Below are 72,089 nucleotides of genomic sequence, written 5' to 3'. Positions count from 1 at the left end.
GGTTTACATTAATACTGCAATGAAGTTACTGTGAAAATCCCCCTAGTCGCCACACTCCAGTACCTGTTCGGGTACACTGAGGGGAATTTAGCATGGTCAATGCACCTAACCATCATGTCTTTCAGACTGTGGGAGGAAACCGGAGCACCCGGGAGGAAACCCACGCAGACACGGGGAGAACGTGCAGACTCCACATAGATAGTGGCCCAAGCTGGAAATCGAACCCGGGTCCCTGGTGCCGTGAGACAGCAGTGCTCACCGCTGTGCCACCGTGCCGCCCAGGTATTCAAATTAACAGAGCAGAACAAGGGACTGAAATTAACGTGCATGCTGGCCACTGCATCAGACGTCACAATAATACATTGTGATAAAATCTTAAACATGGGAATCACAAGTGTAATTATTTTAAAGTAAAGTGAAACTCACCATCACTCCAACCCCGTTTATAGTAATTTCACACAAACAGTGACAAGAAAGACAAATGAAGTCAGTTATGGATATTCACATGACGGAACATCAGCCTGTGGTTTGAGGTAAATGAAACTGTTCCTATTACAGCCTGGCATGCCCCACAGGAAATCAAATAGTTTTAATACCTATATTTTACTAGTGTATTCAGAATCTAGGAAAAGGTATTAGGTCATTCAGTCTCTTAAACCTATTCTGTCATCCAATTTGATCATGGCTGATCTTTATCTTAATTCCATCGAGCTGCTTTGATTCCACAGCCAGTTGTACTCTTATCTGACAAAAAAATAACCAATCCCAATTTTGAAGTTTTTAACTGGCCTAGCTTCAAGTGTTTTTTAGTGGATGGAGTTCCAGATTTCCACTATCTTTTGTGTGAAGAAGTGTTACCAGACACCACCCCTAAACAGCTGAGCTCTCATTTAAAGGTTATGTTCCCTTGATCTGGACACTCCACCAGAGAAAATGTTTTTTCTCTACCTGCCTGATCAAATTATTTAATCACCCTTATTACAATTGTGAGGTTTTGCAAGATGGTTATGTAGTAACCTGTCCCCTTCAATTCAAGGTAAAATGGAATACTGGAGTGGGACATGTAACCACTTACTAGATCTGCTTGGGGATAAGTCCATGTGATCTGGTTACCGTGGGGACAGGAGGCCCAGTTCAAGTCCTCTTGAAAACAAGGTGCAATTTTTTAACACACATGGAGACAAAGGAAATGGCAGTTGGCCTTACTGCTGCCAGAGATGTTGCCATGTATGCAAAGCAGGGGAGACACAGCTGTGAAAGCAAGATGCTTGTAAAAGTTTGCTTTCCATTCTGAAAAAGAAAGTGGAATGGACAAGGACAATTAAGAACCAGGGAGTCACCAAAATGGATCTTGCAGCTGGAAGTCCATTCGATTATGCTCAGAGAATTGAGTGAAGGAGATTTATTTTGCAAAGGACACTAGAAGACTCACCCTGATACGGCAGGGAGGAGCGAGCCAGCTGAAACACCAGGAAGTATTTGAACTTGAATTTTCCAGGTTAAATTTCTTGAGAGCACCATATAAACAAAACGTGATGTTTCCGGCTGTGTTAAAAAGTCACTAAGGGATGCTTTTCTTAGTTGAATGCATTAATTGCCTGCTAAGTAATATTTAGCTTATGTTCATTTTAGTGTATTTGTTACAGTAAAAGTCTTAAAACATGAAATCTTGTCATGTAATCCATTGAGCCAGTCACTGGGAATTCAAATCTCTTTTTAAAAGTTTTCAATCTCTACAGGATTGTAGCATCTTAAACATTACAATGATTGCTAAAAAAGAGGCATACCATTGAAGCTTATTGCCTTGCATTCATCAGGACAGACACAAGAATACCAATAGTGAATGGAACAATAATTTATACTGCATGAGCTACATGAGAAAGCAGTTAATTGTTCCTGAGCAAGTGAAGCCAAAATCTTCCGGAGAACTCAGCAAAGTGAAGGATAGGGAGGGCCTGCCAGTCTTAACATCTTAATATTACCCCCGCCCCACCCCCCCCCCCTCCACCAGGCTGACTAAATGAGCAGTCTGGTTGATCATGGGGTAGGAGCGGGGGGAGCTATTATCCGGCATGGAATGTGAGGTGTAGGGGAGATGTTAACACTGAGGTCCTCGTCTTTTTGAATGTTAGACTACAAAACACTTAAGCTTTTAGATTATGGTTCCAAATTTATAGTTAACTTTCTTTACAGGTAGCATTTGGTATTATTTTTGTGCAAATACCAAAACAACGAGGGCAGGTTCACAATTCAACGTGGAAATTGAAAAGCTGTTTTCAAGAGCATGGCACCTTGCACTCTGATTCCACATTCAACTACATTGGGCAGCACAAGGTTCCTGTACTTGTATGAAAGATACAAAGTGGACTTCCCACATGAAGCTAATTCAAGTCTGCTAAATATGCTTTTAACAGCTTGATCAAGGTTAATTACTGCCAGTCAACATCACTCAAATTGTGAATTAACGATTACAGGTATGAAGTCTCATTCCTTCAAGTTTTAGTTATTTTGGGAAATCACTTTTTTTCGTCCCTTTTACCTCTCATTCTTAATCAAATCTTTCTTTCTTCGCTTCATTTCTCTTTCTGTGCCTGATTTGACATTGAATTCACCCATCCTAATTTACACTTCCTTCTCATTCCTTGCATTGTTAATTTCAAGGTTTAAATCCACTTGGGTAAGAAGATGTCCACCCAGCCCATTGTGCCTTGGAGGAGCACAAAGAACTTCCTATCTAATTCAAGAAAAATCACTTTCGCACTTTACACACGTGCAAATTTCAAAAGACGCTCAGTACTCAAAAGGATTAACGTGTGCCACTTAATATCAATGGTGCGTGGCATGGGAAAACGCATGTCGTGCCCTGTTCACTTAGGTCTCAGGTACCCTCTAGGTACCACACTATTATTTCCAGCAACCTGCAGCACCAAGTATCATTGACATTTACTGTGCAAGGGCAAGTATAACTAACAGCAGCTCACTGCCCTGCCACAGGAAATTTTGGGTAAATGTTTGCAAGCTATCATGCATGCTACAAGGTGCCGTATCAAGCCATGGGTTTTGCAAGAGGCTCCTGAAGTTTGACATTTTAAATTGTTACATCAGTAGTGCTGTGACAAACCACAGAGCTAAGGTGGGAAAACAATTAAACTTCTCACAATCTCTGTTGCAATAAAAAGGCAAAGTGTTGAAGAAGCATTTTTAGTAATGTGAATTTTAGAATCAATGTATAAAGTATTAGCGCATATTATTTATTACTGAAAGTTTAATGCTTATGGATTTGCATGCCATATAACATAATAGTTTCTGAATTGAACGAGTTGGATGTTTTTGTAAAATTGCAGCAACATTGCAACAACAAGCTCAAAACACCTGGCTCTGCGTATCCCTGCATTTGGGATGGAGCTTAACAAGCATTGGAATTGGTGGTATTGATGGCGGCATTGATGTCGAGAAAATGTGGTTGTAATTGAAAGGAAGTTTTATGGTCTGCCCTGGTGTAGGTGGTTCAGAGAAAATGAAAACTATAGGCCGCAACTCACAAGAAAAATCTTTCTCTGATTCCCAGAATCTGTTTTCACTTGATTGTGCTGATTGTTTTAAAAACAGGCTTTAATCTCAATCTCTGCAGAAGCTGAGCTGGCGCAAATGACACTGTACCACAAGGATGGCAACATGTATAACATTCCATTAGCATTGTTTAATGCTGGATATGATAGGTCAATCTAATTTCCATACTGATGGAAGGACGCCTTGTAACATGCAAAGCATTCCATGAGCCTGCGTACTTGATATTCTTTCCCTTGACAGCTACCCTGACATGGTGCTGGGGACTAACTATGCAAATCACTGTTCAAACAGTTCAGTTCATTGAACAGCTGCACGTTGTGCTGAGCTGTTTCCAGTGGAAAATGTGATTGAATGGGACTTTTATTTTCAACAGGGCGTTTAAGTTTTGATAAATGATAACAGTAATAAAATCTAGTGGAAGTGACAGCCAAGAGCATGTTCCATGTCATGGCAACACTGCTGTGGCCACATCCTGCATGTGCCACAAGGCTTTTCATTGCTCTGAACAAGTCTAGCACTGGGCAGAAAACAGGAACTTGCAGTTATCTCTCCCTCCTCTTCAAAATCCACCAGACTGCCCACTCACTGTCTACCAGCACAGGGACTCATCCAACATGTTCCACTATGACTCACCTTTACCCTATTAAGCAAGAAACTAAATGTGTTAGAACAGATGTAAACTTCAGACACACATGCATGCACAAGTTTAAGTGTATTAAGGTATTATTTCAATATCTCCTATCTCATCACGATTGCGATGTCTGATTTTAATTAGGGGTTTACCCAAAGCTTAGGCGCTTCCATAGACAGGTACATTTGAACCCTCTGAGCACTGCCATAGCATTTCTGCAGTAGATTTTTTTTCCCAGTTTGGCATTTTATTTTACATTTATTTAAATGGCAAGATGGCTTAAAGAATCAATGTGGCTCCATACTTTCTTCCAATTCTGTTATAATAAGTATCGTTCTTTTTGCACTCAGGACTTACTTTCTGCCATTTTACTTTGCATTTCATGTGCTCGGGAATAGAGGTTAAACCTAATGTATTTTTCATTCTTCTCCTGAAGGGCTGTTGCATGAAAGCTGCATCAATTCTATCACTTTGGTGTCTTAATGAATTTAATATTCTTCATGTGTAAACCTGAACAGTGCCGGGCTATTCAACCAGAGGGTGCATACCAGGCACGCAAAATTCTGCAAAAGCAAAATACTGTGGATCTTGGAAATCAGAAATACAAACAGAAAATGCTGAAAATGCTCAGCAGTTCAGGCAGCATCTGTGGAGAGGAAAACAGAGTTAACAGCTTCCTTCTGTCAGAACTGGAAACATTTAGAATGTAACAGGCTTTAAACAGGGACAGCCGCAAGGAAATGAAGGGGGAAGATGAGGGGGGGAATTTTCCCATCCCGCCCACCACAGGGATCGTAGCAGGCGGGGGCAGACCATGCAAAGGTCCGTTGATCTCGGGTGGGATTTTCTAGTTTTGGGATAATCCCACCCGAGAAGTGAAACAGAAAACAATGATAATGAACAAGCATATACATAGGAGCAGGAGTAGGCCACTCAGCCCCTCAAGCCTGCTCTGCCATGCAATATGGTCATGGCTGATCTGATTGTAACCTCAACTCCACATTCCCGCCAACCCTTGATAACCTGTCACTGCCTTACTTATCAAGATGTGGAGATGCCAGCGTTGGACTGGGGTGGGCACAGTAAGAAGTCTGACCAAACCAGGTTAAAGTCCAACAGGTTTATTTGGAATCACGAGCTTTCGGAGCGCTCCTCCTTCATCAGGTGAGTGACTCACTTGATGAAGGAGCAGGGCTCCGAAAGCTCGTGAATCTAAATAAACCTGTTGGACTTTAACCTGGTGTTGTGAGACTTCTTATCAAGAAACTGCCCACAGCTGCCTTGAAAATGTGTAAAAACTGCTTCCACTGCCTTTTGAGGAAGAGAGTCCCTAATACTCAACTCTTTGAGAGAAATAATTCTCATCTCTGTCTTAAATGGGCGACCCATAATTTTTAAACAGTGACATCTAGCTCTAGATTATCCCACTACAGAAAACATCCTCTCTCTGACCCCTCAGGATCATATATGCTTCAGTCAAGTCACCTCTTACTTTTCTAAAAAAACAGCTGATATAAGCCTAGCCTCTCCAACCTTTCCTCGTGAGACAACCCAACCATCCCAGTTATTAATCTAGTGAACCTTCTCTGAACTGCTTCCAATGCATTTATTTCCTCCCTTAAATAAGGAGACCAAACTGCACACAATACTCCAGATTTGGTCTCACCAATGCCGTGTACAACTGAAGCATGGCCTCCCTACTTTTGTAATCAATTCCCCTCGCAATAAACAAGAACAGTCTATTAGCTTTCCTAATTACTTGCTGTACTTGTACACTAATCTTCTGTGATTTATGCACTAGAACACAAAGATCCCTCTGCATCTTAGAGCTCTACGATCTCTCACCATTTAGATTAAATGCTTATTTTTTATTCTTCCTGCCAAAACAGCCAATGACATATTTTCCCGCATTATGCTCCATTTGCCAGATCTTTGCCCATGTATAATTCTGCCCTCCTCTGGTATCGCCATGCGCACATTTAATAGCAGGCATCACTGGACACAAGACTTTTGCTAGCCTTACATTAAAGACACTCGGGCAAGTTATAGCTCATTAACAACTACTCCAGCTCAGATCATTTGATTCAGCGCTAACCACAAAGCTAACCTTCACTTTCCAGTCTGTTTTGACAAAAGGTCATCAACCTGAAATATTAAATGTTTATTTATCTGAGGATGCTGCCTGACCTACTGGGCATTTTCAGCATTGTCTGTTTGTATTTCAGGTCATGATGTGGATTCCAGCATTCGCAGTATTTTGCCTATGCAGAATTATACTTGTCTGATATGCACCCTCTGGTTAAATAGCCCAGCACTGTTCAGGTTTACACATGAAGAATATCAACACCATTAAGGCACCAAAGTGACAATATAACTGATGCAGCTTTTATGCAACAGCCCCTTCAGGAGAAGGATGAGAAATAAATTAAGTCTGCATTGGCTTCATTCTGCTACTTTCAAATGAACTAAACTGATTACTCTGATAAATATGGATCTTTTTTTCTTAGCATCATATCTGAACCATTCCCAATTGTTTTTTCTGTTACGATTCTTTTTGGTAGGGGAGTGTTGCCATTTTATGAAGTGAATTCCCCCCTCCCTGAGTTTTCCTCTGTGTGTGTGTGTGTCCACCACAGCAAGTCTGTGGACACTGAGGCTGATTGTGGTGTTAGTATTGCTGCTTCAATATGGGATGGACATAAGATCCAGACATCTCCATGAATATTGACAATCAAGTGGACGAATAAAAAGTTTAAAGTTTATTTATTAGTCACAAGTAAGGCTTACACTAACACTGCAGTGAAGTTGCTGTGAAATTCCCCTAGTTGCCACAATCCGGCGCCTGTTCGGGAAAAATGCACCTAACCAGCATATCTTTCAGAATGTAGAAGAAAGCCATAGCACCCAGAGGAAACCCACGCAGACACGGGGAGAACATGCAAACTCAACACAGTCAGTGACCCAAGCCAGGAATCAAATCCAGATCCCTGACGCTGTGAGGAAGCAGTGCTAACCACTGTGCTACTGTGCCGCCCAAGAATAATATGAACAGATGGGTTTGTGTTTTCCTTGTTCAAAGAAGGAATGTTCCACCCTTATGGAGAAATAAATGTTGATAATATAAAGTTAATTTGATAATTGCAATACATGTTGAGAGATTACTGTATTGCCCACAGAGACAGATTGCTATATATGCATTAAGTATTTAGAAATTCATGATTACCTCAATCTAAGGCAACTTGTTTATCCTTCTCCATTTGTTTCTGACTAGCAGACACAGTTACAATTTGTAAATCATTATAAGAGTAGTCCCTTCCTCAATGGGCAAATGCCCACACAACATGTTGCAGTCAATCATAGGCCAGGAAGCTGACATATCTGAACTTTGTTGCATACTGAATTCACTGAGCTCAGCTGGGACCAATACTGTTGCTACAATCACCCTCAATGTCTTGAAGCTAAGAAAGAGAAATAAAGTTCTTATTTTTATAATTCATTCTTCTGGCCAATATTTATCCTTCAAAATAAACGCTAAAATGAGATCATCTAGTGATTGTTACATTGCTGTTTGTGGACTTTGGTGCACACATTTCAAAATTACATCATTGGCTCTAAAGTGCTTTGGGACATCCTCAGGTCAGGAGAGATGCTCTATAAACATAAATCATTCTTTATTTAATGTTGATTGCGACCCCAAGAATCCTGTATGAAAGTGCATTGAACACGCTAAGTTCAGGCTGCTTCCTTCTCCCCACACAATCAAATAATACCCAGCACTCAGAGTGTTAGCTCACACACATAGACACTTGGAGCAGGTAGCAGCTGTTAGCCATTGAACACACAGTGGGCAGAATTTAATGATCGCAGTCTCTCCATCAGCTGGAGGGCCGATTGTACCATATCCAGGGGACCCAACCGGATTAAATCCCAATCAGGCATGCTAGGGTTTCTGGCTACTGCAGGGGTAATTTCCCACAGGAATGTCTCCTGCAGAGTGGATATTCCACCTTTGAGAGCTGCCAGACAGTCAGAATTCAGCATCACCCCAGTAAGAGCAGGGCCACCTGATGTTGTGGCCACTGCTGCTACTGCAGCAGGCCTGAGGCTGAGGATTGTTGCTGCAACTGTGGAATTCAGGTAAGTGGGATGAGGTCGTCAGGGTGAACCAGTGAAGCCCCAGCCTCAGGAGGGGGAAGGGTTGGCAGAAGGATCACTGGTGGGCCCCTCCGTTGGGCACAGTGTATCTGAGAAGGAGGGACCGCCGCTCCCATCCCACCACTCTGCTCCAAGAAGGCCACAGAGATGCCCACCAGGGGTTTGCCTGACAGTTTGCCCATTTTGTGTGGGGCACCCCCACCGCTGGTTGAATACCAGCGATGGCAGGGTGAGGCGCTTAAGTGGGTTCTCTCAATTACCCTAAAGGCAGAAAGTCCATCCTGTCTCAGACTTAATTGGAGGCATCGGGAAGGGGAAATGCTCTCTATCCCTAGCATTCTTGCCTGTTATAGGCCCCTCATGTCCTGGCAGTCCACTCCAAAGGGGAGAAGTAGATTTGATCCTAGTTGTGTGAGACGGCCTCTTTAGAAGGAGAGGAAGAGGAGAAAGAAAAATTAGAGAAATTAAAACAAATCCTGGGGACAAAGGTTAAAACATGTTTGGCATTACAACAATATTAAACTACAGATCAGTCTATTTACACACAAATAGTTTCAGTTCTGCTGGAGCTTGAATAACTTGCACTACACTCTTATCGCTATTACTTAGTTACTTTGCTAGTTATTGAGATTCTTTAGTTTTTTTTCTTTGAAGTTTTACCTGTGGTTACTCACCTCCTCAAGGGGATTCAAAAGCAAAATCCATGGAAATTGTATGCATTCCTTGTTCAAAAGGAGTGGGATTTATTAGTCATAGAATCAGTGAATGGTACTTGGCCCATCAAGTCTGCACATAGTCTCCTGCTCACTTCCCATCCTGCTCACATCCAACATAATTTTTAATCTTTCCCTTTCCTTTTTAAGCAACTAATCCTATTTGAAATAATTTACAGGCTCAGCTTCAACAATGGCTTGTGGCAATGAATACACACACGTGAGGAAATTCTTTCTGACCTCGCTTTTCATTATTTTGGTGAGTATCTTAGTTTTGTGGCCAAGTGGCCAAAGGCCTAAGCAACTAGGCCCAACTTAAAACTGGACACCCTAAATCAAACACAGCTTCTGCAAACAAGGCCTGATGGAAGGCAAACAGGCCAAGGTTACCACAGGTTAAAAGCCAACAGGGACAACCCAGGCCTGTCTTGCATGTTGAACAGAGGTGCTTGACCCTAACAATGGGTGAGTCGTTATGATCCAAAAACCATCAAGAGGTACTCAGCCAGAACAATAGAAAAATACATTGGCCGAAATTTTACCGTCCCACCCGCCACGGGAATCGGAGCGGGCGAAGGGCAGAGCATGGAAAGGTCCATTAACCTCGGGTGGGAATATACGGTTTTGAGATCCCGCCCATTGTGTTTGTGCATTCCCCAGTTTCAGCCAGACTCCCTGACATCTCAGGGTATCTTGAAAGGGGATACGTGCACCCAAGGTCACCTAAGAAATGGACACTTAGGATGGCCTAACCTCATTGGATGTTGTGACTCCCACCCTGTGACCCCATTAGCTGAAAGCCAGAGAACATTCCAGAAGGGCTCGGAGAGTGGGATAAAATCGGACATCTGCTGACGACCCCCAGCAAAGACTCGACCAACCTGCTGAGATCCACGATGACGGGATCCACCTTCATACCAAGAAGACCATGAGTTCATCTGTCGATGCAAGCTCAGTGAATTGAATCCAACAGCCTGGCCCAGTTCACCAGAGCAGGTAATGTATGTTTTTTCAGGCAGTCAGCCGACTTTGGGGAAAAGTTATTGCGTCAGAATTGTTCCTTTAACTTGCAAGCATTTTGATAAAAATAAGTTTGAACCACAGTCCTTTGTTTCTCTCATAAAGTAAGAGCCCCTTGGTAAATGTTTTTGAGTGATAAATTGGTCAAAAATACTGTATAGAATATTTCACAGGCAATATTTTATACCCTCATGTTACGAACCAGCAGAAATAATTGATCATTATTAATTGTAACCCTCATAATCTTAAAGGCATTCATCAGGTTCTACCCACCCACTCCCCAACCTAAACCCATTAAACTTCTCAGTTTTAATGAAAAAAGATTGATCTCTCATCCCTGCCTTCATAACCCCTCATTCCTGGTAGCAGCCTAATCAAAAACAGAAAATGCTGGAAAATCTCAGCAAATCTGACAGCATCTGTGGGGAGAGAATAGAGCCAACGTTTCGAGTCTAGATGACCCTTCGTCAGAGCCTAATCAGTCTTGATGCTCCTTTTCCATTGCTTCTGTACCCTTCCTGTATTACAGTCATAGAGTCATAGAGGTTTACAGCATAGAAACAGGCCCTTCGGCCCAACTTGTCCAATGTGTGAATGTGAATGTGTCCAAACTGTACACAATAGGTGAGTCATAATCTGTGGTCTTGTACATGTTCCAGGATTTTAATGAAGGGCTTTTGGATGATAATAATAGCATCAAAACTAAAACAACCTTGAATAAGCTGAATGCAGTAATTGTAGCAATTAAATATGTGATTAAAACCAAGATTAACTGAGATTTAAGATTTTAATTGCAAAATTAGTTTGATTTTTTTTATTCGCTTGACGGCCCTGGTTTATTTCCTGTCTCTATTTCTATTACCAACATGCATTACATCACATTTTATGGCATCAAACTGCACCTTCCATTTATCTGCCTATTCTTGCTGTCATAGCTACAGCCTTGCGTAGGCCATCATAGCCCATGTCACAATTTCACACAGCCGATTTTATGTCAGTGTCAAATTTCACTGTGGATCAAATGGTCTTTTGTTAGGAACAATTTTACTTTTCAATGTTTTTATTTACTTACTGTGTGCATGGTCTCCTTCTCTACTTGTAGGAAACAGGCAGATGAAAAAACAGCTCATGAGTCAGATCAGTTCAGGAACCTGGATGTGCATTTGCTGTAGCTGTCAAATCTCAGTGTCTCAGTTGGAATACTCGTGAGTAACTTTTCATCTAAAGTGCTTCACCTGCAAATAAAGAGCAGCAGAAGGGAAGATCGTGATGGTAACATTATAATTTTCAGAATGGCCATATGACCTATGTCAAGCAGAGGCCAAATTATCCCTGGCTGGTCTGCTAGCAGTGAGTTAACATCATTATTAGCAGCAACCTGGCCAAGATGTCACCTCTCCTGCTCCTTGTCAGTGAAAAGAGGGGCAGAGGAAAGAGAGGAGTAGAGTCATAGAGGTCATAGAGTCATAGAGGTTTACAGCATAGAAACAGGCCCTTTGGCCCAACTTGTCCATGCCACTCTTTTTTTTAAACCCCGAAGCTAGTCCCAATTGCCCGCATTTGGCCCATATCCCTCTATACCCATCGTACCCATGTAACTGCCTAAACACTTTTTAAAAGACAAAATTGTACCCGCCTCTACTACCTTAAACAAACATGTATTATCATAAGGTTACAAAGTTTCTGTTAAAAAAAAGTATTGCGCAATGGAAAACATGAGATTTACTCCACAAGTTTTCGACACAGTGATCCTTCCATAAATTTGGATTTTCTTGCCAAAAAACAAAGCTAATTAACAGAAATGAAACCCACTGATTTAGACGCTCCAACTTGCTTACTCTTACTTCTCAAGATTCACCGTAAACTGGTGGTAAATTCCACTTTGTAGCCTATTGCATAAAAGTCAGACTGTTCATTGCTCATTTGATTTTCCATAATGGAACATACCACTGTGACTACAGTGAGGAATGATAGACCATATTTGTGAGATTGGGGGTCAATTATCCCAGATTCTAGAATAATGCGGTGAGTTAAAGCATTTTCTTTCCATCCTGACATTACCTTTTACTTATTTGCTAACTTTAGTGAGAAATTATTCGGGCATTCGATCATTTTAACTGCTTTATACCAGCATTTACTTTTCACTAAAATTGGGGAACAGAGGGAAATAATCACTTGTTATTACAGGTTTAAAACTCAAGTCTGGCGCCTTTATTTTGTGCTAATTAAAGTGATGGCTATGAAGTGAAATCCATTTCCCAATTTTGTTTACAAGGTCAGCCTGAAAAATCATCCGGGTCTGGAAAATACCCACTTTATGCAATGCTTATCTGAGATTTGGATGAAGGTTAGAGCAGAATTTTCCACATCTGTCTACCTCATACATCTGTTTGAGAGTGCCGAAATTCATCTTACTTAGGATTCCTCTCGTCTATAGACAGACTGCATCTTATCAGTTTGGGTTAGAACGAAATCTAGGTCAATAATGTGAAAGGATATAGGGCTCATCCAGTGCAGCATGCATCTCTGGGCAAAGGGTTGTTTTCCATTTATAGCGAGTAAGATAACGAAGACAAGAAGAGAAGATGGAGGTGGAAGAAAATGATTGATCAAATACTAAACAATTGTTGGTGGCTATAAGGAGTGGAATTTAATGCCCTCCCCAGAGTTTGGAGGTGAGGCAGCATTTAATTGGGTGGCAGGATGCCAAGTGAGGACCACACCACCTTCCCCCCACTGCCCCAGTTAAGTCTGGGGTGAGAAGGCTCATGGACTGCTTTCCTGCCCGCTGCTAACAGGGGCCCTTAAGTGGGCAATTAATGCCCAGTTAAGGGCATCATCCTGCTGCCACAGGGCAGTTGCCACCCAGGAAGGTCAACGTTGGCTCCCAGGTGGTCTCTTACTGTCAGGCACTCACTGACTGATCGAGAGACCTGGCGAGGTGAGGCCTGCTGAGAGTCACCCTCCCTTCCTCGCCTCCAAACCCCATTCCCTCCCTCCCATGATCTCATCCCCAGGATCCCATCCCTCAATCGCCTGTAACCAGGATCCCTCTGCTATTGTGCGCCTCTGAACTGCCAGCAGCTGCCACCACTTCCACTGGCACTGCCTGCAATGGACAGTCTCTGGCGGGCAGATCTCAGGGAGTGGCATTTCCAACCCTCCAGGTCCCCCCAAGGAAAGGGCAGCGGCCGCCCACTTCAGTGCCTTCACAGGCGGTGACATTGGATTTTGCCAGCTCTTCTCCTGGAAGGCAAGAGCCCTATCACCTGAATTCAATTCCACCCAGGATTTTTGCCCAGTTTTTCAATTCATGGTGGGATTTTCTTTTCTATCATGGGATGTGAATGTCATTGACAAAGACCGGCATTTGTTTCCCATCCCTAATTGCCTTTGCAAAGGTGATGGGGAGCCACCGTCTTCAACTGCTGCAGTGATTCTGATGTAGGTACACCCACAATGCTGTTAGGAAGAGAGAGTCAGGATTTTGACCCTGTGACAATGAAGGAACGGCGATATATTTCCAAGTCAGGCAAATTTGTGGCTTGGAGAGAAACGTGCAGGTGATGGTGTTCCCATGTATCTGCTGCCCTTGTCTCCCTACGTGCTGGAGGTCATAGGTTTGGAAGGTGCTGTCGAAAGAACTTTAGAACCATAGAACCATAGAACATTACAGTACAGAAACAGGCCTTTTGGCCCTTCTTGGCTGTGCTGAACCATTTTTGTGCCTAGTCCCACTGACCTGCACCTGGACCATATCCCTCCACACCCCTCTCATCCATGTACCTGTCCAAGTTTTTCTTAAATGTTAAAAGTGAGCCCGCATTCACCACCTCATCTGGCAGCTCATTCCAAACTCCCACCACTCTCTGTGTGAAGAAGCCCCCCTAATATTCCCTTTAAACTTTTCTCCTTTCACCCTTAACCCATGCCCTCTGGTTTTTTTCTCCTCTAGCCTCAGTGGAAAAAGCCTGCTTGCATTCACTCTATCTATATCCATCATAATTTTATACACCTCTATCAAATCTCCCCTCATTCTTCTACGCTCCAGGGAATAAAGTCCTAACCTATTCAACCTTTCTCTGTAACTCACTTTCTCAAGTCCTGGCAACATCCTTGTAAACCTTCTCTGCACTCTTTCAACCTTATTAATATCCTTCCTGTAATTTGGTGACCAAAACTGCACACAATACTCTAAATTCAGCCTCACCAATGTCTTGTACAACCGCACCATAACATTCCAACTCCTATACTCAATATGTTGATTTATAAAGGCCAATGTACCAAAAGCACTCTTTACGACCCTATCTACCTGTGACACCACTTTTAGGGAATTATGTATCTGTATTCCCAGATCCCTCTGTTCTACTGCACTCTTCAGTGTCCTACCATTTACCTTGTATGTTCTACCTTGGTTTGTCCTTCCAAAGTGCAATACCTCACACTTGTCTGCATTAAACTCCATCTGCCATTTTTCAGCCCATTTTTCTAGCTGGTCCAAATCCCTCTGCAAGCTTTGAAAACCTTCCTCACTGTCCACTACACCTCCAATCTTTGTATCATCAGCAAACTTGCTGATCCAATTTACCACATTATCATCCAGATCATTGATATAGATGACAAACAACAATGGACCCAGCACTGATCCCTGTGGCACACCACTAGTCACAGGCCTCCACTCAGAAAAGCAATCCTCCACTACCACTCTCTGGCTTCTTCCATTGATGTGGAGATGCCGGCGTTGGACTGGGGTAAACACAGTAAGAAGTTTAACAACACCAGGTTGAAGTCCAACAGGTTTATTTGGTAGCAAAAGCCACAAGCTTTCGGAGCCTTCAGCTCCATTTTCAGATGAGTGGGAATTCTGTTCACAAACAGGGCATATAAAGATACAAACTCAATTTACAGAATAATGGTTGGAATGTGAATACTTACAGCTAATCAAGTCTTAAAGGTACAAACAATGTGAGTGGAGAGAGCATTAAGACAGGTTAAAGAGATGTGTATTGTCTCCAGACAATACACATCATGTCACACTATCTGTAATCCCCACAGCTTGCCAGGACTTGCAGAGTCTCACTGGCTGTCCTGTCTGGAGACAATACACATCGCTTTAAGCTGTTTTAATGCTCTCTCCACTCACATTGTTTGTACCTTTAAGACTTGATTAGCTGTAAGTATTCGCATTCCAACCATTATTCTGTAAATTGATTTTGTGTCTTTATATGCCCTGTTTGTGAACAGAATTCCCACTCACCTGAAGAAGGAACTTAAGGCTCCGAAAGCTTGTGGCTTGTGCTACCAAATAAACCTGTTGGACTTTAACCTGGTGTTGTTAAAATTCTTACTGTGTTCTTCCATTGAGCCAATGTCTAATCCAATTTACTACCTCTCCATGTATACCTAGCGACTGAACCTTCCTGACTAACCTCTCATGCGGGACCTTGTCAAAGGCCTTACTGAAGTCCATGTAGACAACATCCACTGCCTTCCCTTCATCCACTTTCCTGGTAACCTCCTCGAATAACTCTAATAACTTTGTTGAACTTCTGTAGTGCATCTTGTATATCGTACACACTGCTGCCACTGTCCGTTGGTGTGGAAAGGGTTAATACTTAAGGTGGTGAATAGGGTGTCAATCAAGTGGACTGCTTTGTCCTGAATGGTGTTGAACTTCTTGAGTGGTGCTGGAGACGCACCCATTCAGCCAAGTGAGGAGTATTCCATCACACTCCTGACTTGTGCCTTGTAGATGGGGGACAGGCTTTGGGGAGTCAGGAGATGAGTTACTCACCACAGAATTCCCAGGCCCTGATTTGCTCTGGTAGCCACAGAACTTATATCAATGGTTCAGTTCAGTTCCTGGGCAATGATAACTCCCTGGATGTGGCTAGCCGGGGATTCAGCAATGGTAATACTATTGAATGTCGAGCTGAGATGGTTAAATACTCTTTTGCTGGAGATGGTCATTGCCTGACACTTGTGAGGCGTGAATGTTACTGGCCTTTTACCAGCCCAAGCCTGAATGTTGTCCGGGTCTTATTGCATTTAGACATGGACAACTTCTGTGGCTGAGGAGTCATGAATGTTATTGAACTTTGTGCAATCATCAGCGAACACTTGCGCTTCAAACTTTACAATGGAAGGAAGGTCAGTTTATAATGGAAGAAAGCTGAAGACGGTTGCCCCAAAGCACTACCCTGAAGAACTCCTGCAGTGATGTCCCGGAGCTGAGAAGATTGGCTGCCAACAAACACAATCATCTTCCTTTGTTGCAGGTATGACTCCAACCAACGGAGAGTTTTCCCCCTGATTCCTATTGACTTCAATTTTTCCAGGGCTCCTTTATGCCATGTTGTTTGATGTGGCCTTGATATCGAGGGCTGTCACTCTCACCTCACTTCTGGAATTCAGCTCTTTTGTCGATGTTTGAACCAAGGCTGTAATGAGGTCAGGAGCTGAGTGACCCTGGCGAAACCCAAACTGAGCATCAGTGAGCAGGTTTTTGCTGAGTAAGCAACAGCTTTATAGTGCTGTTGACAACATGGTTACCATTGGTCAGGAACTGAACTGGACTAGTCTTACAAACACTGTAGCTATAAGGGCAGGTCAAAGGCTGGGAATCCTACAGTGAGTAAAGGCCAGTAACATTCACGCCTCACAAGTGTCAGGCAATGACCATCTCCAGCAAAAGAGAATTTAACCATCTCAGCTCGACATTCAATAACATTACCACCACTGAATCCCCGACTAGCCACATCCAGGGAGTTATCACCTCCTGACTCCCCAAAGCCTGTTCATCATCTACAAGGCACAAGTCAGAAGTGTGATGGAATACTCCCCACTTTCCTGGGTGAGTGCAGCTCCAACAACACTTAAAGAAGCTCAACACCGTCCGGGACAAAGCCTCTTGATTGCCAAATCTTCCACTAACATTCATTCGCTCCACCACCTACGAACAGTGGCAGCCGTGTGTATCATCTACAAGATGCACTGCAGAAACTCACCAAAGTTCCTTGGGCAGCACCTTTCAAACCCACGACTACCACCCTGTAGAAGGACAAGAGCAACAGATACCTGGGAACAGCTGCCACCTGGAGATTCCCCTTCAAGTCACTCACCATCCTGACTTGGAAACATATCGCTGTTCCTTCACTGTTCCTGGGTTAAAATCCTGGAACTCCCTCCCTAACAGCACTGTGGGTGTACTTACATCTCAGGGACTGCAACGGATCAAGGAGGCAGCTCATCACCACCTTCTGAAAGGCAATTAGGGGTGGGCAATAAATGCTGGCCCAGCCAGGGATGCCCAAAATGAATTTTTAAAAAGATACTGTCTAACCTGCTGAGTATTTCTAGCATTTTCTGCTTTTATTTCAATCTTTCCCATTTGCAATGTTACCAACAATTTAGGCATTAGCTCTGCTGAATGCTTTGAACTGGTTTCTTAAAAGAGTGGGACAAAATCATTATTTAAATCAGAAAATTAGAACTCAGTAGAATTAATATGTGCATTAAAATGACAAGGGAAGCCATCTCATTATTAGTCCCTTGGGGATATCCGGTATCAGACTCTCTTACAGGATGAGACAAAATTCATCAGTTTAATGATCAAGCATTTCAATCAGAGCACAATGCAATCTGTGCAGGTCTGCTTTGTCTCATCGAGGTTCAATTTGTATATCAGAGGCTGATAAAATTGGGACCATATTTACAAAAACTACACACAATGCCTAAATGATATCACATGGGCTGAAGTCTGACGCAGTTTTAATGGGCACTAACCAGGAAAATGAAATGCAGTTTACAAACTGGTCCTGAATCCTAAGGCTGCATCATCGAGTCTGATCACACTGCATCCTTCTTCGCAAATTGTGCTGTGGAATTTGGAGTGATTTTATTTTGTTTTCAGTTACTCTTAATTCTCCAAAGAAGACTGATAGCATGGCAGATTGCAGAAAACTGCGGATTCTGCTCATCAAATCAAATTAATTTGAGCTGGAATGGTAATCAGGTTTTATTTACAGGCAACCAGCAAATCGTACAAATAAAATGAAAACTTTGTAGTTACATCTTTTTCTAATGCTGCAAGTTAATGCAAGTTAATAATTGATGTTAGCTAGGAATGTGTTACTGTGTGGAGTTAATGGACCTTTTGTTTATTTAGGTTCTCTGGGGATTTTAGGCTCGGTATGCAGAATCATGTGAGGTTTTGGTTCAGTTGATTGACAGGGACAGAGTCATGTGCTTAATGGGAGGAGCTAAGCTTGCAAGAAAGAAATATTGTTTTCTGTTTCATTTAAAAAAAACAAAGGGAGTTGCTGTCTGCGATGTCTGAAGAAAACAGTGTCTCTCTCTTCAAAGGCTTTCTGAAAACTCCAATGCCTGGTAACCTAAGTCACAGCAAATATGCCTGTGTTTAACTAATTTTAAAGACGAGGTTTAAGTCTATAAGAGGAATATTTCTGAATTGGAACTCATAGCAGTTAAGAATTGTATCTTGTTATGTTTATGTATTGTTCATCTGTTAAAGGTTAAATTAATGCATTTGTTATAATTAAACTGTTTGTTAAATAACATTTGTTTTGATAAAAAGCTTCTCAGTTTGTCAGGAGAATCACGCCTAGAGTGAAACATCCTATCCTCACATTAATGCCAAAATAGAAAATTGTTGGGGTTTAGTCTGGCTTCATAATATATCTTGGGGTTTCTGATCTGGCACCCAAACAATATCCAGAATACCACAATGCACATATCTGCACTATAGTCACTGTACCAAAAATGACGATGCATCATTCAATGTAGTATGCCACAGCACATGGTGTGATTTGAAAAATACATTTAATGCTAGCTCCTGTATCTGTAAAATCTGATTATTTCAAACTCCCGGGAACTACAGGACATAATATGGTGGCGACAGGTGTCTGTGAGAGAAACCTAAATATCTGAAACACATTTTATGCTGAATTAGATTCGGAAAAATCAACTGAAATTAGTGGTGGAGAGAAAGAGAGATAAACTGAGTGATTTCTGCAAAAACAAAATGGCCACCTCAGCAATGAACTCACAGCTCCAGCTCCGGTGAACTGGGAGGCTGATGGTGTCATAGAGACATCTGAGAAGTTTAAACAAAAGTGCAGATTGACATGCAGAAGTTTTCCAAAGGGAACCAGTGAAGAGGAAAGAGTCAGCTATGTCCTTTTGTGAGCAGAGAGAAAGGTTTAGGTCTTTTTTAATAGCTGGGGGATGAACAAAATTTCTTTTTGAGAAGTTCAGTACACCTCTCTAGCTAAAACCAAACTATTGGATCCACTGATATGAATTTCAAAGCCTGAAGTAGGAATCAGGTGAGCCTGGTGACAATTTCTTAATAAGGTTGAGAAATGTATAGCCAGCAAATGTAAATTCAATGAAACTGATGGAAGGCTGGTAGATCAGCTCATTTGAGTCTCTGCACACTGTAAAGTATAAAAAGCTATGACTGGAAAAGCTCACAATATCGCAGCTTGATGACACTGCCAGAGCACATGAAGCAACAAATAGACAGATGAGGATGCTGACTACAGAATTTGCTAGCTTCAGTTAAGTCAAGGGAAAGGCAACAGGCGGGTGCTGTGAGACAGTGACAAAAGAATATCCACCACACAGAGAAAGATGTCCAAGAGCTGTGATCAACCACCTGAGTTCACAGACAGAAGGAAATGTCCCACAAACAGAGCAAACTGCAGAGCTTGTGGAGAGCCAGTCACTGGGAAAGACAAGCAGAACAAAGAAAGAAAATGATAAAAGAGTTATCAGAGACAGAGCAACAGGGTGAATGAGAAGAAAAAAGAAAACAAACCGTCCATACCCTGGGAAATAACAATGGGTGGAATTTTACGAGTTTGATTCTAAGTGTCCAGCTAGCGCAAAAATGGGAGACTGCACCAACATTAAGCCATGTAGAGAGCGAAGAAACCTGGGATCAAGTTAGCCACAGACAAATGCTGCAAAGGTGACAGAAACCCATGGTTCTGAATGTTGCACACCCGACAGTCAGACTGAACTCTAAAAGAGTCATGGCTATCTCTGAATGGAAGCTCCAAGAGACAAGAAAGAGTCGAGAAGTTTCCTTGGCTTGATTCCGTACATGAGTTCTTTCATACCACATGTGTCAGAACACAAAGCAAACCTCTGAAGGCTGATGAGAGACGATGCAGAGCACCAGTGGTCAGAGTCACAAGAGAGGAGTTTCAACAGAATCAAAGAAGAAAGATGTAAGGAGACAAACTTGTCATGCTATAGCAGAGATACACCTGGCACTCTGCAAGTAAATGCTTGTACAAAAGGACTGGGAGCAGCCCTCATACAGGAGGAAAGCTGATAGCATTCACACCCAGATTTCTAACATCAGCTGAGGCCAGATACACCAACTCATCATTGAGAGTGATGAATACCAAATCCATGAAATGAGGGAACATCCTATCACCTAAGCGGTACCGTGAATAATCTTTCTGAGAAAAGGAACAAACTATTAAAGACTGTTGGGGGTGAATTTTATGGGGGTCTTGCTCACCATCCTCCCCCACCCAGTTAGAAGAGTTGGTCACAAACCAACTGAATTTTAAAAAAGGTTTAACTTCAGTGTGGGTCGTCCAGCCCTCAGTGGAAGGAAACCAGCCGGCCCATGAAGATGGACAAAAACAGTCTGGGATTTTTGGGCAGGAAAGAATTGTGCACCGTATTGAGGATAGGGGGGTCAGGTTTTGGAAGCCGGAGTGTACCATGTTGGTGGGGTGCCCCGATGTGCACAGGGCACCAGCAAAGGAGGTATCCGCTTTCCTTCCCACTTTTTCACCAGAGTTGAATGGCCTTCCCACTCTCATCTGCCAACCGCATTATGGAGGCAGGAAAGGGATTAGGGCTTTAATTGGCCCATTTTCATTAAAAATTCACATACGTAATCAGACACAAAGTGGCAGTCCACGCTGATTGCCACACTGAGGAAGTAATGCTCCAGTATCTTAAAGACAGAGCAATAGAGAGGTTTAGGGAGGGAATTTCAGGATTTTGGTGGTTGAATAGTGCAACTGGATATGGTCAAGTGTGTTCCCAAGCACATTTCTGACCCGATCCAACCTAGATCCATGTAAGCACCAGCAGGACAGGGTCTGAAAACCTAAGCTGATGGGTACAGCACACAAGACAAAAACCAATGGTGCGCTAATTAAAACTGGGAACACAAAAGAAGCCAAAATTGGAGGAGTGCAGAGATCTCAGAGGATTGTGAAGCTGGGGGTGCTTAGCGAAGCAGAGTGGGACCAGGCCATGGAGGGACTAGGAAACAAGGATGAGAATTCAAAACTCTGGGTGTTGCCAGGCCAGGAGTCAATGTGGATTAGTGAGCACAGGATATTGTGTGAATGGGATTCAGTGCATGTTACAAAATGGACAGCAGAATTTTTGATGGGCTCACCTTTACAGAGGGTGCAGTGGACTACTGTCAGAGTAGACAACCCTCAATCAATGAGCCTGACTCTCTCAAAGGTCTCAGCCACAACTTTTAAACAAACCCACTACCCCAACCCCTCTGATTCCTTGACCTATATCAAGGTGCCATTGTACCACCTATGCAGCTATACTGAAAAATAACAGACAGTCATCAGCTGAATTTACCATGGTGGGCTGATATTATAAGATTTAGGCAGGCTAGCCATCCTACTCAAGGTGTAGAAAAGTCTGAGAACTGGTCTAACTCAATCCTACTTCTGTCACAATCAAAAACCAGGAGTTCACATGTATCTCTCACTACTGAAAGATTATGGTTTAGATTTTATGAAGGCAAAGCATCTACATCAGGGTTGGACTTCTGTTTGTCACTGACATCCATCTTAACCAAGTATGGTAACATTCAGAACAATCACACTTTCAAAAACATGAGGCCTCTTCCAGAGGCTTCAGAGCGTTGGGTTCCAGGGACTAACAGACAGCCTTGGATTCAGTCTGGATGGATGATGGAAAACAAATGTAATCCAATTTGCATATGCGGACATATTTTATTCCAGATGTCTATTATCTGGAAAAGGGGATGAGAAGGGTGGAAGCAGGATGTGGTGAAGTGTGTTCCCAAGCACATTTCTGACCCGATCCATCCTAGATCCATTTCAGGACCAGGAGGTCAAGGTCTGAAAGCCTAAGCTGATGGGTACAGCCCACAAGATGAAAAAAAAGCAATTAGAAGAAAACCATAGCCTTATGGAAGAGACCCATGTGACAAATGTGACCCATTCCAAAAATTGATGACAAGGAGGCTATGGCAGGTCAGGACCTAGAAACTATCATTATCACTAAAGAGGTGGTGTTGGCAAGTTCATGGGGCTAAAGGTAGACAAGTCTCCTGGTCCTGATGGAATGCATCCCAAGGTACTAAAAGAGATGGCGGGGGAAATAGCAAATGCACGAGTGGTAATTTACCAAAATTCGCTGGACTCTGGGGCGGTTCCAGCAGATTGGAAAACAGCAAATGTGACGCCTCTGTTTTAAAAAGGAGGTAGACAAAAGGCGGGTAACTATAGGCCAGTTAGCTTAACTTCTGTAGCAGGGAAAATGCTTGAATTTATCATCAAGGAAGATATAGCGAGACACCTGGATAGAAATTGTCCCATTGGGCAGACGCAGCATGGGTTCATGAAAGGTAGGTCATGTTTAACAAATTTACTGGAATTCTTTTGAGAATATTACAAGCGTGGTGGACAACAGGAGACCGGTGGATGTGATGTATCTGGATCTCCAGAAGGCATTCAACAAGGTGCCGCACAAAAGGCTGCTGGATAAGATAAAGGTGCACAGTGTTACCGGTAATGTATTAGCAGGTTAGAAGATTGGTTAACTAACAGAAAGCAAAGAGTGGGGATAAATGGGTGTTTTTCTGGTTGGCAATCAATGACTAGTGGTGTGACTCAGGGATCAGTGTTGGAACTGCAATTGTTTGCAATTTACATAGATGATTTGAAGTTGGGGACCAAGTGTAGTGTGTCAAAGTTTGCAGATGACACCAAGATGAGTGGTAGAGCAAAATGTGCAGAGGACACTGAAAGTCTGCAAAGGGATATAGAACATAGAACATTACAGCGCAGTACAGGCCCTTCGGCCCTCGATGTTGCGCCCACCAGTGAAACCAATCTAAAGCCCCTCTAATCTACACTATTCCAATATCATCCATATGTTTATCCAATAACCATTTGAATGCTCTTAATGTTGACGAGTCCACTACTGCTGCAGGCAGGGCATTCCATGCCCTTACTACTCTCTGAGTAAAGAACCTACCTATAACATCTGTCCTATATCTATCACCCCTCAATTTAAAGCTATGTCCCCTCGTGCTAGCCAACACCATCCGAGGAAAAAGGCTCTCACTATCCACCCTATCTAATCCTCTGATCATCTTGTATGCCTCTATTAAGTCACCTCTTAACCTTCTTCTCTCTAACGAAAACAACCTCAAGCCCCTCAGCCTTTCCTCATACGATTTTCCCACCATACCAGGCAACATCCTGGTAAATCTCCTCTGCACCCTTTCCAATACTTCCACATCTTTCCTATAATACGACGACCAGAACTGTACGCAATACTCCAAATGCGGCCACACCAGCGTTTTGTACAGTTGCAGCATGACCTCCTGGCTCCGAAACTCAATCCCTCTACCAATAAAAGCTAACACACCGTACACCTTCTTAACAGCCCTATCAACCTGGGTGCCAACTTTCAGGGATCTATGCACATGGACACCCAGGTCCCTCTGTTCATCCACACTACCAAGTATCTTACCATTAGCCCAGTACTCTGTATTCCTGTTACTCCTTCCAAAGTGAATCACCTCACACTTTTCCGCATTAAACTCCATTTGCCACCTCTCAGCCCAGCTCTGCAGCTTATCTATGTCCCTCTGTAACCTGCCACTTCCCTCCGCACTGTCTACAACTCCACCGACTTTAGTGTCATCCGCAAATTTACTAATCCACCCTTCCACGCCCTCATCCAGGTCATTAATAAAAATGACAAACAGCAGTGGCCCCAAAACAGATCCTTGCGGTACACCACTAGTAACTGAACTCCAGGATGAATATTTCCCATCAATAAACTATATAGATAGTTTAAGTGAGTAGACAAGGATCTGGCAAATGGAGTACAATATTGGTAAATTTGAGGTCATCCATTTTGGCAGGAATAACAGCAAAATGGACTATTATTTAAATAGTAAAAAATTGCAACATGCTGCTATGCAGAGCGACCTGGGTGTCCTTGTGCATGAATCGTAAAATGTTGGTTTGCAGGTGTGGCAGGTAATTAAGAACGCAAATGGAATTTTGTCCTTCATTGCTAGAGGGATGGAGTTTAAAACAGGAAGGTTATGCTACAGCTGTATAAGGTGCTGGTGAGGCCACACCTGGAGTACTGTGTACAGTTCTGTTCTCTTTACTTGAGAAAGGATGTACTGGCACTGGAGGGGGTGCAGAGGAGATTCACTAGGTTGATTCGGAGTTGAGAGTGTTGATTTATGAGGAGAGACTGAGTAGACTGGGACTATGCTCATTGGAATTCAGAATGAGGGGGGATCTTATAGAAATGTATAACATTATGAGGGGAATAGAAAAGGTAGAAGCAGGGAGGCTGGTTCCACTGGCGGGTGAAACTAGAACTCGGGGGCATAGCCTCAAAATAAGGGGGAGTAGATTTTAGACTGAGTTGAGGAACTTTTTCACCCAAAGGGTTGTGAATCTGTGGAATTCCCTGCCCAGTGAAGCAGTTGAGGCTACCTCGTTGAATGTTTTTAAGGCAAAGATAGATAGATATTTGAACAGTAAAGGAATTAAGGGCTATGGTGAGCGGGCAAGTAAGTGGAGCTGAGTCCACGAAAAGATCAGCCATGATCTTATTGAATGATGGAACAGGCTCGAGGGACCAGGTGGCCTACTCCTGCTCCTAGTTCTTACATTCTTAACATTAACCATTCTCTTCCAGATGCTATGTATTTCCAGTATTTTGTCTATTCATTAAATCCCAGCACTGTGTGGGGGAACTTCCATTGCATTAACTGATCAAATAATCTGAATGTCATTAACTAATGTCTGATAATTATATTTCCGATCTTAAAAGAAGAAATACAAAATGAACTTCCAGTTTTTCATTCTAACATTCAAAGCAAGGAGTTCAAAAACCAAGCACAAATTAAAACATCATTTTTAATAGTTTGATGACTTTTAAGACAACCCCCTAGAGATACCAATTATTCAATAATGATAATGATGTGCCATTTCTCTATGGGCCGGCAGTTCCCACAGGCATGATTAAAGACTGCAATTATTAATACCTCATAAGCTGGTGAGTTCACCTACCTGTTGTGGGAACTTTAAGGATTTCCTTTTTCTGCACATGATCTCCTTCAAAAATAAAAATAAACAATTTCATAGAATCACAGAAACCCCACAGTGCAGAAGGAGGCCATTTGGCCCATCAAGCCTGCACCGACAATAATTCCACCCAGCCCTATCCCTGTAACCCTGTGTATTTACTCTGCTGGCCCCCCTGACACTAAGAGACATTTTTGCACGGCCAATCAACCTAATCTGTATATCTTTGGATATTTTGGGGGCAGCACAGTGGTTAGCACTGCTGCCTCACAGCGCCAGGGACCCGGGTCAATTCCCAGCTTGAGTCACTGTCTGTGCAGAGTCTGCACAGTTTCCTCATGTCTGCGTCGCTTTCTTCCAGGTGCTCTGGTTTCCTCCCACTGTGCAAAGATGTGCTGGTCAAGTGCATTGGCCATAATAAATTCTCCCTCAGTGTACCCAAACATGCACCGGAGTGCAGTGACTAGGGGATTTTCACAATAACTTCATTGCAGTGTTAATGTAAGCCTACTTGTGACACTGTTCAGAAAATCAGAGATTGAAAACGCATCAATATGGCTGCAAACCCAATGATAAGGCTGAAATCCTGATGATATCACTGAAACATGCAAGATTGAAAACTCAGTGATAAAGCTATGGTTCTTCTTACCCTGCTAATTTCCTAACACTAGGATCTATTTAGCATGGCCAATCAACCTAACCTGCACATCTTTAGACTGTGGGAGGAAACCGGAGCACCCGGAGGAAACCCACGCAGACAAGGGGAGAATGTGCAAACTCCACACAGACAGTGACCCGAGACCGGAATTGAACCCTGGCCCCTGGTGCTGTGAGGCAGTAGTGCTAACCACTGTACCACCGTGCTGCCCTTCTTGAAGTGGCTTCAGCTAAGAACAAGACTATGATGATAGTGAAGTAAAAATCTTGGGCATCAACTTATCAAAAGTCTTACTAAAAGAAAAACGGCAAAGCCACCTCCAGATTATTTCTGTTTGAAGCAGGTGGAGAAGATAAATTGGTGCAACCGTAATTGTCGTCAGATGATGTTTACCTGAAGGGATTATTCTTGTTTTGCTAATGACAAGCTCTAGGTTTGCAATGCATTTGTTTAGTAGTTCAGTAAACTTTATATGAAGATTGAGGTTTTAAGAGTATTCTTTCAGCAATACTCCTTTCCACATACTTGCTAACATCTAACGAGCAAAATGAACAACATGATAGGGAGGAAATAGAGGAAGCTCTGACTGTCATTTTCCAATCCTCTCTGGCTACAGGCAGGGTGGCAGACGTACTGAGGATTTTTAACATTGTACCATTGTTTAAAAAGGGAGGAATAGATAGAGAGAGGCCAGTTAGCCTAGATTCATTGGTAGGTAAATTAAGGGAAAAAATCTAATAAACATTATTGTCATTTAAAAAGGTTCAGGTTAATCAAGGACAGTCAGCATGGATTTGTTAAGGGAAGGTCTTGTCTAAATAACTTGACTGAATTTTTCAAGGAGATAACAGGAAGAGCTGATGCGGTAAGAGTGTTTGATGTACTCCACATGAATCTTAGCAAGGCTGTTGACAAGTTACCACATGGCAGTCTGGTCAGAAAAGTAAAAACCCATGGGATCCAATGAAAAGTGGCAAGCTGAATCCAAAATCAGCTGTGAGAGGAAGCACAATGGGTGTGATTGGAACTCTATTTTCAGTCAGATTCTGCAGAGTTTATTACCAGGTCCCCTGCCTTTCAACAATATGTGTCAATGATTTAAATGTATGGAGCCTGATTAATAAGTTTGCAGATTTAGCTGTGTGCTTGATAATGAGCACCTGATCAGGTGGGCAGAAAGTGGCAAATGGAACTTAAAAAAAACAATTGCCATTTGCTGCCCAAAGCAGAGAAGTGAGATAATAAAACTGGTAAAGGAATATGCAATTAATGCAAGGACATTGAGGATTGTAGAGGAACAGGGCATGTCCACAGCTAAGGTGAAAAAAGTGGATAAGGAAGCATATGGGATATTTTTCTTGGACTAGGCATATGTTATAAGAGCATTGAGGTATTCTAGAACTGCACAAAAACACTAGTTTGGCCACAGCTAAAGTACCATGTAGAGTTTTGGTCACATTACTGGAAGGATGCGATTGTAATAGGGAGTGGACTGGGAAGATTTATGTTGATGTTGCCAGGACTGGTGACTTTTAGCTTTGAGGAAAGATTGAAAAGGCTTGTTTCCTGTTCTTGTCCTGAACTGGAAAACTTCATCAATTTAGCTTCCAGCTTTCACCCTTCTCTCATGAACGAAAAGGCTGAGATATCTATAAAATTCACCATTGGTATGTAAATTATGGAACATTTAATGGACTCAGCCTGACAACATATGATCCATGTACTTTAATACAAAATGCAGAGTGAAGTAGACTTTTCATTTTTATTCTGTAAATTGAGGCCTGCATTTTGCAACATATTCTAATTGTTTCTTTCTCTGTCTACAGCTTGGTAAGTTCTATGGTTTTTCCTTTCAATGCCTTCTCTTTGCCATTCTTCAGCTCTTCGGTCTATTTCTTGTAGCTTGAGGATTTCTGCTGGGATATTGAACTTGTTGAGTCTTCTCTGCCAATTGGTTCTTCAATTCGTTCAGAGTGACATTAAATTCATTTTGCTTCTCTTCGCAATTTTCCAGGGGAATAAACTTTAACCTGAAGGGGCTCTTGTAACATGCGAAGGTCTTTCAACAGCTTTTCCTTTTCATTGCGAAGCTCACATGCTTCATCTTGAGTTTTTCTGTAATTCAACAAAGTCGCCTCGGGTTTCTTCTGCTGTTCAAAACAGTCTTCATTTCTTCATGTTGCTGAATGGCTACGCATTCCTTTTGTGATTGATCTTGAAGGGTAATCAGCTGCTTTTTCAACTGTTTATTTTCTTGTTGATTTCTTGCCAACTCACTCTGGGTTTCAGTGCATTGTCTCATTTACTTGGCTTCAAATCTTCCAGTTTAATCGAATGTTAACACTTTCCTGTAGAACAGCTTCATTAGCGTTTTACACATTTCGCTTCCTTTGAGTGACCTCAGATAGCTTTCCTTCATTCACAGCCATCTGCGCACTCCGCAATGCCAGCTGCTGTTGCAGTTTCGGTACTGGGTCAGCATTTTCAAGAGACTCTGGGCGGGATATTACGACCTTGTTCGGGCGAGATCGTAAAATTCCACCGGAGGCCAACAGAGAATTCCATTCTGCGAGCTTCACCCAACCCAGCCTGTATGTTTGAACCTTTTGGTTGCTTTTCCTTTGGTCATTTCTTTCTTCTGCGCTAAACTCTTCAGCTCATGCACTTCATTACACTAACATGGTAAGAAACCACTTCGTGGTTTAATTAAATTTTGTCTCCTTCGCTCTGAGATCTTCTGTCTCACTCACTCTGGGATCCCTTGTTACCCTCTCTCTGGGGTATTTTGTTGCCTTCAGCGCTTTATTGGGGGTGTGCTAGATCATTCTTGTGTCTGGTGCAGCTATTTCCTTACCCAAAATACATCTGGCTCTTATAGATTTTCTGTCCATGGACATGTTCCTTTCTTGTAGTTGCAGCTTTAAATGATGTTGCCCCTTTAAGACTGACAGTGCAGTAATGATTTCTTTCACTCCTGCTGTCAATAATCTTTTCTGTGTGTTCTTTCTACATCCCTTTTGGGGATCCTCGTGACCATAGGCTATGTTTTAAAGGTGTTTTTTTTTAAACTTCAAAACCTCAGCATCTCTTTTCCAGGCGATTATTTCTGGGTTTTTTTTTACCTCTGCAGGTCCTTTTGAGATTGGGGAGCTGGTGGTCTGTCTGATTAGGGCCCTTTTTTTAAAACTTAAAGTGACAGCACTCCTCTGCACTTCCTCCCATTGCTTTTCTTTAAGGTAACTTTCCTTTCTTTTCTTCAGCATCTTCTTCCTTATTCTACAATTGTTCCTCTTAACAACTTTTGACTCTGGTTTTTATTTACCTTCCTTTTTTTTTAAGCTTCAGTGCAGCATGATCACCACTGCTGCCAGCTGCTGGGCCTCTGGGATTACTAGCTGTTATATAATGTAAGTACAGCTCCTTTTTTGTAATTTTGTTCATCATCTCATAAACTGACCAGGTTCTTTGACTTTGCATCACTCCGGGTCTTGCAAGTTTTACTCTCTGTCTCATGAACTGGCCAGTTTCAGACTGCATCATTCAGAGTCTTGCACTTTCTGTATTTTGCTCACCCTTCTGTGATCTGACCAGGTTTTTAACTTTTTCCCCCTCTCTGAATCACAGAGGTCTTGCAATGGACTTCCACTCACCCAAATGGATTCCTCAACTTCTAGATGTGCAGTGAAGCTTCTTTAACTTTTTTTCTTAGGTACATGTCTCTCTAGTTAGGCTTTGGCAGCTTTCACATTTTCATATCTTGGGATGCTGTTCTAGGTTCATTTGTTTAAAATGCCACCTTTCATATCACCATAGAGCACCATGTTGTCTTATGGTTTGGGGACCAACACTGCCAACCATGTAATATGGCAGCATTGCTGCAGTGTCAGTGATGAGGTGCACTTCAGACTTGAATATTTAAACATGACCTATTTATTGCTAGCTATTTACAGATCTCAGATTGTGCTGCTTCTCCACGCAGGCTGCTTCCAGAGTTTATTACATGTGACTCTATATATCATACTGTAGGTAGTGCTATTCTCCAGTCCCAATGAACCTTGCTCTGCTGAGCACCTATACATTACAATGGCATGCAGACACATAATACAGCACCTGCATTCCACCCTGTACCAGATGTTCCCTTTTGTCCTTTCTCAAACTTATACACTTGCTTAAAACCTATTACATTTCTAACTTCACCCAGTTCTAATGAAAAGTCATCAACCTGCAACATTAATGTTGTTTCATTCTCACATGTGGTGCCAGACCTGCTGAGCGTTTCCAACATTTTCTGTTTTTATTCAAATAAGCTGAAGTTGTTTTCTTGGAACAGAACAGGCTGTGAAAATTGAGGTACTGGTTGGGGTATTACCAGAGAATGCACCAAGGAACCATTGTCTCCATGCACAGAAGATCTCCACGTTAATTCAAAAGCATAATGTCTGGACAAATTCCTTTTGTCTGCAGAGGACAGGTGCCCACATATGAATATTTGTTCAGGCATTGTGCCTTTTTTTGAATTAAACAAATGCATGGGGACAATGGCTCATCGGTACATTCTCTGTAACGATACCTCATTCAAAGTTGACTTACCAACCAATCAACACTCTTATGCAGTATAACTTGTCCCCTTTGAAATTTGTCTTCTTACATCTGTCCTGAAAAGCTTCCACAGCATGTATTTTTCAGCAATACTCACTTTTTAAAGTATTGTTATAAGGAATAGAGGGGAATTGGAGATTTTTTTCACCCTTGGGGAGGGTCTGGAATTCACTGCCTGAAAGGACGGTATTGACAAAAATCACCATTGCATTAAAATGAAAATACTTGGCTATGCCCTTAAAATCTAAGGGCAACGGAAAACTGGAAAGGGAGATTAGACTGGACAGTCTTTTACAGACAGCACCAATACAATGGGCCAAATAACCTCCTCTGTGCCTTTTTTAATGATTCTGTAGCGATTTACTTATGATAATGGTGAAAATGAAGGATGGTAGTTTGGACAAAATACCATCCTGCACTCTGCAGGGCTGGTTAGTAGAATCTAAAACGTATATAACGTTATAACAAGTCAGCCAGATCAGATTTCTTTAAAATTGTTAACCAAACCAATTTTGTTTTCCAGCACAGCAGATTCGTGTCAGTACAAGGCTCCACCAATTTTTAAGTTTAATTATTGTCACCAGCAGGCTTACATTACTACTGCAATGAAGCCACACTCTGGCACCTGTTCGAGTACACCGAGGGAGAATTTAGCATGGTCAATGCACCTAACCAGCACGTCTTTTGGACTGTGGGAGGAAACAGAGCACCCGGAAGAAACCCATGCAGACAAGAGAGAACGTGCAGACTCCACACAGACAGTGACCCAAGCCGGGAATTGAACCCGGGTCCCTGGCACTGTGAGGCAGCAATACTAAACATTGTGCCACCCCAAGCATTCTTGGACTCCTGCAAATAGCAGGAGTCAGGCATTTGTTTGCAGGATGAATTGGGATCCAGCTATCCTTGTACACAAATCAAAAGCCAGTGCACAGGTTAAAAAGGCTAATGTAATGTTGGCCTTTATCTCAGAGGGTTGGAATGCAAAAATGAGCAAGTGATACTTTGGTTGGACATCTGGGACAATGTTCAGTTTTCAAAAAATATGTACTTTGCCTTGGTAGGAGTGGTATACGTTACTTTAAAGGGTTAAATGGAGGACAGGTTACATAAACTCAGCTTCTATTTCCTTGAATGTGGAAGGTTGAAGGTGAGCCAAGATGGAATTTTATAGTGCACAGAAAAACTACTTCCTCAGGTGAGGGTATCCAAAACAAGAGGGATGAAACTTTAAAATGAGAGAATTAGACCACTTAAGAGCAAAACCATGAAGCACCTTTGCACACAATTGTCAAAGTATATTTTAAAAACTAATAGATTTTTCTTCAGCAAGTGTTTCTCTGTCCATAGATGCTGCCAAACATGCTGAGTACTTCCAGCATTTTTTATTTTCATTTCAAGTTCCCACATTTGTAGTATTTTTCTATTGTTATCATCTAAATAGTGCTATTTTGTGGGGGTGCAGAGTAGTGGGACCTGGGAGTGCATATTCACAAATCCTTGAAGGTGGCAGGGTAAATTTATATGGTAGGGAAAGCACAAGAGATACCTGGCTTGTAAATAGGGACATTGAATAAAATAAACAAGGATTCATGTTAAACATTTACAAATCACTGGTTAGGTCTCAGTTGTAGTGTCGTGCACAATTCTGGACATACTTCAGGAAGGTGGGTGCAAAGCAACATTACCAGGATGAGGGACTAGCTACGTGCAGAGATTGCAGAAATGAAGGTTAATCATCTTAAACAGAGAAGTTAAAGGTATTCAAGATTATGACATGGGTTAACAGAGCAAATAGGGAGCAATTGTTTTCTCTGGCAGAGTTGGCAACCAAAGGTTTAAAATGACTGGCAAAAGAATTGAGGGGAAATTAGAATAATTATTTTTGCACAGCATGCAAGATCTAGAAGACTTTACCTGAAAGTATAGTGGATGGGAATTCCATAGCAACATTTATCATGTAATTGTGGACATGTCCTTACAAGAGGGTTATGTTGAAAATTGTATATGAGACTCAATTGGACTGCTCGTTCAGAGGCACACCAGACCAAATAAACTTCTCCTGTGTGGAGAGATTCTGGGGACTGTTAGTACTAAAGAATTGAAAATGTTCTATTTCAGATACCCAGTCAGAATTAAGCACTCTCAGGTTAAGTACTGACTTCTAAAGTAAAACTCTTACTGGATTGCCCCAACAACATGCCTCAGTTTCAGAAGAGCATTCCTTACTGCTACATACAGGCAGGGAAAAGGAATTTTTCACTCCAGCAGAATGGAAAGATTCAAACCCAGGACCCAAAGGAGCAGAATCAGTGGCTAGCTCACTGGTCACCTAGTTCTCTACTTCAAGATTTTGAAAAGGATCCTTATCAAGAGCAGGTGCATTCTAATAATTGAACTATTTTACATTGATAGAGCATTAAAAATTTGCATTTTCATGTCTTCTGTCTAGCAGGTCATTCCAAAGTGCTTCATATACAATGAGTTGTAGTGTGCATTATGTTGGTAAGATTGTTTTTTTTTTACACTGAAGACACAACATGGAAATATGCAACAACATTTTAATTGCTGAACATTAGTGAACTGTTTTACAAAAAAAGGTAAAACAAAGATGGAAAGAAACTTTCAAAGATTTCAAAATCCAACACAAAGACAGCACTTCTCCTTGTGAAAATTAGGAATATGGATTAAGCTGCTACACCAGTCCTGTTGAGAGGATCTTTACTTGAAGGTGAAGTTTAATGCGTCAGAATTCAGTTCCCGTAAACATAAGCATTTGGTCCAGGATGAATGAGTGCATTAGGTTGAAGCTGAATTCTTGTCTACGAGCGGGTGTACTTGCCCCAGATGTGCAGCATAAATACTGAAGCAATGAACAGTAGGCTCATAACAAGCACTGGAACAGGCCCACTGAGGAGAGAGGAGAAAAAAAATCAATAGTAGCACATTTAACAGTACGTTCACCACTGCTTGCTTTTATAGTTTCAATGTCAATGCAATCATAGTAATACAAGGAACAAAAGGGACACCTAGTGGTACAGCAAGAGTACCCACACAATGCTAGTTTTATCAGCACTGTCAGAGAAGAATAATAAACATACGCAGAGTTATTCCTACTTCCTCACCTTAGCTACAATTCTGTGTCCAGGCTAATATCTCACTCTGCCCGTTAGTCACGTTAAATATCTCTTATTTTTCGTAGATTTAGAAAAAAACAACATATATAAAGATTTTAAACCTAAGTGAAGAATATCAGAAAAAGATCTTGCACCCACAATTATAACCCAAGAGTGGAAAATTAAATCTCCTCACATCATTGTTTTCACTTCCCTCTCCACCAATGCAGCTAAAGCTATACGTACCAATCTACATTGAACAATAGTCCTCAGAAGGCACTGGAGCTCACATCAGTTCTTCAACTTAATTGCCAAGCTCTGACACAAGCTTTAGGCTAACCACACCAAAAAAAAATGCAGATTGGATTACAACGTAATAATACCAAAACGTGGCACAATCTGAATTTAGACACAAAGAGAAAACCTTGTTCACATTCTAATCACAAGTAAAATTGTTCAGTGGATTTACCTTGACTTTTATGGGGGAGACTGAATTTAAACAGAGAATATGTCACTGGTGAAAATCCAGAAACCTTCCTCTTTCTCCGAGAGGAGAGAGATACAAAAGTGTCCAGAGGGGCAATGTTTTCACACAGAGGGTGGTGAGTGTCTGGAACAAGCTGCCAGAGATAGTAGTAGAGGCGGGTACAATTTTATCTTTTAAAAAGGATTTAGACAGTTACATGGGTATAGAGGGATATGGGCCAAATGCGGGCAATTGGGATTAGCTTAGGGGTTTTTTTAAAAAAAGGGCGGCATGGACTAGTTGGGCCGAAGGGCCTGTTTCCATGCTGCAAAACTCTAGGACTCTGGTTTCTAGCCCACTAGCTCGGAACCAGCACAGTGCTTAATATCTAGAAGAGCTCCTCACGGAGCATGTTTTTTTTAAAACAAAACAAACAATCCCAACAGCAAACTTGAGGGTGTCTGGAGCAATTTTAAAGTAACACTAGTTTCTGTTTTAGAATTTTGCAAAACTACAAGTGCAGTATCGTGCACAGCATTTTCTTTTTATCATTATCCATTTAGTCTAATCTTACATCCTCGTGAGGGGCTCAACTCAGGCTAAAGACTTTGTTAAGCCTTGAAAACAAAAATACAGTTTTCTGTCCTAAAACATCAAATACTTGAATCTAGAATCCTACAGCAAAGGAGACCATTCAGCTCATTATACCTGCGAAAGAGCCAACAAATTAGTCCCAATCTCATGCTCTTCCCTATTGCCCTGTATATCTCATTCCCAATTTATCTAATCTAATTGGCTATTAATGCTGCACACAGCATAAATTGGACTGGGAGAGACAGCAGTGAAACAGAGATCACCCCATTATCAACACAATATTACATTTATTGATCTGGGCAAGAAAAAATGCAGGAGACATTCTGAAGTCGTCGTCTTTGACAGTCAACTCAGAAATATGAAACTTTTTAAAAAGAAATTAGCAAATGTATATTAAAAAAAACTTAGTATATTAAAACAAATAGCCTGTGTACTTAAATTCTGGCTTAACAGCCAAAGAAAAATAGTTTAAGGTAGAATTCATTGGTTTGCTTTTTGAAGTGTTTTTTTTAAATATAGAGTTAGAGTCAGAGTCTAAAAATATTCTGGATCTTAAAATAAAGGCGGTCGCACACCATCTTGACTATTAAATGATTTTTTAAAAATCCTGAACTCATCTGTCTCATTGCAGTTATCGGATGAAGAATGGACTTTGACATAAAGCTCCTGTTTCATTTCCCATGTGTAAGATGAACACAAACTATTGAAAGCCTCAGATCAATGTGTGCACATACGTTCATACACAGTCAAAGCTGATAAACTCATCTACCACTGACATACATATCCAAGGTATTATTTGACCTTCAAAGTAGTATGGGTGAAAATACCTAAGAAACACCCATTATTCTAATTGTCAATTCGTGCCATCTAAACAAATTATTTAAAAGATAAAGGGTGGAAAGAAACAAGGCTTGAGCATTAACACAAACTCTTTAAAAGAGTAAAAGTAATTTGGCAGCAAGGTACATGTTTAAAAACAGATAAGATTTAGTAAATTCCCACCGTTATTCATTTTAGCCAAAATGATTTAAGTAAAAAGCGATGGAACATCACATCTAATTTTCCCCTGAAGAATTTTGCCCCTTTAGTATTTTACAAAGATTTACTGTTGAAGATTTTGTATTTAAATAATATTTTGAGAAGGTTTTCAATTTTCCTACTGAGAGCACATCACCAATTCCTGATTCAGTCGGATGATGGGAAGCCTAATGAAGACAAAAAAAACCACACACACACACAGTTGAAGGCACAACATACACTTCAAAAACAATATATAGTATGAACAGTAAGAGAAAAACTTCCAAACACAATAAGGGAAGCTACACCCTGATCAAGTCACTCAAGTTGTAACAGAGCTACAGATAGTCAGAAGTTATCAAAATTCTAGTTACATTGAAACCTTTTCCCTTCTAGTTCCACAGTTAATCACTGGCATTTAACCATGTCAAGCTTTACTTAAAAAAAGTATTGAACTATTTTCTTGCTAAACTATAAAACCGGGAAGGCCATTTCCTCTCTCCAACCCAACTCCTTAGTACCAACCTGTGATAACATGTTTGAAACTGAGTCAAGAGAGTTATAGGCCAATAAATACATACATTAACAATACTCCCACAACTGGTCATTACTGTCAAATAAATTTAATGTAAAATACAGTCATATCTTATGGTACAAATCAGCAGCGGTGGCCTGGGCTTGATTCTGTAAAAGTTAAGGTGAATTCTATGCAGTTAAAAGAGTTGATGGGTTACATGCCATTTAATTTTCTTGATTATCTTGAATTGTCACCTATGTAGCCCAAATCCATAAAGAAATGGCGTGGGATGTGATTTAATCAGCTTATCATCGTGCATCTTATCACATTGTAGAGAACCTGAGGCAGGCATCACGTAGGAGATAATTTTTTTTTAAAAAGATAAAAAGACCAAATTTAAAAGGTCACTAAATGTGGGAGTTAAGAGACAGTTGTCTTTTTTTTATTCATCAAAAGACTATATTCTAAATTTCAGCTTGCAAAGCACCCTACTTTTCATCCTTTGAAACACAAGAGACTGCATTTAGCAGGTTACTGCCCCAATCATAACCTACTGCATGGTTACAAAGTTCAAAATGCAAAATAATAACTCAATTTATTTGTAATTATGCTGCAATTTAGTTGTCAAGCTAAAAAGGTAGGATGCTTATGCAACTCTACTTTGCATACATTTAAATCGTGCAATGCTGATCATTTAATTATAAATTAATTCAACCTGTATAATATATCCATTTAGTATCCAGTATGGTAAACTTGCAACAATGCACTAGGTTAATCAATGGGGCCAAGAGACTGTTAAAAGCAGGATCTTGTCTGATTGGGCTTCTAACCAGCTAACTGTTAAATATGCCCAGCACATTAAACCATCCCAAAGAACTAGACAAAAAAAATCAATACAATATTCAGTGCTCAAAGTAACTGCTTGGCAATGTTTTACCCAGAGTAAAGGAAGAATTGCTCATCTTCTTTAAAACTAGTTACAAGGAAATAATTAAAGTGCACAAGTCAACCTGTGTTGACTGCAATAACCTCTCAGTCAAAAGTAAAGACTTGAAACGACAGTCTGCTTAAGCTGGCAATTGCACGTGACATGGAAGCGTTCAATGTAGGAAAAAACATTTTGACTTGTATAGAAATATGGATGAAATGATTCAGTTGAAGCAGTACGATGCAGGTACGTGTACTAGTCTATATATAAAAGCTGGAGTGTGGCAACTAGGGGATTTTCACAGTACCTTCACTGCAGTGTTAATGTAAGCTTACTTGGTGACACTGATAAATAAATAAATTTAAAGTTAATATCATTAAGCTACTCAGAGAGCAAGTATCAGAGAAAGAAATATAAAAGAAAAAACAAAGCAGAAATTCAAATAAAGACAAAGAGGTCTATCAACATTTGTAAAATGAAAAAAACGCTAACCTGCCTTTGCACATTACAGACAACAACCTGCTGTGCATTTCCAGCATTTCCTGTTTTTTATTTATGCTGCCAATCATTCAGTCAAGAGTATTTAAAGATCACAAAAATAGCACTAGAGTAATTTAATATTTTCTTTTCAGAAAAGTCAGCGTTACAAGATAAAAGTTATAAAGCAAATCATTCAAGGATTTCTTGCTTTACAAAAAAAGACAAGAATTAAATACAGCTGTTTTTCCCCTCTTTTTCTAAGATTGTTTAAACAGTCAATCTTGAGGACATCAGGGTGCTTAGCTTGAGATAGCACTCTATCTGACTCCGCTGGGGAATTGAAGCAATATATTAAAACAGCTCCAGAATTCTATCCAGGGAAATAACGCTATACCACTTCACATCACATTAAGTCACTAATAGCTTCCTGTATTCTGTGCAAACAGACCTTGCCTACTGTGAAGCTCTGTTCTTCCCAGAACATGAGAAGCCATAGGAGCAGGAGTGGACCATGCGGTTCCTCAATACGATCGTCTGCCTCAGCTCCACTTTCCCATTCGCTCTCCATATCTCTTGATTTCCCAGGAAGCCAAAAATCTGTCTATTTCAGCTACAAATATCACCAAAAATGGAATGTCCACAACCCTCTTAGGTAGACAATTCCAAAGGTTCGCAATACTCTAAGGGAAGAAACTTCTCCTCATCTCAGTCCTAAATGATTGGCTCCTTATTCTGAGACTGTGCACTAAATTCCTCAGCCTGGGGAAATGGATAATGAAACATGAAGACGGTGTTACAGTGTCTACCCTGACAAGCCCCTTCAGATTCATAGACTCATACAGCACAGAAGAATCCTTTCGGCCTATCAAGTCTGCACCGACACATTAGAAACACTCAAACTCCCACCTAATTCCATCTGCCAGTACTTGGCCCACGGTCCTGAATGTTATGATGTGCCAAGTGCTCATCCAGATACTTTTTAAAAAGGATGAGAGGCAACCCGTCTCTACCACCCTCCCAGGCAGCGCATTCCAGATCGTCATCACCCTCTGGGTAAAAAAGTTTTTTCTCACATCCCCCTTAAGCTTCGTACCCCTCACCTTGAAACTATGTCCCCTCATGACCCTTCAGCTAAGGGGAATAGCTGCTCCTTATCCACTCTGTCCATGCCTCTCATAATCTTGTACACCTCAATCATGTTGCCTCTCAATCTTCTCTCCTCCAAGCCTATTCAACCTCTCTTTATAATTTAAATGTTCCATCCCAGGAAGCATCTTGGTGAATCTCCTCTGCACCCCCTCCAGTGCAATCACATCCTTCCGATAATGTGGCGACCTGATCAAGAACAGCACACAGTACTCTAGTTGTGGCCTCAATGTTCTATACAACTCCAACATGACTTCCCTGCTTTTGTAATCTATGCCTCGATTGATAAAGGCAAGTGTCCCATTTGCCTTTTACACCACCTTACGAACATGCCCTTCCGTTTTCAGAGATCTGTGGACAAACACGCCAAGGTCCCTTTGTTCCACAGAACTTTCTAGTATCCTAGCATTCATTGAATACTTTCTCGTCAAATTACTCCTTCCCAAGTGTTATCACCTCACACTTTACAGGGTTAAATTCCAACTGTCACTTATCTGCCTATTTGAACATTCCGTCTATATCTTCTTGTAGCCCAAGGCACTCCACCTCACTGTTCACCACCTGTCCAATCATGTGCAAATGATTGTAAATCATGTAAATTTCAATGAGATCACCTCTCATTCTACTAAACCCCAGCATTTGGTCTAATTTACTCAGCTTTTCATCATAGGATAACCTCCTCATCCCAGTAACTGACCTAGTGAACCTTCATTGTACTGCCTCCAATGCAAGCATATCCTTCCTTAAATATGATGGCCACACTGCTCCAGGTGTGGTCTCACCAAGCCATGAACAATTGCAGCAGGACTTCCTTATTCTTGTACTCCAATCCCCTTAAAATAAAAGTCAAAATGCCATTTGTCTTCCGACTTGCTTGCTATGCTTACATGTTAACCTGGTGTTTCTTGTACGGGTATATCCAAAGTCTCTTTGAACATCAACATTTAAAAGTTTCACACCTTTTAAAAAATATTCTGTTTTGCTATTCTTGCAGCCAAAGTGAAAAACCTCACATTCCCCACATTATACTCCATCTGTCACCTTATTACCCACAGGCTTAATCTATGTCTCTTTGCAGCCTCTTTGTATCTTCCTTACAGCTTACATTCCCACCTGGCTTTGTATCATCAAACCTGGATACATGACTCTCGATCCCTTAGTCATTAATGTAGATTATAAACAGCTGTGACCCCAGCACTGATCCTTGCAGCACTCCACGAGCCATAGCCTACCAACTTGAAAATCCTCCATTTATCCCTCCTCACTGCTTCCAATTCATTAACCAATCCTTCATCCATGATTTTAAATTACCCCCAACTCCATGTGCTTGTTTCTTGCAAAGTGATCCTGTGTGGCACCTTCTTTTGGAAATCCAAGAATAGTTCCCCATTGTCTACCCGACCAACATCTGACACCCTCAAAAAAACTATTAACAAGTTTATCAAATGATTTCCCTTTCATAAAACCATGGTGACTCCGTCTGATCAGATTTTCCAAGTGCATTGTTAGGACTTCTTTAATAATCGATTCCAGCATTTTCCTGATGACTGGTGTCAGGATAACTGGCCTGTAGTTTTCTATTTTCTCTCTCTCTCCTATCTTGAATAGCACTGTCACATTTGCTAACTTCAAATCTGCAGGCTCCATTCTAGAATCCAGAGAACTGAAGCTTGAATGAAATGTAATTAAATGTTCCTTCTATACTATTCTGAGGTAAAAGAAAACCCTGTAAAAATTTTACTGATGTCTTGCAGCCAACAGAAATTGGCCTCATACCTCCCATTTTTACCACAGTCTCCGTTTCACACTTATTCTGGTTTGCAGAAAGACATCAGTTGCATGCATCCAGCATTTTCTATTTACATTTAAAACATTTCAAGTTCTGGAAGTGCTGCAGAAGAGAGTCCCAAGATAGATCCATGAGTGTGAAAGAACAGAGTTCCAAGGAGAGATTGGAAAAGTTGGGCTTTTCAGTGCAAAGCAAGCAACTGCGAGGGAACCTCAAAGTACAGAATGTATTGAATGCTATAAAAGGTAAATCAAGTCCTACTTCAAAGTGGAGTAACTAACGGTAGGACAAAGGGTCAAAGATTCAAAACAAATTTGGGACAGATGCCAGAAAGTTGTTATTTATTTTAAAAGTAAGCAATACATGAACCAGACTTCCACAAAAACAGCTGGATTCCGCAATTGGATCAGGATGACTCAAGATTTTGAGATGTGGATGAGCCAAGAAGGCTGAATGTTCATCTCATCCATAATTATCTTGTGATAAGCAGTACTAGTAGTTTGAGAAGACAGGTTTTGCAGCTTCAGATGCAACCCCAGTCAGGTTACTTGCACAGCAAGACCATGAGATAACCAGAGTAGTTATGTAGTTCAGAGTGAATAGAGTGAAATGCAAGTGCTCAGAGCTGTTTCGCTGATTTTCTAACAGGTTTTGTGTTTTCATTCCAATTACAAACTCTTAGCATCATTGGGTTCTCAGCTGAATATTTAATATTATAATTGGTTTATATGTGCATACAATATACTGGTGTTTAATACTGCTGCAGATTTAGGTTTGATCTGACCGTTGCTACATTTTAGTTATGACAACCTTGCTTTGCAGTCTCCAATGGGGGCTACTATGGGGAAGTAATGACAACATATCTAAAGGACATCCCTTTCACCAAGGACCACACGGCATTATCACCTCATCAACATAACCAATAGGACTCAAAAATGTCAATTTCCCCACCCCCTATGCACTGTAAAGTATTATTGTATACAAGAAAGCAAATATCATCTATACTTTCCAGATGAAACATTTTACAGAAGTGAATAAACCTGATAATCAATAACAGCAATCTTGAGCAGTTCTTCCTCACAAAAAGAAAACACAATCTGCATACAGGATATCAACTCATCGTAACAAAGATTTACTTAACAGCTAGTGAGCATTAGTAACAGCTACACTCCACCATCCTCTCGCAATTATTTAAAGACGACAAAAATATTTTTATCCAACCATTAACAATGAAAACACATCTTGGCCCGTTCTCACTGTAAACCCCTTAAACTTCCCTTTGGAAGAAGATCAAGCCCTGATCAGTGGCTCTTCGTTTTACTTTCCCCCCCAAAAATTGCTGATTACCAAAGATTTTGGACCAACCAGGCAAGCAGCTCATCTCCAGATCGTATTATTTAAATAAACGTAAAAAGTGAGGGAACTATTTTTCCCATGAAGACAAAATGTGCAGTACAAGATCCAAAATTGAAAAATTATTACAAAATTCGTCATTAGCTTAGATCCAACAATGCGAGGGATCTGGATTAACACCAGAGATTCACTCATTAACACGGATATCTTTAGTATCAACAAAGAATATTAACGTAGCTCCATCATGAACAGGTTCAATAACTATTCCAAGACAGTATGCTCAATGATGTCATCAGCAATCACGGTTTAGTAAATTAACAAAATTGAAATGGAGTGTGAAACATGAAGGTGGTGTTACAGGGACATTAATAACACACAGCAGCTGATTTTACAACAATCCAGTCTCAGGTAACTATAAGAACGAAGAATGTGTGGGGAAATTCTCTATTTTTGAGAGCACGTGTGGTGCTGGCCAGAATAGGAGGATCCCGCACCAGATTCTGCATGTCCACCTGCCATCAGCTATCGAGAATGAAGGTCCGGGCGCCATATGCAAATGCCAGTATAGCACACTCCTATCACTTTCTCCATCCTAGCTGTCCTCACAAGAATGTGCAGGATTCCCAGAACCCAGAGGCAAAAGCCAAGCAGCCTCAAGAATAAGTCTGTACCTTGGTTTAACCACCGATCTCCCAAGCCCTTCACCTGCAAGATGCCCATACCCCACAACTGGAGCCTTTGTGCAGTCTCTTCCAGTAAACTATATGGTATCGCTTTCATCCTCTTGTTTGGAAGCATCTCATGCAATCTTGTTGGGGCCCAGCTTCCTTCCCCTCGGGCTTCCCTCCGCCTTCCATTCTTCGTCATCCTCATTAACCTCCGTGCACCTCAGCTTGCCATCATGCCCTCTGACCTGGGAAAGGATAATGGGCCACCAGACCCCTGCCTTTGCACAGCCCTCCTTCCACATTGTCCCCCTTGGCTTCATCAGCCACCCACCCTCACCTCGCACCCCACTCCAGGTTGAACTTCGAACCGTTGGGAGTGAAGGGTCCATGAGTCCCACAGGACAGTGCTGTCCATAAAGAGAAGCTCGGTATGGAGCTGGAGAGGATGAACTGGGCTGCCCCAGCAGAGTGTTGTGGCCTTCAGCATAACAAGAGCAGTGCAGCACTATGGCACATAGGCTATGCTGCAATCACCTCAAAGTCGAGTGAACTGCCTTGTGCACATCACTCTTTTTCAAATGGTTTTGATACTGACGTGATTTCCCGCTGACATGACCTGAGATTGGAAGGCCTGATGAGATTTCAGCAATCAGCTGTTTAATGAGCATTCACGAGATGCAAATGGCCTTTCCACCACCAGGCAGCAGGGGAACTGACCCACCATTAACCCACCAATGGGAGAATTGCAAACTGCATTTACGCCAGTGGGTTTTTGACTCCCATTGGATTCTTCACTCCTGTTCGCCGCCAAACCTGCCACAGGCAGAATGGGAGAGCTTTGCCCTGTGATTCAATGCCCATAGCAAATACTCACACTTTAAGCCCAGGCGAATCCTCTGTGTAGAACCGCCACATACCCCCAGTGCCTGTTGATGTTGTTCGCCCAGCACGGCTCACTGCACTGCTAGTAGCTTTCCTGTGAGAACGGGGCAAAAGAAAAACAGACATTAGCTACACATTATATTATAAACCCCTGAATAAGCACTGTAATCTGAGATTGTATTTTGTTGGCAGGAATCTACTTTCACCCAAGATTTTAACAAGTTTAATTAAAATTGATTCTGACAGTAAACAATGGATTTCTTTACTGGGTTTTCCGAATCCTCATGTTCACAAACTGTTTTTGTTTGCTTTACTCTTCAAACCAAAATGCACTATAGAAAATATTAAACATTCTTCATGAATATTATTCCACTAAAATGTACCTCTTGTTTTTGGGTAAAAAGTAGAGCTCCACTCAAAACAGTTTCTAAACAATGGAGGTTTGACTCAAAAGTTGAACTCTTAGTTGGCAATGCTAAGCAGCAGAGTTCTCACATTCAAGGTGCAGAGAGGAACAGGGAGAAGAGACACATATCTGGGTAGTTTTTGTTCCTACTCATCATATGGGATACATTGGGAAGGTATAGTTCCATCAGGCCATCACTCAACTGAAGGTTATTAGGTGAGTTTAACTAAGAAATTGAGATTAAAAATAAAGGTACTGAGTGAAGGTTCTACTCAAATACACTCATTAAAACACAGTTGCATTTTGAAAAATAAAAATTTATGGGAAGATTGACCGATCAGTTTGCTATTTTACAACAGCATTTAAACTACAAGATGATGCTCTGGACAGACAAAGAACAACAAAGAACAAAGAACAATACAGCACAGGAACAGGCCCTTCGGCCCTCCAAGCCCACACCGCTCCCCGGTCCAGGATTGAATCCTGAATCCAGGATCCCCGCCCAATTTTCCAGCCTATCTACATACTAATATCCTATCCACCGAGCTGTCCCTCACAGCTACGATGCTTTGTTCATCACAACCTATTAGCTCACCCCCACCCCCCCCATTCCAGACCATGTGATCTCCAGGGAGAGGCGAAAACCCAGAGTGAAAACCCCAGGGCCAATATGGGGGAAAGAAATCTGGGAAATTCCTCTCCGACCCCCTGAGGCGATCGAAACGAGTCCAGGAGATCACACTGGCCCTGATCGGAAAATGCTTCCCAACCCTATTCATTTCCACTTCCACGAACACCATATGAATTCCCTGCCCCCGAGACAGGTTCCCAACTATCCGCAGTCTCGCTCTGTACTGGCACCAGCAAGATGATCATAGAATGAAGCCTTGAAACGAGAAACAAAGAACAATTAGCCCGCGCCGCTCCCTGGTCCAAACTAAACCACTCTTTTGTATCCCTCCATTCCCACTCCATTCATATAGCTGTCTAGATAAGTCTTAAACGTTCCCAGTGTGTCCGCCTCCACCACCTTGCCCGGCAACACATTCCAGGCCCCCACGACCCTCTGTGTAAAATATGTCCTTCTGATATCTGTGTTAAACCTCCCCCCCTTCACCTTGAACCTATGACCCCTCGTGAACGTCACCACCGACCCGGGGAAAAGCTTCCCACCGTTCACCCTATCTATGCCTTTCATAATTTTATACACCTCTATTAAGTCTCCCCTCATCCTCCGTCTTTCCAAGGAGAACAACCCCAGTTTACCCAATCTCTCCTCATAACCAAGCCCCTCCATACCAGGCAACATCCTGGTAAACCTCCTCTGTACTCTCTCCAAAGCCTCCACGTCCTTCTGGTAGTGTGGCGACCAGAACTGGACGCAGTATTCCAAATGCGGCCGAACCAACGTTCTATACATCTGCAACATCAGACCCCAACTTTTATACTCTATGCCCCGTCCTATAAAGGCAAGCATGCCATATGCCTTCTTCACCACCTTCTCCACCTGTGACGTCACCTTCAAAGATCTGTGGACTTGTACACCCAGGTCCCTCTGCGTCTCTACACCCTTTATGGTTCTTCCATTTATTGTGTAGCTCCTCCCTACATTATTCCCACCAAAATGCATCACTTCGCATTTATCAGGATTGAACTCCATCTGCCATTTCCTTGCCCAAATTTCCAGCCTATCTATATCCTTCTGTAGCCTCTGACAATGTTCCTCACTATCTGCAAGTCCTGCCAGTTTTGTGTCGTCCGCAAACTTACTGATCACCCCAGTTACACCTTCTTCCAGATCATTTATATAAATCACAAACAGCAGAGGTCCCAATACAGAGCCCTGCGGTACACCACTAGTCACAGGCCTCCAGCCAGAAAAAGACCCTTCCACTACCACCCTCTGTCTTCTATGACCAAGCCAGTTCTCCACCCATCTAGCCACCTCCCCCTTTATCCCATGAGATCCAACCTTTTTCACCAGCCTACCATGAGGGACTTTGTCAAACGCTTTACTAAAGTCCATATAGACAACATCCACGGCCCTTCCTTCGTCAACCATTTTGGTCACTTCTTCAAAAAACACCACCAGGTTAGTGAGGCATGACCTCCCTCTCACAAAACCATGCTGACTATCGTTAATGAGTTTATTCCTTTCTAAATGCGCATACATCCTATCTCTAAGAATCTTCTCCAACAACTTCCCCACCACGGACGTCAAGCTCACCGGCCTATAATTACCCGGGTTATCCTTCCTACCCTTCTTAAATAACGGGACCACATTGGCTATCCTCCAATCCTCTGGGACCTCACCTGCGTCCAGTGACGAGACAAAGATTTGCGTCAGAGGCCCAACGATTTCACCTCTCGTCTCCCTGAGCAGCCTTGGATAGATTCCATCAGGCCCTGGGGATTTGTCAGTCTTTATATTCTCTAACAAACCTAACACTTCCTCCTTTGTAATGGAGATTTTCTCCAACGGTTCAACACTCCCCTCCGAGACACTCCCAGTCAACACATCCCTCTCCTTTGTGAATACCGACGCAAAGTATTCATTTAGGATCTCCCCTACTTCTTTGGGCTCCAAGCATAAGTCCCCACTTTTGTCCCTGAGAGGTCCGATTTTTTCCCTAACAACCCTTTTGTTCCTAACGTATGAATAAAATGCCTTGGGATTCTCCTTAATCCTGTCTGCCAAGAACATTTCGTGACCCCTTTTTGCTCTTCTAATTCCCCGTTTGAGTACTTTCCCACTTTCTTTGTACTCCTCCAGAGCTCCCTCCGTTTTTAGCTGCTTGGACCTAACATACGCCTCTCTTTTCTTTTTGACCAGTCCCTCAATTTCCCTGGTTATCCACGGTTCTCTAATCCTACCCTTCCTATCCTTTTTTACAGGCACATGCTTGTCCTGTAGCCCTAACAACCGTTCCTTAAAAGACTGCCACATACCAGATGTGGATTTACCCTCAAACAGCCTCTCCCAATCAAGAGCTGTCAATTTCTGCCTGATCCCAATAAAGTTAGCCTTCCCCCAATCCAACACCTTACCCTTGGGACACCACTCATCCTTTTCCATCACTATCCTAAAGCTAACAGAATTGTGGTCACTATTTGCCACATGTTCCCCTACCAAAACTTTGAAGACCTGACCGGGCTCATTCCCCAGTACCAGGTCCAGTATAGCCCCCTCTCTAGTCGGGCTGTCTACATATTGTTCCAACGAACCCTCCTGTACACATTTTACAAATTCCTCCCCATCCAGAGTCCCTGCCCTCAGCGATTTCCAGTCTATACCAGGGAAATTGAAGTCTCCTACTACAACAACCCTATTTTTCCTGCACCTATCCAGTATCTCCTGACATATCCATTCTTCCACTTCCCTTGGGCTGTTGGGGGGCCTGTAGTACACCCCCAACATAGTGACTGCGCCTTTCCTGTTTCTAAGCTCCACCCAGAGTGACTCGTTACACGACCCCTCTGAGTTGTCCTCCCTCTGCACCGCTGTAATATGCTCTCCAACTAATACCGCTACTCCCCCACCTCTTTTGGCCCCTCCTCCGTCTCGCCTAAAACACTTGTACCCTGGAATATTCAGCTGCCAGTCCTGTCCCTCTTTCAACCAAGTCTCTGTCACCGCAACCACATCCAAATTCCTCGTGTGCATTAAGGCCCCAAGTTCGTCTGTCTTACCTGCTACGCTCCTTGCATTGAAGTATAAGCACTCCAGACCTCCAGGCTCCGTGAGGTCGTCCTCCCCCAGAGTGCTCTTCTTCTTTGCCAGCCTTGTCCCAGCCCAAGCTCGTCCCCAGCCTCCACACTTATAGACCTAATAGTTTGATCCCCACCCCCCTGCCATACTAGTTTAAACCCCCCCGAACTGCACTAGCAAAGCTCCCAGCCAGGATATTTGTGCCCTTCCAACTTAGTTGTGACCCCTCCCTCTTGTACAGGTGCCATCCTCTCCTGAAAACCTCCCATTGATCTATGAAAATGAAGCCCTCCCTCCTGGACCAGTCCTTTAGCCAGGCATTCATTTGTACCAACTCCCTATTCTTAGCCTCACTGGCACGAGGCATTGGGAGCAGCCCAGAGATGGCCACCCTAGTGACCCTACTTTTTAACCTATTTCCCAACTCCCTGAATTGATCTCTTAGGATCCCCCTACTCTTCCTATCTACGTCATTTCCACCAATGTGTATAATGACATCCGTTTCTTTATCTTCCCCTTTTAATATGCCTCCTATCCGCTCGGAGACATCCGTGACCCCAGCACCAGGTAGGCAGACTACCATCCTGGAGTCCTGTTCGCCCCCACAGAATCGCCTGTCTGTGCCTCTAACTGATGCATCCCCCACCACTATCGCTCTCCTAACCCCTCTCTTCCCTTTCCGGGCCACAGAGCCTGACTGTGTGCCAGTGACCTGGTCACTGTGTCTTACCCCTGGAGAGGCACACTCCTCCACACTATCCAAAACAATATACCTGTTTTGGAGTGGGGCAACCACAGGTGACCCCTCTTCTAACTGTTCACTCCCCTCCCCTCTCACACCTGTCACCAAGCCCTTCCTATTTTGAGAGACCACCACTGGAGTCCTCCCTTGTACTTTACCTTTCTGCCCTTTACTCCTCCTAACTGTGACCCACGTGTCTTCCTCCCGATGCCCCGGTGTAACTAGTTGCCTATAACTCCTGTCAATTTTTCTCCCATTTTCCCTGACTAGATTAAGGTCAGCGATCTGCAGCTCCAGTTCCCTGACACGGTCCCTCAAGAGCTGCAGTTCCACGCACCTGGCACATATGTGAACCTCCGGGAAGCTAGGTGTTTGCAGGAACTCCCACATCCCACATCGGAAGCACTGAACTGGCCGATCACTCATACCTGCCCTTATCCTTTATAGGGTTGGGTAAAAAATAACTAGCCTTGCCTCGCCCTTTCAGCCTAAGCCCTTATAGTTCACACTCTGCTACCCACTCACTCCACTGCCCGCTCCCGACGCTGCCCGCTGTATAGTGCAGCCGGCTTTTTATGCTCCCGGCGAACCCCCCAGGTAACTGCCTTTTATACTAAGCCTCAACCTCCCAGAATCCCCTTCAGCTGACCTCACTTCCTCAATTCAAAACCCTGAAAAAAGCCCGCGAAATATACTAGGAATACCCTCAAGTGAATAAATGAATCATTAAATTACTTCTTTGCTTACTCTCAGCACTCCTGCTAAGACTCTCTCCCCCAGTCTCACTCCAGTCAATCAAAGACGTTTATCAATTTATTTTTAGATAAAATGAGATAGCATCTCAACAATATGAAGCAGTTTAAGATGTAGAAATTTGACCACTGAATATTGGGCATAAATTCATGATATTTTAATTGAAGGCTTCAGCTGGTCATCCTACTATTGGGCAACACAGATCTAAATCATTGTGGTCTTGTCCTTCACCTCCAGATAAAGCTTATGGCTGGGATTGGAAGCTCCCCATAAACTACACTATATAGCATTCCATTCACGTTAGACCAAAACAAACTGAAAACATCCCATTTCTACTGCAGCCCTCTTAATCTAGGGGGAGGTGTGTGCCTTGCTGAAGCATGCATTGAGTCTAATGTCTATATCCTTGAACATTTACTATGCTATTCACAGCCTGGCATCAGAAATGAATCAACAGATTCGGTCAGATCCTCTAGGAAGGGATATATTATCCTTTCCACCACCCAGCTGGTGAATAGCAATAGTCTCAGCATGACCAATACAACAAATGGCAAACATAGCACCATGTCTGGAACCCTGAAATATGTTGTAAGAGTCAAACTTCTGGGACACAGCCTCCATTCTTGAACAATCACTTGCATCAGAATTTGTTTCTGTTCAGTACTTTACACCAGGACAACTTGAAGAGCCTTAGGAATAGAATAAAACATGTTTGGACTTTCTGTCTAAAGCAGCATTTAACCAGCATGTAAAACTTCCAGGAATAGCATGCCAAACTTCCAGGAATAGCATGCCAAAATACTCCTGCATCAATTGATCTGGCCATCTGTGTTTCAGCCAACACTGGCAGAAACAATGCAAAAAAGAATTCAGCAGACACAACATGACACTTATTCCCTGCAACATGACAGGCATTGCAAAAGTCCTGTGAACTCAAACTAATCTCATATTCATGTATGACCTCCATACAATCCGCTGGGGTCCAGTGGCACAATCCTTATTCAAGGTTCACCAGTGATACAGAATAATACTCTCAGTTTGATTGCATTAATGTCATCTAAGAGTGCAGTGTTTATTTAACATTCTATCATGAGAGCTTTAGATCAACAAATAATAAAAGATGAAGCTCAAACAAAAACCAATTTCCATCAATTTTGTATATTGGAGCAGCTACGTGGATAATAAATAAATAATCATCCTGAAAAGTTACAGACAGCACAGTGTCCTTCCTTACAGCACAACACAGTGCGGGGCACAGATTTGATCCTTCCCTCTACCGAATTCCCACGCACTGGCCAAGCATTTCAGTTTTTGGGGAGGGTGGAAAAGATAAAAGAAAAAGGAAAATAGGAGGCCAAGCTATTGCCAAGCCACTCAAATACCTCCTAGTGGTCAAGAGCAGCCTTGGTGGCGATGTTACGTCAACTGTTGGATCACCGCCCCCACCACCTCAGGCAGCAGTCAAGGCAGACTGTGCAGGAGGGTAAATGGTGGAATGGGGTTTGAGAGCTTTAAGTTTCTAAAAGATGTGCGTATGTTATACACAATATGAGCAAAAAAATGAAAGCCAGCTTCACATTCCCAGAGTTAATAGTAGCAATGTTCACGCCGTGCACCAAAATTGAGAATGGATAAACTGAAGTGTAAGATTTCAGAAGCCCTTTGGCCTTTTCAGAAAATCATAAGAAATAGTTACAGGAGAAGGATATTTTGCTCTTCGAGCCTGTGACCTCAACTCCACTTTCCTGTTCTCTAGTAGCAAATGAGCAGAAGGGACTCAGTCAGGGCGATTGTGTCAGGCAAATTCCTTCCAGTAGTATATTCTCTATCTCATCTATAGTGTCATTTGCATAATCTTGCTATTTTTCTCTCTAAAATATTACTTGCCAATATTTCACTGGCACATGTAGATTTTAACAGATTTCTTGCTCACTTATGCTGTTTAATAATATTTTACAACATGAATGATTTCCCACTTTTGTATTACTCCACTTTTGAGTCGCATTTACATGTTTGGAGACTGTCCACTGATAGCAAGAATGTTCTTGCATGAGAATCTCCATTGATTATAGGGTTTTAACATTAAGTGATGTTTTGCTTTGTTGACATTTAGCTGTTTTAACCGCACGTAGTTCACTTTATATCTGGAATAACAAGTTTCAATATTTACACTGGTTAAGTGACTAATTAGCTGTTTGAAAAGTGTTAATATTGTAACTTGTCATTGACTGCTGCTGCTTTTCTCATTACTGTTAACATTGCATTGTTAAAAATTGTACATTTCAAGGCTGCAGTGCATTAATTTTGAAGCAAAAGCGGCATTTTTCTGTAAGGTGAGAATGTTGATCTTGGTTTATAGGTGCTTTAATGTCAAAATAAGGCAACAAGAATTATTTTTTTAAAGTAACATTTTGGTCTGGTTTGCCCCTGCCTCACACATTCTTTAACAAAAAACCTATCCAAAGATTGAATAAAACAAATATTGATTTCTGATTACGTCAAAACTTTGGATGACCTAAATGTCCCATAATATGTAATAACACCCTCCAACCTGGGAGCATAACAACTCTCTTGATCATTTCTGACACTGTTAAGTCAGTGTTTATTGTGTGATCCTCCAATATAAAACAGTGCAAATTTAGCTTGCATGTGCAGTAATGGAAAGTTATCTCTGGCTCAATGTATATGTGGAAGACAGGACATGACAGCCGCATCCTAGGGTCTTAAAATAAGTGGCTGCAGAGATAGTGGACGATCGATTGTAATCTTCCAAAATTCTCTAGATTCTGGAAAAATCCCAGATTAGACAAATCGCAAATGTAACACTGCTTCAGGAAAGGAGGCAGAAAGCAGGAAACTATAGGGGAGTTAGTCTAACATCTGTCACTGGGAAAATGCTAGAATCCATTATTACGGAGGTAGTAGAAGAACAGTTAGGAAATCATAATACAATCAGGCAGAGTCAACATGGTTTTGTGACAGGGAAATTGTGTTTGACAAATTTATCTAGAGTTGAGGATGTAACAAGCAGGGTGAATATAGAGGAACCATCGATGTTGTATATTTAGATTTCCAAAATGCATTCAATAAGGTGCCACATTAAAGGTTACTGCACAAGCTACTCATGGAGTTGGGGGTGATTAATTAGCATGGTTAGAGGATTGGCTAACTAACAGAAAACAGGTGGGATAATTGGGTCATTTTAGATTGGCAAACTGTAACTAGCAGAGTGTCATAAGGATCAGTGCTGGGTCTCAACAATTTATGATCCATATTAATGATTTGAATGAAGGAAGTGCATTGTAGACAAATTTGCTGATGATACAAAAATAAGTAGGAAAGCAAGCAATGAGGAAGGTACAAGGAATCTGAAGTGGGATATAGCTAGGTTACGTGAGTGTGCAAAAACTTGACAGGTGGAGTATGATGTGGGAAAATGTGAAATTGTCCACTTTGATAGGCCAAAATACAAAACACAGAATATTTAAATAGAGACTGCAGAACGCTGTGATACCGAGGCATCTGGCATGAATCACAAAATGTTGGCATGCAGGTACAGCAAATAATTAGGAAAGCAAATAGAATATTGGCCCTTATTACAAGGGTGGTGGTATATTAATGTAGGGAAGTCTTGCTGCAATACCCTCAGATGGGCAATAAATGCTGGCCCAGCCAACAATGTCCACAACCCAAGAATTGAATACAAAAGTGGACACTGGTGAGACTACACCTGCGGTACTGCATACAGTTTTGGTCTCCCTATTTAAGAAGGGATATACTTGCAATGGAAGTAGTTCAGAGAAGTTTCACAAGGCTGATACCCGAGATGAAGGGATTGTCTTATGAGAAAAGATTGAGTAGACCAGGCTGATACTTATCAGGGTTTAGAAAAATGAGAGGTAATCTATTGAAACAGATAAGATTCTACGGGGCTTGACAGGGTAGATGCTGGGAGGATGTTTCCTCTCATTACAGGCGGCACCATTTAAAAATAAGGGACCTCCCATTTCAGATGGCAATGAGGAGGAATTTCATCTCTCAGAGGACTGTGTGTGTTTGGAATTTTCTTTCCCCCAGTAAGCAATGGAGGTTGGATCCTTTGAACATATTCAAGGGTGAGTTAGACAAGATTTTTGATTGACAAAGGAGTCAAGGGTTATGGGGAATATGAGGAATATTGGCCTTCTTGTAGCAACAATAGAATGTGGTTTGGTTAGTGCAAAGGAATCCAACATCTGGATATGAACATTCATTTCTCAAGAGCAATAGAACATAGAACATAGAACATAGAACATTACAGCGCAGAACAGGCCCTTCGGCCCACGATGTTGCACCGACCAGTTAAAAAAAATAAAAGAAAAAACTGTGACCCTCCAACCTAAACCAATTTCTTTTCGTCCATGAACCTATCTACGGATCTCTTAAACGCCCCCAAACTAGGCGCATTTACTACTGATGCTGGCAGGGCATTCCAATCCCTCACCACCCTCTGGGTAAAGAACCTACCCCTGACATCGGTTCTATAACTACCCCCCCTCAATTTAAAGCCATGCCCCCTCGTGCTGGATTTCTCCATCAGAGGAAAAAGGCTATCACTATCCACCCTATCTAAACCTCTAATCATCTTATATGTTTCAATAAGATCCCCTCTTAGCCGCCGCCTTTCCAGCGAAAACAATCCCAAATCCCTCAGCCTCTCCTCATAGGATCTCCCCTCCATACCAGGCAACATCCTGGTAAACCTCCTCTGCACCCTCTCCAAAGCCTCCACATCCTTCCTGTAATGTGGGGACCAGAACTGCACACAGTACTCCAAGTGCGGCCGCACCAGAGTTGTGTACAGTTGCAACATAACGCTACGACTCCTAAATTCAATCCCCCTACCAATAAACGCCAAGACACCATATGCCTTCTTAACAACCTTATCTACTTGATTCCCAACTTTCAGGGATCTATGCACACATACACCTAGATCCCTCTGCTCCTCCACACTATTCAAAGTCCTCCCGTTAGCCCTATACTCAACACATCTGTTATTCCTACCAAAGTGAATTACCTCACACTTCTCCGCATTAAACTCCATCCGCCACCTCTCGGCCCAACTTTGCAACCTGTCTAAGTCTTCCTGCAAACTACGACACCCTTCCTCACTGTCTACCACACCACCGACTTTGGTGTCATCAGCAAATTTGCTAATCCACCCAACTATACCCTCATCCAGATCATTAATAAATATTACAAACAGCAGTGGCCCCAAAACAGATCCCTGAGGTACACCACTTGTAACCGCACTCCATGATGAATATTTACTATCAACCACCACCCTCTGTTTCCTATCCGCTAGCCAATTCCTGATCCAATTTCCTAGATCACCCCCAATCCCATACATCTGCATTTTCTGCAGAAGCCTACCATGGTGAACCTTATCAAACGCCTTACTAAAATCCATATATACCACGTCCACTGCCTTGCCCCCATCCACCTCCTTGGTCACTTTCTCAAAAAACTCAATAAGGTTAGTAAGGCACGACCTACCTGCCACAAAACCATGCTGACTATCACCTATCAATTCATTACTCTCCAAATAACTATAAATCCTATCCCTTATAATTTTTTCCAACATCTTGCCGACAACAGAAGTGAGACTCACCGGTCTATAATTCCCGGGGAAGTCTCTGTTCCCCTTCTTAAACAATGGGACAACATTCGCTAACCTCCAATCTTCTGGTACTATACCAGAGGCCAACGACGACCTGAAGATCAGAGCCAGAGGCTCTGCAATCACTTCTCTTGCCTCCTAGAGAATCCTTGGATAAATCCCATCCGGACCAGGGGATTTATCTATTTTCAGACCCTCCAGAATATCCTGCACATCCTCCTTATCAACTGTAATACTGTCTATTCTACTCCCTTGCAACCCAGTGTCCTCCTCAGCTATATTCATGTCCCCTTGCGTGAACACCGAAGAGAAATATTGGTTCAATGCTTCACCAATCTCCTCCGGTTCCACACATAACTTCCCTCTGCCATCTATAACTGGCCCTAAACTTGCCCTAACCAACCTTCTGTTCTTGACATACCTATAGAACGCCTTAGGATTCTCTTTAACCCTATCCGCCAAAGTCTTCTCATGTCCCCTTTTAGCCCTTCTAAGCTCGCTCTTCAACTCCCTCTTAGCCAATCTAAAGCTTTCTAGTGCACTACCCGAGTGCTCACGTCTCATCCGAACATAAGCCTCCTTTTTCTTTTTAACCAACAAAGAAACTTTTTTGGTGCACCACGGTTCCCTAGCCCTACCAATTCCTCCTTGCCTGACAGGGACATACCTATCACAGACTCGCAGTAGCTGCTCCTTGAAAAAACTCCACATGTCGGACGTTCCCAGTCCCTGTAATCTCCTAGTCCAACCTATGTTTCCTAATTCTCTCCTAATAGCCTCATAATTACCCTTCCCCCAGCTAAAACCACTGGCCCGAGGTTCATGCCTATCCCTTTCCATCACTAAGGTGAACGTAACCGAATTGTGGTCACTATCACCAAAATGCACACCAACTTCCAAGTCTAGCACCTGGTCTGGCTCATTTCCCAGCACCAGATCCAATATAGCCTCACCTCTAGTTGGCCTGTCTACATACTGAGTCAAAAAACCTTCCTGCACGCTTTGAACAAAAACTGACCCCTCTAACGAGCTAGAGCTATAACAATTCCAGTCAATATTAGTCAAGTTAAAATCCCCCATAACAATTGCCCTATTACTTTCACTCCTAAGCAGGATTGACTCCGCAATCCTTTCCTCAACCTCTCTAGAACTTTTAGGATAATAGCCAGTAGTCTGTATCTGGTGCAGTCTGCCACTAAATATGTAATTTTATTCAGTTGACAGACAGAATAGGGCCATCATTCACAAATGTTGCCACAATTGAGGGAAAGAAGAGTAGGTCGAAGACTAGTATTTAAATTTAAAAGTTAAACAAAGACAATTATGAGAGAATGAAAACAGAGCAAGCTGAAGTGACTTGGGAAATTAGGTTAAAGGACAAGTCAGTAGAGGTGCAACGGCAGACATTTAAGATGTTTTTTATAACATTCAGCAAAGATACATTTCAGTGAGAAAGAAAGACTCGGAAAGAATGTACCATCTGTGACTAACTAAGAAAGTTAAGGATAACATCAAATTGAAAAAAGCGTAGAATCAGAAGATTGGACAGAGTATTAAAAAACAAAAATCACCAAAAGAGTAAAAAGGAGAGAAAAATTAGAGTATAAGAGAAAGCCAGCTGGAAATATAAAAACAGATAGCAAGAATTTCTACATGTATTTAAAAAGAAAAAGAACTAAGGTGAGCACTGGTCCTCTAGAGACACGAGTCTGGGGAATTAATAATGGGAAACAAGGAAATAGCAGATTAATTGCATCTGTCTTCAGTATAGAGGGTACAAATAAGCATTGGTGAATCAAGTGATGAAAAGCGGGGAGGAACTTAAACAATTGCAATTACCAGGGAAAGGGCATTGAGAAAATTATTAGAACTAAAAGCTGACAAGTCCCCAGGGTTTGATGTTCTTCATCCTAGGGTCATAGGAAAAGTGGCTGCCAAGGTAGTAAATGCATTGATTTTAATTTACCAAAATTCCCTAGATTCTGGACAGGCCCATCAGTTGGAAAATAGCAAATGTACCCCTCCATTCAAGAAAAGGAGACAGAAAGCAGGAAACTTCAGGCCAGGTAACTTTTTGTCAGAGGGAAAGTGCTGGAATCTATTATTAAGGAGGTTAGAAAATCTCAGTGCAATCAGGCAGTCAAATGGTTTTGTGAACAGGAAATCACATTTGACTAATTCATTAGAGTTCTTTGAGGAAGTAACAAGCAAAATGGATAAAGGAGAACCTGTAGATGGGGTGTATTTAAAAGATAGTTAGCAAGATGCCACATCAAATGTTACGATACAAATAAAGACTCGTTCGTGATGTAGAGAGTAACATATTAGCATGAGTAGAAAATTGGTGAGCTAACAGGAAATAGAGTAGGCATAAGGGGGGTTATTTTAGAGTTGGCAGAATGTAATGAGTGGAGCGCCACACGGCTCAGTGCTGGGGCTTCAAATATTCACAATCTATATTAATGATTTGGATAAAGGGATCATATGTAAAGCTGCTAAATTTGCTAATGTTACAAAAATAGGTACAAAAGTAAGCTGCGAAGAGGACATACAGAGTCTGCAAAGGGATGTAACAGATTAAGTGATTAGACAAAGATCTGGCAGATGGAGCATAATGTGGGTAAATGTGAACTCGTCCACTTTGGGAGAAAAATTACAAAAGCAGCATATTACTGAAATGGAGAGAAATTGCAGAACTTTGAAGTACAGAGACATCTGGACGCCCCGGTACATGAATCACAAAAAGTTAGCATGTAGGTATAGCAAGTGGTTCAGAAAGCAAATGGAATGTTATTGTTTATTGCAAGGCGAATGGAATATAAAAGTAGGGATGCTTTGCTACAGTTGTACAGAGTATTACTGAGACCACACCTGGAGTACTGTGTAGAATTCTGGTCTGCTTATTTAAGAAAGGACATAATTGCATGAGAAGCAGTTCACAGAAGGTTCAATCATCTGATTCCTGGGGTGAGATGGTTTTGTTATAAGGAAAGGTTGGCCCTATATTTGTTGGCGTTTAGAAGATTTGAGAGGTGATCCTCTTGAAACATCTAAGGTCCTGAGGGGACTTGACAGAGTGGGCACTGAAGGATGCTTCCCTTATGGGAGAGACCAGAACTAGAGGACACAGTGTAAAAATGAGGGATCTCTTATTTAAGATGGAAATCGAGGAGAATATTTTTTTCTTACAAAGGGTCAAGGGTTTGTGGAATTCTCTTCCCCAGGGAAGAATAGAGACAGTGTCATTGAATATTTTAAAGGCAGCAGCAGGCAGATTCTTGGCCAAAGGAATCAATTTTATATATAGATTGATTTTCCTCAGCCAAATGCTTTAATACAACATATTAATGTTCACGCTCATCGATTTAAGAACTGATTTAGATGTTCAGATCACTTCAATTGTCAAATGGTTATGCATTTAGATACAAGTGCACAACACTCAAGTAAAACAAAGCCCCACGTATTTGTCACAATTCACCAATTCTTCTATAATTTGAAACTAGTCTCCTGGACACTCCACCAAATATATAATCTTAACAGTGCACAGTGTGTTCAAAACTAGCCCAAAAGACCTGAAATACACTTTACACAAACTAAAAAAACCTCAATGTAACAGCTGCTTTCTAAATGACAACAGCGCATAAATCGAACTTCTATTATTTCTCTTAAAGGCCATAGTTCTTTCTGCTGTATTGTTCAACAAGTACCAAAAAATCTCCATTACTTAGCACAAATATCTATTCTTTATGAACGGGGGAAGGTCAGTGTTTCAGCAGATTATGGACAGCATCATAATCAAAAGCAACCTTTTCCTCATCAGATGTCCAAATACACAATTTCCACTATAGTTAACTAACAGTCATAAATCAAACCCCTGATTTTGCCTCCCTTTTCTGACACACTAAACTGGACTGCTCCAACTACTGAACTGCTTAACTCATCACAGCTCAAGACTCAAATCAATGATTTTTTGTTCTCCATAGCTTGTTACCATGTCACATAGAAACATAGAAGATAGGAAGAGTAGGCCATTCGGCCCTTTGAGACAGCTCCACCATTAAACATGATCATGGCTGATCCTTTTATCTCAATGCCATACTCCAACACTCACCTCTTGATTATTTCCTTTTTAAATATCTTTGTATTTTATATGTTTCAATTAGATCCCCTCTCATTCTTTTAAATTCCACTGAATACAGACCAATCAACCCAATCTCTCCTCATTCGGCAATCCTGCCATCCCAGGAATCAGCCTGGTGAACAATTGTTGCACTCCTATGGCAATTATATCCATTCTTGGAAAAGGAGACCAAACCTGCTCATAATACTCCAGCTGTGGTCTCACCAATGCCCTATATAATGCAGTAAGACATCCTTGCTCCTGTACTCAATTCCACTTGCAATGAAGGCCAACATGCCATTGGCCTTCCTAAGCAAACAACCTCACAATGTCCTTATTCTTGCTCCTTATGTATTCAAGGAACTTAATACTTTCATACGTAAAAGCATTTGGCATACACCTTTCACTCATCCAATTAGTAACATTCCTCACTACCATCAATAGATTCTTAATTTTAATAACCCCTGCATTTCATTGTCAGAGGAAACAGCAATTTTTCACTACAATAGCTGCATTTATTCAAAACAAATACTAAAACTGCATAGATCTCATGAAGTTATACCCAAAACATTAACTTTATTCTTTATACCAAATGCTACGTGATCAGTTCCCATACTAATATTTTGACATTAAATTGGTCTTGGAAAAGCTTAATTGAAATCACAACTAAACCAAAATAATTTAAAAATAGTAAACAGTTACTAGCATGGAATTAACTGCTTGGCAATACTCAACTTACAACATCCTTAATTGCTCATACTTGCATTAAAATATATTAGTGGGAGATACATATAATGATTCCAGTGCAGAAGATAGTAGAAATTATTTTGTCCATGTTTATCTCGAGCATAATTCTTGACCTTCAAAGGTTGTTTAAAGGCATCTTTCATTGGGCATTGACTTGCTTAGTGATTAATAAATACTCACTTTTCCAAGAACAACCTAAGCAATATTACTAATTAAATCATCAATATAAAAAATTAACTGTATCAAACATGCAATCCATTGTGATGTTGGATACTACTGAGAACAAATGCCAGTCCAAATGTACTGCATCATTCTAATTTTGTGCCTGTCCCAAACTATTTACCTCTGCCTCACTGTGGATCCACCACCAGCAGCCCGAGGTGCTACAGCTTTACTAGGCGATCGGCTTGAGGCACCGACATTTGTTGCACTTGCAGCAGGTCCTGGCTGAAAAGGGTAAAACAAGATGTTAGCACTAATAGAATAAAATATTCTCTCTATACAACACTTAGGGAGATGTAAGGTATAAACCTACCAATATAGCAGATTAGGTGCATTGGCCATGCTAAATTGCCCCTCAGTGTACCTGAATGGGAGTCAGAGTGGAGACTACGGGATTTTCACAGTAACTTAATTGCAGTGTTAATGTAAGCCTACTTGTGACACTAATAAATAAACTTAAATAGAAGTGCACAACCAAAGTATTAATTGGTATTGATCATTCTGTTTTCAAGTAGTACAGTGAATTTATGCCACAGATTACAAACATGGTATCCAGACTGCAGTAGTGAATAAAATGTTCTTCTCCATTATAAAACAGGTCACAATAACACACAGCATCATTTGGCTCTCCCCTGTATGCTTTCATAAAATCTAATTTATTAACAAACTCCAGAGTATATCGCATATGCAAGTTACGAAGCACAGAACAAGAAACTGAATTTTCTCCCTCTCGCCAGACTTTGCTCTGACATTTTATTACGTTGCTCTAAAACGAAGATAACAAAGGCAGAGAATTGCCACTGCAATAAACAAAGTATTACAAATAAAGCTGGATTCAAAGATCTGAGAATGAAAAACCCAAACCACTCTCAAGTTTATACCAATGTACTGCACTATATCATTTCATATGATGCCAGTCCTTTTCATTTGGTGACTATTCAAATAAAAAAAAATCCACTTAAAAATCCACGACTGCAAACAAACCTGACTTATTTAAAGGCACCTGGGTTTTGATTACTGCTGACGTGGCGTTGCTGCAAGTCAAGAACTTATGGACGGGTTCAAGCAAACAGACTGAAAAAAAACTATTGCTGGAGCACGTATCTCACACACACAACAAAAGGGGCAACATTAGGGACCAAAAATCACTTGCTCCCTGACAGTGAAGCAATACAGTTGTAAGAGTGCGTTTGCAGCGGTCCGAGGCTGAAGGCCTTGGTGAGGCTGCTCGGTTCCTATTACTGTCTACCCGTCTCTAAGATATATCCCTCCCCCAGGGAGCTCGCTGTGCTGCCCTCTCTTTTGGAACTGTGACCCGGGGATGGAAGCTGTCCCGGGAGTTGGTGGTGGTTCACGCGCGGCGGGACAATGGGCCGTTACCATGTTGACAGCTCCGCTCCCGCACCGGGACTCCGCTCCGCTCGAGCCGCGGCTCTCCTAATGTGGCCACGACACACAACTCAGGCCCCCTTCCACCGAGCTGGTGCCCTTATACCGCGCCTGACAAAAAAAAACAACAAACAGAATACGGTCAGATGGATATCAAAGTGATCAATCAATCAAACCGCGCCGGTTCTCTTGTTAACTTATTTGCCCTTTAGTGGGATAATCAACCATGCAGTCCATTCGGGAATTTTATTCTCTTTGCATTCAGGCTTCGCTGAGGGCAGCCGGAAGGGGGCCGGTGGTGACGCGACAGGAGCGGGGCGGGTTTCCAGTGAGTGAGACCGGGAGAGACTGAGGGGAAGCGGGAGCTGAGCCCTGGTGGAGACACACACACGTAGAGAGACTGACCCACCGAGCCATGGCCAGCGTGGTGTTCCTCCACCCGGACTTGGGGATCGGCGGCGCCGAGCGGCTGGTGGTGGACGCGGCGCTGGCGCTGCGCAAGCGCGGTTGCCGGGTGCAGATCTGGACGGCTCACTTTGACCCTGCGCACTGCTTCGCGGAGTGCCGGCGGCCGGCGCTCGGGGTGCGCTGCGTGGGGGACTGGCTGCCGCGCACGCTGCTGGGCCGCGCCGCCGCACTGTGCGCCTACCTGCGGATGCTGTACGTGGCCGCCTACCTGGTCTTCCTCAGCGGCGCCGAGTTCGACGTGGTTTTCTGCGACCAGGTGTCGGCCTGCATCCCGGTGCTGCGGCTGTGCCGCCGGGTCAAGCGGGTCCTCTTCTACTGCCACTTCCCGGACCAGCTGCTGAGCCCCCGCCGGCAGGCCAGCCTCTGCAAGCGGCTCTACCGCCTGCCCATCGACTGGCTGGAGGAATACACCACCGGCCTGGCCGACCTGGTGCTGGTCAACAGCAAGTTCACGGCCGGCGTCTTCAGGCGGACTTTCCGCTCGCTGTCCCGCCTGGAGCCCGAGGTCCTGTATCCGTCCCTTCACTCCTCGGCCCTGGACCGGGAGGCCGGCGGCGACGAGGAGGAGGAGGAGCCGCCACTGCCCCCCGGCCGCGACCTGCTCTTCCTCTCCATCAACCGCTTCGAGAGGAAGAAGAACCTGGGCCTGGCCCTGGAGGCCCTGCACTGCCTGCGGAGCAGGCTGAGGCCGGCGGACTGGCAGCGCGTCCACCTGCTGCTGGCCGGGGGCTACGACCAGCGGCTGCCGGAGAACGTCGAGCATTACCGGGAGCTGCAGGAGCTGGCGGGCAGCCTGCAGCTGGCCGACAGGGTGACCTTCCTCCGCTCCTTCTCCGACCGCCAGAAGGTCTCCCTCCTCCGCCGGAGCTGCTGCGTCCTGTACACTCCCAGCAACGAGCATTTCGGCATCGTCCCCCTGGAGGCCATGTACAGCCGGCGGCCGGTCGTCGCCGTCAACTCGGGAGGGCCCCTCGAGTCGGTGGTCCATCAGGTCACCGGCTTCCTCCTGCCGCCGACACCCGGCTCTTTCGCTGACGCCATGGAGGAACTGGTCAAGGATCCCGACCTACGGGCAAAAATGGGAGAGGCTGGAAGGAGTCGAGTCCTTCAGACATTCTCTACAGAGGCCTTTACAGAGCAGTTATATCAATATATCTGCAAATTGACTCAATGAAAATGACATGTAGAATAAGAGCGGGAGTGTTAAGTGAAGATCTCTTTGTACTCTACACAAGGTGAAATCTGACTGAGGGGGAAACTTGTATATTTGGGAATGCCGCTACACAAATTACGGTTTTACGTGGTGGGTAGAGTTTAGGGCCCTGGGCAATAAGTGTAGGATGAGGTGAATGAATAGATGCAGCTGTTCCTTGGGAAGGTGACTGTTAAAGATAAAGTCATGATGTGGAGATGCAGGCGTTGGACTGGGGGTAAACACAGCAAGAATTTTAGCAATACGAGGTTAGGGTCCAACAGGTTTGTTTGGTGGCGGGTGCCGTTGACTTTCGGGGCGCTGCTCCTTCGTCAGGTGGAGTGGATGTCTGCTCTCGGCAGGGCATGCAGAGACACGGAATCGGGTTACAGAGTGCTGATTGGAGTGCGAGTCTTTGCAGCTGGTCGGGTCTTGAAGATGCGGACGGTGTGGGTGGAGGGAGGATTGGGCACAGGTTGGAGGGGTGTGTGTTGTCTCCGGACGGGACGGCCAGTGGGATTCTGCAGGTCCGGGGGGGGGCGGGCTGTGGGGGTTGCCGATGGTGTGGCATGGGTCCGGGATCCCGGTTTGGGCCGTCCTCATGTGTGCGGAACTTGGCTGTCAAGTTCTGAGCAGAGACTGGTGGCCAGGTTCCGCGCACATGAGGGCGGCCTGGGCCGGGATCTTGGGTTCATGTCGCGCTGTCGGTGGCCCCCGCAGCTTGCCTCCTGGACTTGCGGAGTCTCGCTGGCTGTCCTGTCTGGAGACGGTGCACATTTCTTTGACCTGTGCCTGGTGCTCCCTCCACTCGCGTTGTCTGTGTCTTTGGGACCTGATTGGCTGTGGAGATTCGCGTTCTGGTCAGTGTTCTGTGACTTGATTTTGTGTCTGTGTGCCCTGTTTGGGAGCGGATGTCCACTCCGTCTGGCCGGGGTGCGGCGCTCCGAGGGCATTTGCTACCAGGTAGACCTGTTGGACTTTAGCCTGGTGTTGTTAAAACTCTTACCAAGATTAAAGTCACCATATTCCCAGATGACCCATAGGCTGCTCTCCCCTTTGAAAGGGAGGGGGGAGTGCTCTGACCTGAGGATCACCACACCTCAGACAATGAATAACCTTAGCTGGTAGATAAAATTGGGACTGGGAAGAATGAACCAGGGTGTCACAGGAGGACATTCTGTGGATGGTGAAGAGCACTTGCTCATGTTGTGAGCGACACAAAAGGCAAACGATCTAGCAATGTGAAAAATTCTTCATGCAAACATTTGTGATTTCAATACAAATAGCAAATGAGAAATTTAACCTGAGGTGTTTAGTGAACCAAAAAATTCCACTGATGCTGCAAAAGTGTTATTTTTGTCAGTACTTGTCTTGAAATGTGTCGACTATTGTAATACATACCCTGTAATTATTACAGTACAGGAGCAATCTCAAATGATTCATTCCTCTCTTCCACTTCAATTTTTGTCTTAGAATCCTGCGCTCAGTTTAAAAAAAATATGGTTTCAATCAGATGCCAATTTATTTTTGCTAATTTAGAGATGTACCTGTTAAAGAAATCTTCAATAGTTTCTGTAGGAATAAGTTTCTAAGAGCAGATACAGGAAAAGGGTTTACATGAATGATGAAATGGGGTGGGAACAGGCTCCGCTGAATGGCCTGTTTCTATGTTGTACATGTATGTAATCAGTTCTTTACTCTTATACTTTATTTATAAAACCCAAATTCTGTTGGTGTTAATGACTTTCATCTAATATGTGATGCATTAAATATTTGAAACTCAAGTCATTCTTGTTCATCCATATCCTTCAGTGCCTTTCCATTAAACCCGAACCTCAACTCCTTGATTTTTCTCCCACAATGAGTTGCATCTCTGTTATTCATCTTGACTCATCTACCAAGTGTGTGCATTCTGCTAACATGGCTTCCTGACATCTTTTGTAGTCCTTGTTATTTGCAATGACCTTTATTTTTGTGTCATCAGTAGATTTTAATAGTATGTTATGATTTGTAGTCCAAAGCATATGCCAACAAGGGTAGTAGTAAAGGGCGCAGCCATACATTGCCACTCCTCCCACCACACGTGTTTACTTTTTAACTTTTCAATCCAAGCAAAAGTCATTTGCACTGACTCTTCCAATCCATCAATCAAGTTTAATACCAGTGTTTGAGCACCTGTAGTCCATGGAGACTTTCCAGGGTGGGTTGCAGAATAGTCAAGCAGTGTGAGGTGTGAACTAGAAAAGCAGTGGAGTCACTGTGTAGCATGGAATGAGCTGGCTATTTGACCTTGATGGAGAATAGCAAGATCAATGGCAGTAGACTTGCAGTTACCAAGGCTGATGGCTGATGCTAGGTGAATTGGGAGCTCTTCAAGGGAGGGGCATCTTTTGAATATTTAGAATCCCCACAGTACAGAATATTTAATACTTAGACTCAAAGTGCACCACAATGCAAGTTGGCCAGGTATTGAGTATTTTTTAGTATTGTAATTTGGGTGAGAGGTGTCCATGATGGCTAATCCATTTGAAAAGACATCCTTCAACCAAAGAAGTTTGGGAACCACTTTTATGCCTAATGGTACACTTTTTTACAATATGTCTTAAATGTTACTAACAACAGAACATATTGGGTAAATACATACGTTAACATGATCACTTACACCAAATAACATCTAGGTCAATTTCAGTTTTGCATTTGAGGAATGAAATTGCTTGAAGCATATGGGCAAGAAATATGAGACCACTTCCAAGAGATAATCACTTACAACTACAGCTTTGCAATGGTTACAGCACAAATGCAGATGTTGTAAAACAAAAGTTTAACATGATCCAAGGTAGCAATTTTTAAAACTTTTAAAATAATTTCAATGCTGATGAGCAAATAATCAAATTTCACTTCTGCTATATTAAAGTTTAACTGACATTCCTGGGACAGATGAGGATTGTGCAGGTGTAAGTCTAACTCCAATCTGTAGGTTCAATTACTGTAAGCAGGTAATGGTCTGACACCAATACCTATAATATTGTTAAACAGGACTACAAAAGTCAGTGCAGAAAATATTGTATGCATTTGTATTGATATTTTACAGAGAAGTCAGATCTTTTGAGAATTTGGGGAATATTTTACACTTTTGATTACACAATGACAGAATAGAATAAGTCAGTATTTATTGAATTTTAATTATCTGATGAATTGTCTGCTTGTCTAAATGATTCCATGACTCAATGTTTATTGTCTCATGTTCCATGATTATTGAGGAGTAAACTGATCAATATAATCTGAATCGCACGGTTTCGGGTTCAAGTTCCAATCCGAGGCTTGAGTGCAAAATTCCAGAGCAATACTGAGGGCATGGTCAATTACAAGGGAGCACAGGGTCAAGGTGAGGGGGAGATGTGAGGGGGATGTTTTTCACGCTGACAGTGGTGGGTGCCTGGAATGAGCTGCCAGAGGTGGTGGAAGCAGGCACATTAGCAACATTTTAAGAGGCATCTGGATGGGTACGTGAATAGGGAGGGATATGGAGAGAGTAAGAGCAGAAGGTTTTTTTTTAGTTGGGGCATCATGATTGGCACAGGCTTGGAGGGCCGAAGGGCCTGTTCCTATGCTGTACTTTTTTTTTCTTTGACTGTCAGAGGTGCCTTCTTTTAAAGGAGATGTTAAATAAAGGCCTTATTTGCCTGTGCAGGTGGATGTAAAAGATCACATGATTTCAAAATATTGCAGCCAATCAAGTACTTTTTGAAGTGTCACTGTTATGCAAAACACTTATGCTCAGTAAACTCCTACAAATGGCAATGAGACTCAAACCTTTTGAGCCTTGTGATCTCCCAAGAATATCAATGAACCCCAAATTTTCTCCATCAAAATCCCTTTTTTTAAAACCATGAAATAGGTGTGAAAACAAATCAAATGTAAACCAGTCATTTCTGATTCTATCTATGTATTTATTAGGAAGAGAGACACAGTCACAAATGCATTTGCCAGCTACATGGCCTCCCTCACATTAACCCCTGAGCAAGTCACACTCCAATGGCCCTTAACATTAACCCTTGGAAATAGTATCCACTTTAGGAGTGGGTAATAATTTAAATGTTCTCTTATTTAAAAAAAAACCCTCACACTTCTGAGGCCTGAATTACACACACACACACCTCTGAAGCCTGTCTCACGTACGCCTCTCTGAGGCCCAAACTCCCCTTTCTCAAACACGCCTCTTCGAGGCCCAAACCACCATCTTTCTCATGCACGTACCTCTGAGTCTGGAACCCTCCCTCTCACATACACCTCTGAAGCCCACCTCCCTCACCCCATCTCTCTCATGCATACCTCTCCGAGGCTCATTCTCCCTGCCTAACCCCCTCCTCCCCTGAGTAAAAACAACACATGCATTAACTCTGTTTAGACAAACACACCATTAGCTAAAATCCATCATTATCCTGCATTCTCAACATTTGAACTGCCTGTTGCCCAGGCAATCGGCACCGTGTAAAACAGCACTGAATTTTAACCGTGCCCCTTACAAGAAACATGATAAAAATACATTTCTTAAAGGTACAATATCATCACAATACTTGCTACATTTAAGTCTAAATCATTAATATACGCTACCTACCTGATGCTGAAGGATGAGAAAGAAAATGCCCTGATTGCCATCAACAAAAGACACAGCAAAATACTAAAGGAAAGACCAGAAGAACCTGCACAACCCAACCACCCAACACATCTCCCAACCACTGGGAACATCAAAGAACCCAATACACCCCAATTCTCGAACACCTGAAGCAGCGAAGTGCCCAGGTTTACCAACTCTGGGTAGCCAGGAACAGCAAATGTTTTGATGAGGGCAGGGGGAAAGCAATGACATTTAACTGAGACTGCCCAGGTTTTTCTCCCTACACAAAGCCATCGATATCAAACCCATAGAAATGCTCCACCCACCCATGAGAGACCATGACTAATATCTCAGCCCAGGGTAAAGACAACAGTCTTCACAGACCATGGGTATGCAGGAACAGACCCAGGCCCAAGGGCTTGGACCAACATAACATGTTCTGATATACTTTTTTGAAAAATCGCATCTATTAATGTGTGTAGTGCAAAAACAACTATATGATGCATTTGGACCTTGGGGTACCTCAGCAACATGTGATTGTGATGATAGTTCCAGCAGCACAGTGGTTAGCACTGCTGCCTCACAGCGCCAGGGACCCGGGTTCAATTTCGGCCTCAGGTCACTGACTGTGTGGAGTTTGCACATTCTCCCCGTCTGCATGGTTTCCTCCCACAGTCCAAAGATGTGTGGGTTAGGTTCATTGGCCAAGCTAAATTGACCCTAGTGGCAGGGGGATTAGCAGCGTAAATATGAGGGGTTACGGGGGTAGGGCCTGTGTGAGATTGTGGTCGGTGCAGACTTGATGGACCAAATAGCCTCCTTCTGCATTGTAGGGATTCTATGATTCCCCAATTTGCCAGCGTTTTGTGAGACTCCAGAAATAGAGTGCGCTGATCGCCACATCTAACTGGACCTCCTGTTGACACTCATGCCAAGAGAAACTCCAGATCAGCAACAAAATCTTATTAAATTGATTCTATTGCCTGAAAAATATTACTATGTAATATCATCTTACAAGCATCCAGCACATTCAGATAACATCTCGCTGTCCAATGTTTTCAGCAGCTTATGACATTTGTTCAAATAGCAATCAAAGGAATTTGTTCTGAATGTTGCAAGTATTCATGTAATAATATTGATGTGTCCAGACATCCAAGGCTCTTAATAAAAATGTGCATATGACAGGTATTATTCCATTTACATGTTGCAACATTGCTCCTGTCACACAGTACACTAAATTAAAAAACCTAAAACACTCAGACAAAATCTACTTTTTTGTATCAAAATCTTTAATAGAGCACCAAATGAAAGCCATCTCCAGAGGCTACATACACATTTGTTCTAGTCTGCAGACAAGCTGTAAATGAATGAAGAATTTGTTCTAATATTTCATTTGCCAACAAAAAAATACACACTGTCTGCTGAATACATTTTGCCTTATCTCCATGAATTAGAAACAAAAGACTCTGGTTGTATTCAGTAAGCATATCACCCATAGAATAAGAAGAGGCTCATTTGCATGAATTAAATAAAGCAAAAGTAATTATTGTTCTGGTCTTTGTTGTACAATTTTTAATCCCAATGTAATTCACTATATGAAATGCACTGTGTGGACTGATTTGGAAGCAATATGCCTTACATGTTGGCAAAATGATAAATTTAACATTTTAGTGTGAAGTCAAATTACGTAAAACCAATTCTCACAACATTCAAATAGTGCCTTTTACAGAATAAAATGTCCCAAAGTGCTTCACAAAACAAAATTACACTAAGCCACAAAAGGAGATAGTAGGACAGATGACCAAAACTTGGTCAAAGAGGTAGATTTTAAGGAGTGTGTTAAAGGAGGAAAATGAGGTAGGGAAGTGGTGAGGTTTAGGGAAGGAATTCCAGTGCCTAGGATCCAGGCAGTTGAAGGCATAGCCACCAATGATGGAACAATTAAAATTGGGATGCTCATGAGGCATGAGGTTGGAGGAGTGAAAGTGTCTCAGAGGCTGGGAGGCCTGAAGAGCTGACAGTGATGGAAGGACCAGACCGTGGCGAGATTGCAACCCATGGATGCGAATTTTAAAAGCGATGCATTAATTAACTGGGAGCTGGTGTGAGTCACTGAGCACAGTGGATGTGGGTGGATGGGATTTGGTGTGTTTAGGACAACAAAGTTTTGGAAAAACAAGTTTGCAGAGAACATAGGAGAGCAACCAGGAGAGTATCAGTCACGTATGGAGGGATCAAATGCTGTGTTGAGGCAGTATAGTGGGGTGATGTTATGGAGATGGAAATAGGCAGTTTTAATGATTGAATGGATGTGTGTTTGAAAGTTCATTTTAAGGTCCAATATGACCTGAAAGTTGAGAACATTTTGGTACAACCGTGGCCAGTTGCCAGGGAGAAGGATGGAGCTGGGAGCAGAGTTTGTGGCAGGAGCCAAGTTAATGGCTTCAGATTTCCCAATATTTAACTGGAGGAAATTTTTGATCATTCCATACTGGATGTCAGATCAGCAGTCTGACTATTTGAATTGAAATAATAATAAGCTGCCCTGTATGTGGACAGTCTGCAGGTTCAGAGTGTGTGGACAGTCTGTAGGTTCAGAGTGTGGACAGTCTGTAGGTTCAGAGTGTGGACAGTCTGTAGGTTCAGAGTGTGGACTGTCTGTAGTGTCAGAGTGTGTGGACAGTCTGTAGGTTCAGACTGTGGACAGTCTGTAGGTTCAGAGTGTGTGGACAGTCTGTAGGTTCAGGGTGTGGACAGTCTGTAGGCTCAGAGTGTGTAACTGTCTGTAGGGTCAGAATGAAAAGTTGAAGTATTATATCACAGGGAGTCAGGTAGGTGATTGCTTGCGAGTATTTTCTATTAAAATTATCTGAATTAGGAAATTTCAATCAGGAGAGTAGAAACTCTATTGAAATAATAAGAATATAAGCAAAGGTGGGCTAGAGGCCTTAATTAATACAGACTAAAGATGACTGGCCAGGTGATGTGTTGCAGCTGCTGCATGTGGGTGTTGGTAGACTCTCATGCGTTCCATAGCAAACACATCCTCATTAAATGTGCTCATTGGCAGATATAAATGTTGAGCAGAATGAGCTGAAGGCTGAGCTACAGACACTGTGATGCATCAGGAAGGGGGAAAGTTAGCTGGACACTTTATTCCAAAAAGCAGACACACCCCTCAGGTTATTTGATTTGGTCCATGGTCAGAGACAGGTGCTGAAATTCTACTGCTCTCACCCACCACACAATTGCAGCGGGCGAAGGGCGGACCAACGGAAATGCCTGCTGACCTCGGGCGGGAATTTCCACTCTCGCTCGAGTGAGGCCGTAAAACCCACCCAGGAGGATGTGGCAGGTAAAGGGGTGAAGAAGGTAGGAGTGGGGGAGCCTCAGTCATTGCAATTGTCCAACAGGTTCTAGGTTCTTGCAGTCTGCATGGACGAGTGCTGATGAGCAAACTGATCATGGCACTGTGGTCCAGGAAGCATTCGCCCAGGAGTGGGAGGGTGAGCTGGTGATAAGAACAAAGAACAAAGAACAGTACAGCACAGGAAACAGGCCCTTCGGCCCTCCAAGCCTGTGCCGCTCCTTGGTCCAACTAGACCAATCGTTTGTATCCCTCCATTCCCAGGCTGCTCATGTGACTATCCAGGTAAGTCTTAAACGATGTCAGCGTGCCTGCCTCCACCACCCTACTTGGCAGCGCATTCCAGGCCCCCACCACCCTCTGTGTAAAAAACATCCCTCTAATATCTGAGTTATACTTCGCCCCTCTCACCTTGAGCCCGTGACCCCTCGTGATCGTCACTTCTGATCTGGGAAAAAGCTTCCCACTGTTCACCCTATCTATCCCCTTCATAATCTTGTACACCTCTATTAGATCTCCCCTCATTCTCCATCGTTCCAGGGAGAACAACCCCAGTTTACCCAATCTCTCCTCATAGCTAAGACCCTCCATACCAAGCAACATCCTGGTAAACCTTCTCTGCACTCTCTCTAATGCCTCCACGTCCTTCTGGCAGTGCGGCGACCAGAACTGGACGCAGTACTCCAAATGCGGCCTAACCAGCGTTCTATACAGCTGCATCATCAGACTCCAGCTTTTATACTCTATACCCCGTCCTATAAAGGCAAGCATACCATATGCCTTCTTCACCACCTTCTCCACCTGTGTTGCCACCTTCAAGGATTTGTGGACTTGCACACCTAGGTCCCTCTGTGTTTCTATACTCCTGATGACTCTGCCATTTATTGTATAACTCCTCCCTACATTATTTCTTCCAAAATGCATCACTTCGCATTTATCCGGATTAAACTCCATCTGCCACCTCTCCGCCCAATTTTCCAGCCTATCTATATCCTGCTGTATTGCC

At 42.6% G+C, this 72,089-nt stretch overlaps 2 protein-coding genes across 2 annotated transcripts; one reads left to right on the top strand and one right to left on the bottom strand.

Annotated features, from left to right (window-relative positions):
- Positions 1-33,282: 33,282 nt before the first annotated feature.
- sec61b (SEC61 translocon subunit beta) lies at positions 33,283-61,549 on the bottom strand. Its single transcript, XM_078237153.1, has 4 exons — positions 61,430-61,549; positions 60,171-60,274; positions 43,684-43,785; positions 33,283-33,645 (listed from the first exon to the last, which is right to left on the bottom strand). The coding sequence occupies exons 1-4, from the start codon at positions 61,430-61,432 to the stop codon at positions 33,558-33,560; spliced, it is 297 nt and encodes a 98-aa protein (XP_078093279.1). The 5' UTR covers positions 61,433-61,549; the 3' UTR covers positions 33,283-33,557.
- Positions 61,550-61,774: 225 nt separating this feature from the next.
- alg2 (ALG2 alpha-1,3/1,6-mannosyltransferase) lies at positions 61,775-64,874 on the top strand. Its single transcript, XM_078237142.1, has one exon. It carries the CDS (start codon positions 61,854-61,856, stop codon positions 63,078-63,080), a length of 1,227 nt encoding a protein of 408 aa, XP_078093268.1. The 5' UTR covers positions 61,775-61,853; the 3' UTR covers positions 63,081-64,874.
- The last annotated feature ends 7,215 nt before the right edge of the window (positions 64,875-72,089 follow it).

The sequence above is a fragment of the Mustelus asterias genome, chromosome 2, assembly GCF_964213995.1.
Source record: "Mustelus asterias chromosome 2, sMusAst1.hap1.1, whole genome shotgun sequence".
Taxonomy (NCBI): Eukaryota; Metazoa; Chordata; class Chondrichthyes; order Carcharhiniformes; family Triakidae; genus Mustelus; species Mustelus asterias.
Note: the sequence above shows the minus strand (reverse complement) of the source record. Positions and strands in the feature narration are given on the sequence as shown.

Bases quoted from the DNA above. Each gene is read 5' to 3' on its own strand.
- sec61b (XM_078237153.1), bottom strand. The intron at 43,786-60,170 runs GTAAATAGTTTG...CCGTTCTCACAG, and splicing joins GGATCCACAGTGAGGCAGAG to GAAAGCTACTAGCAGTGCAG. The intron at 33,646-43,683 runs GTGAGTATTTGC...CTCTCTCCTCAG, and splicing joins GATTCGCCTGGGCTTAAAGT to TGGGCCTGTTCCAGTGCTTG.
- alg2 (XM_078237142.1), top strand. From the start codon at position 61,854: ATGGCCAGCGTGGTGTTCCTCCACCCGGACTTGGGGATCGGCGGCGCC.